We start from the raw sequence: 72,089 nt of genomic DNA, 5'->3' as shown, positions 1-72,089 counted from the left end.
GGGATTTTCAAGTTAGGCCAAAAGTGAAATCTTGGAAGGGATTGAAGGGGAAATTGAGCTTGCTAAGGAGTTTAGAGCTACCAAACTAGAGAATTCCAGCCAGGGTTCGAATTAGGGCAGAAGAAATCAAGGTAAACCTCTGGTTCCCTCACATTTCAATCGTGTTTTGGGTTTTTGTGATTGTAATTCTTAGTTTGAGGTTTCAAAGGGTGTTGTGATGGTTTGATTAGTAGGTTTTGTTGCTTAGGCTTAGAGTAGGGTTTCTGTGGCTGGAATTATGCTAAAAACATCTAGATTGGTCGAAATTGATGACTGATATTGGTTGGAAATTGTAAGTTTACAATTTGGGGAAGAACATCAACTTTGGGAATATTTTTAGGTTATGGGGACCTAGCGCGATCGCGCTAGTGTCCCAGAAAGAGGAAATTGGATTCGATTTTGGGGGCTTGAGTTGAGGGGCGCGACTGCGCCAACGGTCCAGAAGCTCCAAATTTTCTGTGGGTGCGGCGCTAGGGGCCTAGAAATGCCTATTTTATGATTTTTAGGGCTAGGCTCGGGGGGGATCGAGAATTTGATTTGGGAGCTTGCTTGAGGGCTCAGGGAACGTTTTTAGTGCCCTGAACCATGGTTTTAAGATTTAGAGTTCGGTTTGGAACTCAGGTTCTAGGGTTAAGTCCTGATGAACGTATACTTGTGTTGTAACTAGGGTTTCTGTAACACCCTGGATAGCCAAGACCGTTACACTGTGTACTTATAAAGGTGCAAGACCTGCTAATCAAGTCATCAATTCAAAAACGTGTCACTAAACATGTAAGAGCTAGGGTTAAAAAGGTTTTGGTCTCAAAAGACTCATTTCATATATTTAAACTATGGTAAACATGGGATCCCATAAGAAAACAAAGTTAGAATAAGTTTACAGACTCCCAAAAATACATGAGTAGTCACTAGCCATACTAAGGCAAAACAAACAGACTTCAGGTTTCACGTTCTTGCTTAGACCTCAACCATGGCAGCCGAGCACCTGGCTATGTACATTCCGCTCGCTGGGCTCTCCAGTCAAGGCTGGTCTATTTTGCCCTTGCCTTTACCTGCACCACGTAGTACCCGTGAGCCAAGGCCCAGCAAGAAAACATCTTATACAACACAGTCAATAATAACAGATAGTCAACTTATTAAGCATGTAATCCCCATCAGATAACTCACAAAAAATATTCAGCACATACATTCAGATTCAAGATACAATCTATCACATATTACACTCATATCACGTAATATTCAGGGCCGACGACTTAGGCCGCACCCTCTGTTTAACCCACTGACTTCGGCTCGCTTAAACCGAGCTCAGTGCATAATAAGCTGTCCTCGGCTACCAGTGGCCGAGCCGCACCCTGTGCGCTAGTGGAACCCTTGGCACCCTTAGGCCGTTGGTTCACTAAATGGCTTGCATGGCATAATACCATCTTTTCAAGCATTTACAATAGGGAGCCCTTAGTCCCGTCACATATATTCAACTAGGTGCAGTTTTCTTACCTTTAGTCTGTACAGTTATTGATTACGAGCAACGCCCCTCAAGCACGATCCGTTCCCAAGCCTAAGCCTTTATCACCTAGTCACAACCAAAGTATAAGGTTCCATTAATACTCGAATATAGGTTTATAGTTATAAAACTAACTCCCGGGAATCCAAATTCCATCAAGCCCGATGGTAAAACCAATCCCGAGCACACTAGACCACTTCCCCGTACCTAAAACCCTCAAAGGCTCATGTGTGCAACCAAGGGTTGCGGCCCCTAAAGCCTAGCCGCGACCCTTCCCCAAAACAGAACCAACACCCATGCTGAACCACACACGCGCTGCGGCCCTTGCCTTGGACGCCGCGACACTCTCCCATGGCCGAGCCTTCTTGGCTCTTTTGCATGCTAGGGCCGAAGCGCTCTAGAACAGAGCCGCGGCCCTCCCTTTCGAACCCAGAATTTACACCATTTCTAAGCCTGAAACCTCACCTTAAACCACCCCAAAGCTCCCCAACTCCTAACCAATTAATCCCAACTCCTTTAGCGTGATCTAAACAACATAATTCCACACAAAACATAGCCTAGCACACTCTAATCTTCTCTTTTCAATCTCTGAAACCCAAGAGCTATAAACACTCAAACCAACCATTCAAACCCAATTTAAAACCTCTAAACCAGGAGTTGAAACTTACCTTTGCTGTTGAATCACTTCACCAAGCCATAGCCAATCTAAGTTCCCAAGTTTCCTTCTTAATTCTGCCTTAATCCCTGTTTTAGTTCTTGATTTACTCCTGAGCTAAACCTCCAAATCCTCACCACCAATCTCAGAAATTCCAGCTTGTTCCCCTTAGTTTTCTGTGTTCTTTTTCCTACCCTTTGTTTTCCTTAAGCGTGAGAGAGAGCTGAGGTAAAGGCTCTTAGTCAGTTTGTGTTTTTGTTCTAAAAGCTTCCTTATGTCTAACTTACCTGTTAAGTTAATCCCGAGGCTCATGGTGCCGGAACCGTCCCCGAGGCCAAAATGGTAAAATCCCCCAATATTCCTGCCTAGACACCCTAACCTCAAATATATCTCCATATATTCATTTTCATGACCCGATAGTCCAGATCACTACCCGCTATCTAGAAATACCCCCGACTTATCCAAAGTCATATCTTAAGTCCCGTTGTGACTTTCCCCGCTATCTGACCCTAGAATCGTCTCGAGTCGTGCTCTGTGAACCTGTCCACATAATAATGTGGTTCTCACATATATCACATAATTATTTCATATCACATTACCACATAATATCATCAATTATCATATAAACATTACTAAACATATAATTACTCATTTAAATGACAATTATTCCATTAATGCCCTCCTGGCACACTAATCAAGGCCTTTAAGCCTTATTAGCGATTTTGGGTCATTATAGTTTTTGCTAGGCTCAGGTCAGGATCAACGCTCGGGGTCATTCCACTACCTGCACGAAGATCGAGGTAAGAAAACTGCACCTGATACGTGTAATGTATGATTGGGGCTTGGCCAAGATATTAATGTAATATGATTGGGGCTTGGCCCGTTTGTTAAATGTAAATGTGAATAGGGCTCGGGCCCAGCTAATGAGCATGATTATAATTGTGGCTGTGCATATCTGCTTAGTATAATGTAATGCATTGTACCTGCATGTATGACAAATTTATTATGTGGATGTTTGTTCTGGCTAGGAAGCTCAGTTTATTAACGAAGAATCTGTTTGTTGTATCTAATTAAAGCTTGAACTGCTAGTCAAGGGTATATTTGGAAAAAGGGGGCTCGACTTATAAGTCGAGGATTTTCAAGGCTCGACTTATAAGTCGAGGATTTGTAAGACTCGGCTTATAAGCCGTGATCGACATTATGCACGTTGAGCGTAGGCTGTTATGGCTAGGCCACCCCGGGAATGCCTCATGCACTTGACTGGCTCGAATTCCATATGAATAAATGGGAGTGCGACACACACTTGTGTGACCCTATGGTCACTTGACTGTACATAGTGTATGCTCGGTTCTAGTTATTACTGTTAAGCATATTGTTATATTCCGTGAATTGTTTGAATATGTTTTCTTGCTGATTCTTTTGGCTCACAGGTGCTTTGTGGTGCAGGTTTGGGAAAGGACAAGCTTGGCCAACCATGAGTTGGGGAGCGATAGTAGTGATGTGTACATATGCAGTCCGCTCGACTGCCACGACCGAGATATCACAGGGAAGCTAGGGTTGGACCCTATTTTTTTGCTTAGGCCGACTTATTTTGTAATCTCCAGGTTGTAACCAACTTTTATACTTGTATTTTGGGATCCCATGTAAAGACTAAAGTTTTGTTTAATGGAAATGTTTATGTCATGACCCAAATTTTTAACACCTGAACCCTTAATGGCTTAATGACATGTTTTAGTCCAAATGACTCGTTTAGCGAGTCCAACACTAATTTTAAACACACGTGGTAACAGACCCTAATTAGCAGGGCGTTAAAACTTGGTATTGGAGTTGCCAAGGTTTAAGGGTTCTTGACGATGGACTGGGCATGTACACTCGTCGCTAAGGACAAGCTCGACTCGGAGTTGGTAACTCTTAATATAGTTACGTGTGCAATTGCTTAAATGAAATATATATGCCTTACTTGCTTGCTTAAATATAAAGCATGAGCTATTCTGATAGGGTCTGGCCCTTGACTACTGTATGTATGTTAAAGATGTGCTTATTAGCACAATAGTCGCTTGTAAATGCGGTAGGATTGCTTATAAGCATCGTTATTGTTTTTGAATGTCAGAAATGCTTATTAGCGCTGCTATATCTGCTTGTATGCCAGGAGATGCTTATTAGCACCGTTAAATGTTAAAAGGATTGCTTATTGGCATTGCTATCTGTCTGTGCATGCCAGAAAATTCTTATTAGCATCCTTCTTGCCCTTGAGTGTTAGAAACACTTAATAGCATTATGTTATGTATATGCACGCCAGGAACGTGCTTATTAGCGATGATAATTTTTGTAAATTTTTAGAACGTGTTTATTAGCATTGTCAATGCATGTGAATGCTTATTTGATCGATTTTGAATCATGGGTTGACATAAGATATTATTATTACTGCCCGATAAGCCGAGTCATTGATTGCAGATAGACTTGGAAGTATGCTTCCAGGGCAATCTAATGAGTCGGCTGGCGCTGAGAATCATGTCGAAAGTAATGACCAGGGTCAGAACCCTCCGCTAGCTCTTGAAAAATGGCAATAGATGCTTGCTGATATGCAAGCTAGGTTGCAGAGACAAGATGAAGAGATTCACTAGTTGAGGCAACAGCAGGTTCCGGCAGGGAACGCTGCATCAGTGGCCCCATCTGCTGTTCCAGTACCGGCTGTACAATAGCAGACAGAGTTAGAGAACCATTGGGAGTTAGTATATGAACGGTTCAGGAAATAGCACCCTTCGATTTTCAATGGTATCACAGATCCACTCAAGGCAGAGCAGCGGGTGGCTACGATTACATCCATCCTAGACTTTATGAGGGTGGTGGGCAATGAGAGAGTGGCCTGTGCCACATATGTGTTTAAGGAGGATGCCCGAATTTGGTGGGAGGAGGTGTCCCAGACTAGGGATGTAACCGCAATGAATTGGGAGGAGTTTAGAAATCTATTCAATGTGAAGTACTACAATGAGGAATTAGAGGTGCAAAAGCTGAGAAATTCAGTAGATTATTACAAGGGAGTATGTCAGTGACATAATACACCCTGAAGTTTGACAGATTAGCCAAGTTCGCCGCAGACTTGGTACCCAATAATGGGACAAGGAAGGAAATATTCCTTCAGGGGCTACAACCTATGATAGCCCGGGATGTCAGAATTACAACAGTACCTGGAGTGATGACATACGCTTAGGTAATAGAGAGAACCCTTACTACGGAGGGCGCTAAGAACAAGATCTGGTGCGAGAACGCTGCCGGAAGGGATATGAGGACGACAGGACCTCCCTTTACAGGATCAGGTAGGGAAGGAGGCCCTAGTGACCAGAAAAGGAAGACCCCAGATACGATTTTGGCTTTTGGTCCTGACAGGAGGCCACGGGGTGTACAGATTGGCTGCCAGGGCGGCAATGAGAACTGGAGGAGATATCCAGAGTGTGCCTGATGTAGAAGGCTTCATCTGGGGGAGTGTCGGGCAAAGGCCTTCTTTTTATGTGGGATCGTGGGGCATCTCAAGAAGGACTGCCCAAGAATGAAGAAAGAGGAATCGAAGAAGGCAGACAGCTCGACTCCACCTTGAGTGTTTGCATTGATACGGGTTGAGGCTGAGGCTAGGCCCTCAGTGGTCATAGGTCAACTTTCTAGTGCTGACATTTCTTATACTGTGCTGATTGACTCTGGTGCTACACATTCTTATGTTTCTAGTAGGATTATTGATAAACTATGTAGGCCATGTGAATACTATGCTGTGGGGTTTGGGACATTATTACCCACTGGGAAGTTAGTTGTTTCCAGGAGATGGGTCAGATCACTGCCAATGATAGTGGACGTCAGGGAGTTGTCGGTTGACTTGATAGAGTTGGTTATGACCGAATTTGATATGATTTTGGGGATGGACTGGTTAACTAGATATGAGGTGAATATTGATTGTAAAAAGAAGATGGTAACCTTTGAGCCTGAGGGTGAGGACCCCTTCGTATTCGTTGGCATTGTGCATGGACCCTGAGTACCTATGATTTCAGTATTGAGCACTGGAGACCTATTGCGAGGAGCTTGCACAAGATTCTTGGCCACCGTGGTGGATACCACTGAGATCGTGCCAGTTGGACCAGAAGAGACTAGGTTAGTCTATGAGTTCCTAGATGTGTTTCCAGAGGAGTTACCAGGGTTGCCGCAACACAAGGAGATATAATTTGTTATTGAGCTAGCACCAGGGACAGAGCCAATGTCTAGGGAACCTTACAGAATGGCCCTAGCAGAGTTAAGGGAACTCAAGGTACAATTATAGGAGTTGTTAGACTTGGGTTTTATCAGACCCAATTTCTCGCCATGGGGTGCGCCAGTCCTATTTGTAAAGAAGGACGGTTCTCTGATGATGTGCATAGACTACAGAGAACTGAATAAGCTAACAATTAAGAACATATATCCTCTCCCAAGGATAGATGACTTATTTGACCAATTGCAAGGTAAAATGGTGTTCTCGAAGATAGATATTCGGTCTGGTTATCACTAGTTAAGGATCAACGAGGAAGACATACCAAAGACAACATTTTGTACTGGATATGAGCACTATGAGTTCCTTGTTATGTCATTTGGTCTGACTAACGCCTCGACAACCTTCATGGATTTGATGAACAGGGTGTTCAAGGACTATCTGGATCGATTTGTGATCGTCTTTATCGATGATATCTTGGTATATTCATAGTCAGAGGAAGATGATGAGCAACACCTCAGGTTGGTCTTACACAGATTGAGAGAGCACATATTGTTTGCGAAGTTCAAGAAGTGTGAGTTCTGGTTACCTCAGGTGACTTTCTTGGGTCATATTATTAGTAGAGATGGGATTAAGGTAGACCCAACTAAGATTGAGGCAGTCAGGAATTGGTCAAGGCCAAGGAATGCCTCTGAGATTAGAAGCTTCCTTAGATTGGCATGTTATTATAGAAAGTTTGTGGAAGGGTTCTCAAGGATAGCTACCCCACTGATAGAACGGATACGCAAGAGTCAGAAGTTTGCGTGGTCAAACAGATGCGAGAAAAACTTCCAGGAGTTGAAGCAACATTTGATTAACGCCCCAGTCCTGAGTCTTCCGACAGATCAGGAGAAGTTCATGGTTTATTGTGATGCTTCAAGACAAGGGTTAGGCTGTGTCCTTATGCAGGCAGAGAAGGTGATTGCTTATGCATCACACCAGTTGAAAGATTATGAGCAGATGTATCCTACTCATGATCTGGAGTTAGCAGCTATGGTCTTTGCATTAAAGGTATGGAGGCATTACCTTTATGGGGAGAAGTGAGATATATACGGACCACACGAGCCTCAAGTACTTCTTTACACAAAAGGATTTGAATATGAGGCAGAGGCATTGGTTGGAACTGGTGAAGGACTATGACTGTGACATCTTCTATCATCCAGGGAAAGCCAACGTGGTGGCAGATGCCCTAAGTCGGAGAGGTCCGGGGCAATTGTACAATTCAAGGCAGATATCCAAGGAGTTGGCAAAGGATATGACCAGAGTAGAGATTGAGTTAGTAGTGGGCTAGTTAGCTAACATTACCTTATAGTCTACTCTTCTAGAAAGGATAAAGGAGAGTCAGTTACAAGAGCCACAGTTGGTGAAGATTATAGAGGACGTCCTAGCTAGAGTGGCTAGGGACTATACAGTATTAGATATGAGTTTGCTAAGATATAAAGGTCGGATCTGTGTTTTGATGGATACTGTTATCAGACGGGAGATTCTAGATGAATCTCATACTACCCCGTACTCTTTGCACCCCGGAACCACGAAGATGTACAAGGACCTGAGAACTTTATATTGGTGGTCGGGGATGAAGAGGGACATAACCGAGTATGTGGCTAGGTGTTTGACGTGTCAGCAGATCAAGACTGAACATCAGAGACCAGCGGGGCTACTACAACCCTTTGATATCCTAGAGTGGAAGTGGGAAGATATCACAAAGGATTTTGTAGTGGGATTGCCCAGGACGGTGGGCCAACACGATTCAGTGTGGGTTATTGTGGACATATACACCAAATTAGCTCACTTTCTACCAGTGAAGACGACTTATATAGTTGACCAGTATGCAGAGCTCTATGTGAGAGAGATAGTACGTCTCCATGGAGCTCTGAGGTCGATCGTGAGATCAGGACCCCACATTTACTTTCAAGTTTTGGGGAAGTTTGTAGAAGGCGATGGGCACACAGCTGATGGTCAGTCTGAGAGGACTATCCAGATATTGGAGGACATTCTGAGAGCATGTGTACTGGACATTGAGGTGTCCTGGAGTATATATTTGCCTCTGATAAAGTTTTCTTACAACAACAGCTACCAGGCGACTATAGGAGTGGCTCCTTATGAGATGCTGTATGGTAGGAAATGCAGATCACCTATTCACCGGGATGAGATGGGTGAACATAGATACTTGGGTCTTGAGGCAATTCAGAGGACCTATGAGGCTATCGAGAAGATCAGAGCTCGGATGCTCGCATCACAGAGTAGACAAAAGAGTTATGTGAATCTAAAGCGGAGGAACGTGGAGTTCTAGGTGGGAGACTATGTCTTCCTTAGAGTCTTAGCACTAAAGGGGTGAGGAGGTTTTGGAGGAAGGGCAAGCCGAGCCCTAGGTTTGAAAGACCTTTTGAGATCCTGGAGAGGATCAGTCAGGTGGCCTATAGATTGGTCTTACCTTTGGGATTTTTGGCCGTGCACAATGTGTTACATATTTTGATGCTGTAGAAGTATGTATCTGATGGGACTCATGTATTGAGCTATGAAGATCTGGAGCTACAGGCAGACCTATCCTTTGAGGAGCAGCCAATCCAAATATTAGACAGCAAGGACAAGGTCCTGAGTAATAAAACCATACCTCTAGTTAAGGTATTATGGAGGAATATGAGGTCGAGGAGGTGACCTGGGAGTTGGAATCAACCATGCGGGACCAGCATCCCAAGTAGTTCAGGTTAAATTTTGAGGACAAAATTCCTGTAAGGAGGGGATAATTGTAATGCCCCAAATTCCCTAGTATGGCTTAGTGCCTTGATTAGGGGGCCAGGAGGCAATAATTGAATTAATTGAGTGCTTATGTGTTATGATCATGTTATTATGTGAATTTTATTATGATATGATTATGCTTGCATGTTTAGGTGTATTAAATATGCATGTGGGCCCGTTTCTTATTAGAAGGGCATTTTTGTAATTTTGAACCGTTAAGGGTATAACTATAAATATGTGTGATATAGGATTGCGACCACATTATTATGTGGATATATTTGAGTTACCCGGCAAGAGGCGATCCAAGGGAGCTAGTTAGCGGAAAAGTCACAACGAGGCAAAATACCCGGCTCGGGGTGAGCTTAGAGGTTTTTTGGTAAATTAATGGGAATTAAACGATGGATGTTTTGGTTTGATAGATTATTTGGGATTGTATGAGATAATTTGAGGTTAGCAGAAATTATGCCAAATGGTTAATTTGCCCTTGAGGGTAACTTTTAAGATAATAAGGGGTGAGGGGCATAATGGTCATTTGACCTATTGGGTTAGCTAGCAAGCAGCAACCTTTGGGAAGGTGTAACGACCCAAATTTACTAATGAGGCTTAACAGGCTTGATTAGTGTGCTGGGAGAGCATAATTGGAATATATGTGATTTAATGATTTAAAAGCATGCTATATGACTATTTGAATATTTGAGATGCATGGCTATGTGTACTAGTATGCATGTATGCCCTGATTAGGTTAGAAAGGTGTACGCCCTGGTTTTCCCACGGGCTGATTAGAAGGTCGTGCCTCGGATTAATCAAGTTTAGTCCGAGGCGCCCACAGGCCGAGGATATTAGCTCGCCCAAATTGCCCAGAATCAGAAGGCCGAAGGTCAGATCAGGGGAGAAGCTCGTATTACGAGCTTCTCATGGCACGAGCTGCCCATGAAGCTCTGACCCTCTACGAAGTCAACACACGCAAGATAAACGTGCATATATCTGACATCACATGTCCGATATCCCCCTGACTTCTCGGACACGCAGCAAGAACATGCGTATCAAACACCCACAGCTAGATTGGGCCGTGCGGCCCATTATCTCCTTCCATGCTGATTAGACCACACTTATGTGTCAGGTTTAGGAATTAATCATGAATGTCACAGAGTTGATATGACAAATGGTAAGGTCACGGGATGACCTCCCTACCAACTTCCAGGTGCCTTCTCCTATAAATATGGAGACCCTGGGAGTTGATAGGGGTTGGGAAAAATAGTCTTTGAAGAACTATATACTTTGTAAACCAAATACCCAGGAGATATCAATAATATTGACTAGTGGAATAGAAGGATTTTAACCTTCGAACCACTTAAAAAAAGTGTCTCGAGTCACCTAGTTCATCCTATAAGATTTCATATCTGTGACGGTTCTACTTTCAGTACTAATCCCTTTCTCTTCTTCTCTTAAGAATCTGTTGGCAAAGAACCGCGTCAATAGTTTGGTGCTTTCATTGAGAGCAAGTTCGATTAGTACTACCACCTACATCCAACTATGGTGACTACCCGATCCAGACATGGCAACGAAACAGAACAACATGATGGGCAGGAGGCCCACCATGTTGCCATCCCTGATGAGCAAATTCCTGAAGTCCAGCAGAGACCAGGAAAGCAGTCGGCAGGCCAAGACGACACTGGTAGTTCAGCGCCCCGGCCGCCTAATCCGAACCCATGTTATTATACTGCGGTGGAGATGGAGAATGCTCAGCTGAGGAGCCAGTTAGCAGCCGCTGGTCAGCAAATCCGGGATATTCTGGACCAACTACCCCCTCTCGCAACCAACGTTAACGTTGGAGAGAGGCAAGGTGAGGCTCCTAAGTCTCGACGAGGTAATCGATCCAGGCGTAGCCGTTAGGATAGGCTCCCTGCAGCCAACTCCACCCCTTCATCACACCATCAGGAGGCAAACTTCAGGGAAGTGCCTAGAACCGGACAGCAACAATACAACCGTTCGGTTAGGACGTCAACTCCTAGCTCTCAGCCTTCCTCGAGGACTCCCAGGAGAGATCGAGGAAATTCCCGAAGAAGAGCCGGGGAGGGCCAGCGACGATAGCCCATCCCCAAAGACCGTCATGCGCCTCATCCAGCTCGCCCAGCACGAGATCAGCAAGCTGGCAGGGCCGAGAGGCCCCCACCAAATTTGATTCGTCCAGATGGAACTAGGATCGCCTCCCCAATCAGGCATCCTCCTTCTCCAATCAGACATCCGTCTCCTCAGCCCGTCCAGGACATCCCGGCCTACGGGGGTAGTAGGGGAGACCTGCCGTCAGCTGGGCCTTCCTGGCGCAGCAGGGTGCCAGGGGAAGGATCAGGTCATAGCCGCCAAAGACGCACCCCGAGCCTGTCCAGCAGGAGTCACTGGACCGGTAGTCGACGGAGTGATCTCTCGGGAGGAGACCTGCGTCAACGACTAAGTTCGGCACAGAGTCACCATACTACCCAGGGAGGCGACCTTCGAGACCGCCTCAATTCTCACAGAGAGGATCGAGTTAGGGATGGTAGCCAGGCCTGCTCAGTGGGAGCCCGATCCGAAGTACGTAACGGAGGGAATGTCCCAAATAACCTGTCTCAAGATAGGAGGGGCAACAACCCACCTAATATGTACAACGGGCCCGGAGCTGTTGAACAGTACCGGAATAACCCAGGATCTCAGGACAAAACCCTAGAGCGCCTAACTCAAATGGAGGAACTGATGAAGAAGCTCCTATCAGAAAAAGAAAAAGACAAATATGATTCAGGGGACGAGATGGAACTCTTCGCCCCCAATATAGCGGCAACGGCATACCCTTATGGCTTTCGTATGCCCCACTTGTCAAAGTTCAACGGGGACGGAGACCCGTCTGACCATTTAGAGATGTTCAACTCCCTAATGATGGCCCATAACATCGGCCCGGAGCTGCGTTGCTTGATCTTTCCTTCCACACTGACTGGGCCTGCCAGGCAATGGTTCAAGCAGAATAAAAGGCAGTCAATCAGCTCCTGAAAGACCTTTTCGGCTGACTTCAAGAGGGCATTCCGTGCCTCTCAGGCCGCCCGAGTCCAGGCCGATTCCCTAGCTAACGTGAGGCAGCAGCCCAGTGAGACGCTGAAAGCCTACTTGAGTAGATTTGCAAATGTCACTACTCGAGCAAGGGACGCTGACGATAGCTCCAAGCTCATGGCCATGAGGACCGGAATCCTGGTCGGCGGAGACCTGTGGAAAGATATTCAAAGGAGGGGAGTCAGCTCGGTTAGCGAATTCCTTAACAGAGCCCAAGAGTGGATAAACTTAGAAGAAGCTGAAGCTTCAGCCGCAGGGACCAGCCAGGTCCCCGAGAAGCCCGCTGGGACGGGGACGGAGATCATAGTGGCGACTCCCGACGTCGCGCAGAATAACCAGCCCAGTGGTGGCAAAAGAAAAGGGCTTGGTGAAAATAGCCAACACGGCCAGAAGAAGAATAAGTCTGTGGATAAATTCAAGCCCGTGTTCACAACTTATACCGAGCTCACCCAGTCCAGGGAAAATATTTTCCTGGCCAACGCTACTCGGGTCCCCTGGAAGAGGCCGGAGCCATTGAAACACCACAAGGGAAAGAGAGACGCTTCCAAATTCTTCCGTTTTCATAACGACGTCGGGCACAACACCGACGACTGCAGGCATCTCAAAGATGAAATCGAGACTCTCATCCGAGCAGGCCCATTGGCGCAGTACTCGCGGAACAGGGTCCCGGCAAGTCGACCCGTTCCATAGGTCCCAGCCATTCAGCCCGGGCCTCGGGTAGATCAGGACGTCCTTCCCCCCGTGGTCGAGGGAGAGATATCCACCATCTCTGGAGGGCCACACATGGCTGGCACGAGTAGAGGCGCCCAGAAGAGGTATGTGAATGAATTAAAAGCTCACAACGGAGCGGAGTTCGCCCCGGAGCAGCGTCAGTCGAAACATCAACAATTAGAGAAACAACCGATAACTTTCACGGAAGAAGATGCAGGCCATGTCCAATTCCCTCATAACGATCCTTTGGTTGTAGCAGTCCAGCTCGCTAACCGGAAAGTAAGGAGAGTGTTGGTGGACAATGGGAGCTCGGTGAACCTCCTATTCCGATCCACCTTAGAAAAGATGGGCCTGACCGTCGCCGAGCTAAAGGCGACCTCAGTGATGCTGTATGGCTTTTCGGGAGAGGGATCAGCAGCGATAGGGACGATCGAGCTGGTGATCACCCTAGGAGAAGAGTCTCGAACAGTGTCCAGACTACTCGAGTTCGTGGTCATTGACTGCTCCGCTGCCTACAATGCCATCTTGGGCCGACCTATGCTCATAGCTTTCGAGGCTATCACTTCCGTCCGGCACCTCGCCATGAAGTTCCCTACTTCAGCAGGGGTCTGTACTATCAAGGGCGATCAACTCGCTGCCAGGGAATGCTACAGCATTTCCATGAAGGAAAAATCTAAACCCGGGCAGTTGACAATGGCCATTCAGGGCCAAGAGGAATCCCAGGGACCCAAGGCGACCCCTGAGATTGAAAAACCTCAGGATCCCAGAGAAGAAAAGCTCGCCATAAGTGAGGACATTGACCCCCGTATATGCGAGGATGGGTCCGAGCTCCAGGCTATTGAGGAGCTCGAGGAGGTGAATATTGATAAACAAAACCCATCACGAACTTTTAAGCTCGGAAAGAACCTTTGTGACAAAAGAAAGGAGGAGCTGACTACGTTTCTGCAGAGAAACCTAGACGTATTCGCATGGTCGCATGAAGACATGATAGGGATCAATCCAAGCGTCATCATGCACACGCTCCACCTAGATAAAAGCGTCCCTGCCAAGTCTCAAAAGCAGAGGCGTTTAGGGACGACCCGAGCCAAAGCCTTTGAAGAAGAAGTAGCCCGACTCAAAAAGTGTGGCTTTATCCGCGAAGCCAACTTTCCCATTTGGGTTGCCAATCCCGTGTTAGTTCCAAAGCCAAACGGGAAGTGGCGGACCTGTATCGACTTCTCTGACCTGAATAAAGCCTACCCCAAGGATTGCTTTCCATTGCCGAGGATCGATCAGCTGGTGGATGCCACGGCGGGACACGAGCTCATGTCCTTCATGGACGCGTACTCAGGCTACAATCAGATCGCGATGAATCCGGCAGACCAGGAGCATACCAGCTTCATGACCCCGACTAACGTCTATTGCTATAAGGTCATGCCCTTTGGCCTGAAGAATGCCGGAGCGACCTACCAAAGACTAGTAAACAGAATGTTCGCGGACCAGATCGGAAAAAACATGGAAGTGTACGTCGATTGTAACGCCCTACTTCCTTAGAGCCGTTACTAAGTGAGTTTTAAGACAAAACAGTGTGCAACGAACTCGCTAACTGAGGTTTTTAAACGAAAGTGTGACTAATTAAAAGTTAAGGCTGTAATCTTAGAAAAATGCGTCGTTTCAATAAAACTTCTAGTATTAAACATTTGGGATCCCAAAATAAAGTTTGAAAACTATTTACATCTTAAAATAAGTTTACAATTGATCAGTTATAAAAAATCATAGATTATTACAGCCATTTTCGAATAAACCCCCAACCAAAGCAGTCGGGCAGGCCAAACATGTACGCGTCGCTTCACGCTCTCCGTACTCATGGTTGGTTGACTTAGTCATTGCCCTTACCTGCAACACAGAGCACCCGTGAGCCGAAGCCCAGCAAGAAAACTCATGCAGAACATAACATATGCAATGTATACAGTTTAACATAACAGATAATCCACAAATAAACAAGCCAACCATTAGACTAAGCAAACACGGCCATGCCGCCCCAGAAACCTTACCAAAGCCTTGGGGTATCGGTTCTCACCGTAAGGATAACTCATGTATCCACCGGGCCCCGCCCTGAATATAGCATCCCATGTGCTAAGTGTTACTTCCGGCCCTGCTGCCGTACCCGGCCTACGCCGTTCTCGGCCCTTGCCGTTCAATTTACTATAATCACACATATAGCATAACACAACAACATTCCAATAAATATTAATTCATTTAAGTCTACACCCTAACATGTAATGCAATATAGGGCCATGCCCGGCAATCATTTCATCATGCAATATAGGGCCGTGCCCCGCAATCACACTATGGGCCCACGCCCCATCCTACGGGTGTTATAGTTTTCTTACCTGTATTCCGAACCTCCTGATGCACTAAAGCCGCGAGCACGGTCCTCTGGCACGAGCCCCACCAACAACCTAGTCACAACACACAAGAAGCATCCCTCAATACTAATCAAATCAAAAACTGCTTCCCGGGACCAATCCCACACTCTCGGGACTCCCAAATCCCTAAAACAATTCATCATAAACATCCCCCGAACCCCCGGAGCAAAAGCTCAAAAATGCAACTTTTGGTGCCCTGAAAATGGCCTAGAGCCGCGGCACCCCCCTCAAGGGCCGCGGCGCCCAGCGAGATGCCCCTCTCCTGATGCAACCTTGAGCTGCGGCGCCCAAGAACAGGGCCGCGGTGCTCCTTCGCGAACCCAGAAATTCTGGGTTTTCTCTTGCGTTTCTCCGAGCTAAAACCTTCCAAAATCATACCAAACCAATACCCAAACCCCAAAATCAATTTCAAACATCAAATAGACCATCTAACAACCCATAAACATCATCAAAGACATCCAAACACACAATCAAATCCCCAAAATCCACATCCTTGATTTCAATTTCAGAAAAATAAAAACTCAAAGTTCAAACTTAAACCATGCTCAAATTTCTTAACCCATAACATAATCAAGCCATAAATGTGTACAAAATTCCTTACCTCATATGGAGAATCCATCCCTAAGCTTCCTTCATCTCCTAGGTCTCCAATTCAGCTCCTCCACTCATCTTCTTCTTCTTCATGCCCTAGCTTTTCCCTCTCTTTTCTCTTCTCTTCAAACTCTATCAAGACCAAAATGACTAAGCCCCAAACCGTATACCCCATATAACCCAGTTGCCATTTATCTAATTCCCAACCAAATGACCATTTTGCCCCTCCTTGCCTAACCTTTCCTACCTAAACCTCAAGGGCACTTAAGTCCTTTCATTTCTATTTCATATCTACCATTTTCTTTCTAAAACTTGTTACTCTCAGTAGTAACTAATGGTTACCCAGGTTACTAAATCTCCAATAACCGTCACCCGCTAACTCTCAACTTAGCCATAAAATTCCCGAGGTACCCCTAGGCTCCTCCCGAGCCGGGTATAGAAATCCCGTTGCGACTCTTGAGTTAGCTAGCTCTCTAGGACCATCTCGGCACGTGCATCACAATAATAACACCACACTCACGTGGTACAATTCACAGAATACAATTATCACATATATGCCCTCAGCGGGCTAAAATTACCATTTTACCCCTATCATGCAAACGGGGTCCACATGCATAATTATTTCACCTAACATGCATACTAACCACGTAGTCATGCATCTCAATGTTCAATTAGTCATATAACATGCTTTAAATCATAACCATGCATTTAACTCATAAAATCACACATAAGTCCCAACCTGCCCTCCTGGCACACTAATCAAGGCCCTTAAGCCTTATTAGCGATTTTGGGTCGTTACATCGATGACATGCTTGTCAAGTCAAAGACTGCCGACGACCACGTTGCCGACCTGGAAGAAAGTTTTAACATACTGCGAGAATATGGCATGAGGCTCAATCCTCAGAAATGCACTTTCGGCGTCGCATCGGGGAAATTCCTGGGTTTCATAGTAAATACCCGAGGAATCGAGGCAAACCCCGACAAGATCAGGTCACTGCTCGAGCTTCCTTCCCCCAGGTCGCGAAAAGATGTCCAAGGCCTCACAGGAAGGGTGGCAGCGCTCAACCGGTTCATTTCCAAGTCAACCGACAAGTGTCTGCCCTTCTACAACCTGCTCCGGGGAAACAAGAAATTTGAGTGGACAGTAGAATGCGAAAGCGCATTCCTTGACCTAAAAGCGCATTTGGCTGAACCACCTGTGCTATCCAAACCCAAGGCAGGAGAACCTCTTTTCCTCTACATGGCCGTCACTGAGGACGCAGCTAGTGCCGTGCTGGCACGAGAAGAGGATCAGGATCAGAAACCAGTCTACTACATCAGCAAGAGACTCCTCGGAGCTGAATCAAGATACCCAGTGATGGAAAAACTGGCGTTCTGCCTAATCACGGCCTCACGAAAGCTCAGGCCGTACTTCCAGTCCCACTCTGTACACGTCATGACCGATCAGCCTTTAAGGTAGGTTTTGCAAAAGCCTAAAGCATCGGGACGTTTGCTAAAGTGAGCGGTCGAACTCAGTCAGTTCGAGATTTTCTATACTCCCCGAACTACCATAAAAAGTCAGGCCTTGGCCGACTTCGTGGCGGAATGCACGGGATTCCAGGAGAATCCATCGGAAGACTTACCTCAGGTCGCCTCCCGCATTCGTCGTGGAAGATCTTTGTTGATGGTTCATCTAACGAGAGCGGCTCCGGGGCCGGAATCATTCTGATATCCCCCGAGGGACATAGATTCCACTCGGCGTTAACGTTCGGGTTCAAGGCGTCTAACAACGAGGCAGAGTACGAGACTTTGTTGGCTGGACTTAGGATAGCTAATGAGCTAAAGGCGAGCTCTGTCCAGTGCTTCAGCGATTCCCAGCTCGTGGTGAATCAGGTTCTGGGCGAATACCAGGCGCGGGGACCCAAGATGGCCGCCTATTTGGCAAAGGTAAAGTTCGAGCTGTCTGCGTTTGGGCGAGGGTCGATCGAACAGATACCTCGGGAGCAGAACGCCAACGCAGATGCTCTCGCCAAACTCGCCACCTCGGGGGAGACAGAAACCCTGGGGTCGGTGCCTGTAGAATTCTTGGAGAGACCAAGTATAGAAGGAGATCGGGCAGAGATTGAAATGATTGACATTAGGCCGACCTGGATGACTCCCATTCTTGAGTATCTCGTCGAGGGCAAGTTACCCGAAGGGCGTAACGACGCACGGCGAGTCCTTTATCAAGCTCCTAGATATACGATAGTCGAGGGAGTGTTATACCGACGTGGGCATTCCCTACCTCTCCTCCGGTGCGTTCTTCCAAGTGAAGCAAAGGCCATCCTGCAGGAAGTTCATGAAGGATTCTGCGGAGACCACACTGGGGGGCAAAGCCTGGCCGTAAAGGTTCTCAGGCAAGGTTATTATTGGCCGACTCTGTCCAAAGATTCGATCTCATATGTGAAAAGGTGCGACAAATGTCAGCGATTCGCTGTGGTTGCCCGAGCTCCTCCGGTCGAGCTAAAAATGATTTCGTCTCCTTGGCCATTTGCCGTCTGGGGAATAGATTTAGTAGGCGCTCTGCCCACCGGAAAGGGCGGGGTCCGTTACACCGTGGTAGCCATTGACTACTTCACCAAGTGGGCCGAAGCAGAGCCGTTGGCGACAATAACATCGAAAAAAGTGCTAGACTTCGTGGTTAAAAGCATCATCTGTCGATTTGGCCTACCTAAGAAGATCGTCTCCGATAACGGCACTCAATTTGACAGCGACCTGCTCACCAAGTTTTGTGAAAGGCACGGAATCGTGAAAAGCTTCTGGTCCGTGGCCTATCCTCAGGCGAACGGCCAGGTCAACGCTGTCAACAAAACTCTAAAGGCAAGCCTCAAGAAAAGGCTGGATGAGGCAAAGGGGGTCTGGCCAGAACAGCTCCCCCAAGTCTTGTGGGCATACCGGACCTCGCATCGGACTTCTACGGGTCACACTCCTTTCTCCCTAACCTTTGGGAGTGAAGCAGTCCTCCCCGTGGAAGTTAAAGTCCTGTCGCATAGAGCCCAGTCTTACGACCAAGATAGGAACCATGAGCTCCTATGTCATTCGCTAGACCTTATTGATGAAAGGTGAGAAGATTCACAACTCCAACTCGCCCATTACCAACAAAATATCACTCGCTACTTCAACACTAAAGTCAAAAACGTGCCTTTAGCGTCGGCGATCTGGTCTTAAGAAGAGTTTTCCTGGCCGGGAAAGATCCCAGAGAGGGGGTTTTAGGACCGAGCTGGGAAGGACCATACCAGGTCATCGAAGTCATCAAGGAGGGAACTTATAAGTTAGCTCGACTTGATGGAGGGGCGATCCGGCGAACTTGGAATGCCATCCACCTAAAGAAATACTATCAATGATCCACTTGTAAGGCCTGGAAGGCTACTTTCTATGTATAAATAAAAATCAAATGTTTCTCTTTATTTGCAAGTGTGATTTTAAAGTAACCACGAAAGACCCTTTCCCAGTTACTTGGGGGGCATATGGTACCTGGATATAACCAGGTCTCCTTAACGACTTAGATGTTGATTCTTATCTATGGATAAGGGTTAACACGAACTAAGTCCTATCCTGGTTTTAACCAGGTCATAAAACTTAGAAGTTAACTAAAATTTATTGACCGTGGTTCTTCTTTAAAGAGCTCGGGATATGGATCAAAGTTGACGCGAACTAAGTTTTCAAAATAAGTTCCTGGTTTTAACCAGGTCATAAAACTTAGAAGTTAACTAAAATTTATTGACCGTGGTTCTTCTTTAAAGAGCTCGAGATATGGATCAAAGTTGACGCGAACTAAGTTTTCAAAATAAATTCCTGGCTTTAACCAGGTCATAAAACTTAGAAGTTAACTAAAATTTATTGACTGTGGTTCTTCTTTAAAGAGCTCGGGATATGGATCAAAGTTGACGCGAACTAAGTTTTCAAAATAAGTTCCTGGTTTTAACCAGGTCGTAAAACTTAGAGGTTAACTAAAATTTATTGACCGTGGTTCTTCTTTAAAGAGCTCGGGATATAAATAACGGTTAACCCGAACTAAATTTATAAAAATAAAGAGATGAAGCGTAGCCAAAGGCATGAAAAAATATATAAGTCGAAATTGCAAGGCAAATCGTCTCGAGGTGGAAACACCTCATGAAAAAATTACAAAGACAAAATAAAATAGTTCAAAATGCTCAAAGAAAAGTGTCCTAAGCCCCATCAGTTGGTCCTTTGGAGGTCGCGGTCTGGTCCTGCTCCGCCACGACGGAGGCCTCTCCAGTCTCCGAGGGAGGTACCTCTTTGTTTAGTCAGGCTTGGAGCTTCGGCAGCAAAAAAGCCCAAAGGTCCGGGGGCATGAAAGAAAAGTCTGCATCCGGGTTGTGGGCCCAGCAGTGGTAGAACAGGTCTTGCATGGACTGCTCCGAGACGGCCCGCTCGGCTTCCAAAGCAGCTTCCATGGCGGCCTGGGCCTCGGTCTTCGCTGTCTCGAGATCTGTTCGCGATGCGGCCAGGGAGGTTTCAAGCTCTTGGTTCTTGGAGCGGATCCTCTCTAGCTCGGCCTTCGAGGCCGCCAGCGCATCTTTCGCCTCCTGGGCCTCCTGAAGGGCGGCCTGGCGATCAGCCTCCATCTCCTCGAGCTGGGCTTTGGTCTTAACGATGCCTCGGTATACGGCAGCAATGCCCTGCAAGAAAGGAAGGATAAATTAACTAAGTGGAAGAAAAAAGGCGGCGTATGAGTGTTAAAGCCTTAAGAGAATGGGGCAATTTACCGTTAGGGTCATGTCCATCGATGACTCTATGACTCGGACCGGGCTCGTTGTTTCGATAGCCCAGAGCTCTTTCTCCTTGAGCTTGTAGAAATGGCTGACGGCATAGCTCGCCGACTCATACACCGTCCCCCGGAATGCTTATGGAATCTTATCCAGATCCTGGGGATCGACCGGGATGCGCACGCCCGGGGCTGCCACGGCTGGAGTCCCAACCTCCATTACCCCGTCCTGGATGGCTGATGGAGATCATTGGGGTGGCGGGGGCATGGGTCCTGTCCTGACAGCAGGAAGGATCGCCCCCGCGACCTGGGATGGCAGGGCTTTCTCCTTCTCCTTAGCCGGGGATTTGGTGGAGGTCCCAGCCAAGCTCTTGGACTCTCGAAGCCTTTTCAACCTTGGCCCCGCTGGGGGGTTCCCGCTGAAGACCACGCCCCGCAGATTACCTCCGGGCTGAGACATCTCTTCTGCCAAGGACAAAAAACATGGTTATTACAGGGTAGCAATCATACAGAAATAGAAGCGAAAGTTTAAAGGCAACAAGTAAATGAATGCTAAGGGAGCCCTACCCCCCGAGCTGGAAGAACCTAAGGCGATTATCTCACGAACTGGCGCAGGTTCTAGGTCCGGTTCTGACTCGGGGCTGGACTCCTCTACATACTGCCTAAGCCCCGGAGCATAGATGCCCCTCTGGAGCGACGGCCACGTGCGTAAGTTGGTCCCATACTCCTCAAAAATGATCGACCAAAAAGCTAGGGTGTTATCTACTACTACGGTACCCCTAGGCTGACTCTCTTGGTGATCCAGCACGAGCCGGTCAACACAATGGAGGAGGAGCGTATCCAGGTCCGAGTCCCTCCCGTGATGATGGACGATCTGCCTAGGATTGAACCTAACTAGCCGGGGGTCTGCAGTGGCCCTATCTACATTCTTAAATAAGTAAGGGTTACCTTGGCCGGAAGGACCCGCGGCTGCTCCGGATTGGACCCTCTCCTCGCCCATCCTCTGGGCGACCTCCAAGGTCCTCTTCCTGTTCATCACGAGAGGAACCTCGTCGCCCTCCTCCTCACCTTCGTCGTCGCCGATCTCCTCCACGACGGTCGGTCGGTTGTCGCGAGCTGGGGGCGGCCCCCGGGGCCTCTTCAAGTTCAAAGTCTGATTTGGGAAAATCAGCTTGCAGTATACCATCGTCTCATCCGTCACGAGCGCGTGATAATCTTTCTCACTGGGGGGCAAGCTCGCCAGTGTTTCGTATTGACCTCCGAGGGTCGCAGATTTTTCGGTCCTCGCGTAGATGGCTGCAAGATTGGGTGAAATCAGAAGTGGAATAAGGGAGGAGCTAAAACAAAATAACCCTTAAAAGGCGGGCTAAGATCAAGGATCACTTACGAGGGCGATTAAAGTAATGATGATCGCAGTTGCGGAACCCAGTTGACATGAAGAACTGGTCCTTGAAGTCATTCGGGTGGCTTGGCAGCTCGATGACCGCCGCCGTATTAGGGAAACGGGTTAAGTAATAGAACCCGTCGCCTCGCCCCCGCTGGTCCGAGCTGGCTTTGAGGCAAAAGAAGTATAGTATGTCGGCAGGAGTGGGGACCTCCCACTCATGCCTCTGAAATAAATACCTCAACCCCGCCAGCAGACGGTAGGAGTTGGGAGGGAGCTGAAATGGGGCCAACCCCACATAATTCAGGAAATCAGCGAAGTACTGATCCAGGGGGAGGAAGGCCCCTGCCTTGAAGTGTTCACCGCTCCAGGCCGCGAACGACTCGTCGAGCGGCGTGCAGCTCCGCTCACCCTCCGCAGCAGGTCGGACAATTACGGAGGCCCTCCCCAGGGGAATGTTGTGGTTGATGAAGATTTTGGTGATCTTTGCCTGGTCGGTTATCTTCGAGACGATTCTCTCCGCCTCGAAAAACGCGTCGGGGGCAACCTTGACCTGTTTTTCCACGGCCGGCCCAAAGTGGGGAATCGGCGAGTTGGGCACCACCGCCTTTCCTTTCTCTTTCTGGGAGGCCGAGCTTCCCACTTTCTTCTGGGGCAGATTCCTCTTCGGGGCCATCTGGTCGCCTATCGAACAAAAGAAACACTTTAGAAAAGGAGACCCAAGCAGGAGGACGAAGCAATTATTCGTTACACGAGCTGAGGTAAGCCCAACCCGGGGAGAGTGGAACCACGCGGTACAATGAACACGCGCCTATGCCCTTAACAGATCCCCGATTACTCGGAATTCGTGTGTCAGGGGGTTCAGAGTAAAAACTTGCCTTGGGGGGAAAGTTTCAGCAGGCAGAACGTTGCAAAACCGCTTTTGAGGCGTATTCCCTAAGCTACCCGGTTTTGCACCCAAAATTCCTAAAGATCCTACCCAGAAATGGTTCCTGAAGGAGCATTTTGAAACCCATGCCCCAAGGCAATTTCCTACAATAAGAGTGCCCTAGTCTAAAAAGGGCTGTCACCCTCCATATCCACGCAACCCAGAAACCCCATGCATGCGACTACAGTAAAAATTTTCTTACCTAAGCTACAGTAGCATATTTTCAAAACGGACAGGGTCAGAAAACTTACAGTGTATGGCTGGGTGATGAGCGAGAGTGTTGCGTTGGTGGGGGCTTCGTCGGTGCAGTGGCTTCCAAAGCTTTGGAGAAACTTGTGCGCCTAAGCTTCCTGAATAAGGAGAGTGAGGGCAGCAGAGATGAGGGTTTCGTTCTTCGGAAGGTCAGAGAAAGAAGAAGGAAATTTGAGAATTTTTTTGAGTGAAAGGGTGGCCCGTGCGTAGGGTGGCCACACCCTTTTATACAAGGAAAGGATCACGTGTAGAAGACCCTTGGGTGGCCCTAGTGAGGGATCTGAGGCCTTCCACTCGAAACATGAAGCGACGGCTGGGCAATAGGCTAGGCCATTAAATGCGGTTCTCGTAAAACGTACCGTCGCCACCCACGACTTTCCACGTGTCAGACGCCTGCGAAAAGAATGGAATGTGAAGGGTTGGGGGGGAAGTCTGAAAGCCCCTACTGTGGTCTCCTATATATGACATCACGAACCACGAGCAGGAGCTTGGGGGGTAGATGTACGCCCTGGTTTTCCCACGGGCTGATTAGAAGGTCGTGCCTCGGATTAATCAAGTTTAGTCCGAGGCGCCCATAGGCCGAGGATATTAGCTCGCCCAAATTTCCCAGAATCAGAAGGCCGAAGGTCAGATCAGGGGAGAAGCTCGTATTACGAGCTTCTCATGGCACGAGCTGCCCATGAAGCTCTGACCCTCTACAAAGTCAACACACGCAAGATAAACGTGCATATATCTGACATCACATGTCCGATATCCCCCTGACTTCTCGGACACGCAGCAAGAACGTGCGTATCAAACACCCACAGCTGGATTGGGTCGTGCGGCCCATTATCTCCTTCCATGCTTATCAGACCACACTTATGTGTCAGGTTTAGGAATTAATCATGAATGTCACAGAGTTGATATGACAAATGGTAAGGTCACGGGATGACCTCCCTACCAACTTCCAGGTGCCTTCTCCTATAAATATGGAGACCCTGGGAGTTGATAGGGGTTGGGAAAAATAGTTTTTGAAGAACTATATACTTTGTAAACCAAATACCCAGGAGATATCAATAATATTGACTAGTGGAATAGAAGGATTTTAACCTTCGAACCACTTAAAAAAAGTGTCTCAAGTCACCTAGTTCATCCTATAAGATTTCATATCTGTGACGGTTCTACTTTCAGTACTAATCCCTTTCTCTTCTTCTCTTAAGTATCTGTTGGCGAAGAACCGCGTCAACAAAAGGGTATAATTGTAATTTTCGCCCATTGAGGGCATAACTGTATATATATGTGATAATTGTTGAGACCACATTATTATGTGGATATTAATGCATGTTACATGACTATTTGATAATTTAAGATGCATGACTATGTGAATTAGTACGCATGTAGACCTGATTATCTTAGAATGAGCATATTTGTAAGTTGGCCATTTTAGGGCATAACTGTGATAATTGTATTATGTGAATTGTGCCATGTGAGTGCGGTGTTATTATCAGGATGCACGCATCGAGACGGTCCTAATGAGTCAATTAATCTATAAATCACAATGGGATTTTGTACCCGGCTCGGGAGGAGCCTAGGGGTACTTTGGGAATCTTATAGGTTGAGTTGTGAATGAGTGGTTCTAGTTACTGGCAATTGAGTAACCTGGGTAACCATTTGTAACTGCTGTGAGTAACAAGTTTTAGATAGAAAATGGTAGAAATGAAAGGACTTAAGTACCCTTGAAGGTTTAGTTAGGAAGGGTTATTAGGAAGGGGGTAAATTGGTCATTTGGCAAGGCAATTAGAAAATTTTCAGTTGGGTTTATGGGGTATACGGTTTGGGCATTGGGTCATTTGGTGTTTTGATAAAATTGGAAGAGAAGAAGAAAGAAAGGCTAGGGCAAGAAGAAGAAAGAAGAAGAGGTGTAGAAGGGCTGAAGTGGGAGCTTAGGAGGAGAACAAGGAAACTTTTAAGGTGGATTCTCCACTTGAGTTCTTTGGAAAAGCTCGGGTTAGAGGACCGTGCTCGCAGCTTTAGTGCATCAGGAAGCTCGGAATACAGGTAAGAAAACTGTAACACCCGAGAATAGGGCATGGGCCCACTGTGTGATTGCAGGGCATGGCCCTAGACTGTGTTATGTGCAATTGTTTAACCTTAGATGAATTATTATATGCTTGAATGATTATCTTGAAATGTATTATACGTGCGATTCTAATGAAATGAACGGCTAAGGCCGAGAGCGGCGAAGGCCGGGTACGGCCTTGGGGCCGGAAGTAACGCTCATCACATGGGATGCTATAGCCAGGGTGGGACCCATGGGATACATGAGTTATCCTACGGTGAGGACCGAGACCCCAAGCTTTGGTAAGGCCTCGGGGGCGGCATGGCCGTGCTTGTTTAGTCTGATAGTTTTCCTTTTTATCAGTGGATTATGTCAGCTATATTAATTGCATATGTTATGTACTATTTGGGTTTTCTTGCTGGGCCTCGGCTCACGGGTGCTCCGTGTTGCAGGTAAAAGCAAAGAGTCAGTCAACCGGCCATGAGTATGGAGAGCGTGGGGGCGGCGCGTACATGTTCGGCCTGCCCGACTGCTTTGGTTGGGGGCATTTTTGTATATGGCTGTATTTACCATTCTTTTGATAGTTGATCAAGTGTAAATCTATTTTTGAGTTGTAAATATTTTGTAAACCTTATTTTGGGATCCCAGATGTTTTATACTTAACGTTTTCAATGAAGTTAAACATATTAAAAGAGTACAGCCTTAAACTTTGATTTATTCACACTTTTGGTTTTAGAAACCACTTAGAGTCAGTCAAAAGCACGATTTCTGTCTTAAACTCACTAAGTAGCGGCTCTAAGGTAGTAGGGCGTTACACTAACCCTATTTATCATTTGTAAATTGGTGATTGATATGAGTTGATATGTTTAGTATGCTGAATACTTGATTATCATGAATGCTTATATGATTGAGAACATGCCTATGTGCTATGAGATATTGGATTGTCTGTTGACTGCTTATGCTCTGTTATTGTGTTTTCTTGCTGGGCCTTGGCTCACGGGTGCTACGTGGTGTAGGTAATGGCAAAGGCAAGTTAGACCAACCCTGAGGTGGAGGGTTGCGGGGCAGAATATACATAGTCAGTTGTTCGGTCTCCATGGCCAAGGAGTGGATCAGGATAGGGATTGCTTAACTGTCTATTTTTCCTTAGTATGGAAAATACTGTAATTAAATCTCGAATCTTTTGTAAATGGTTTTAATTCTATTATTTTGGGATCCCGTGTAAACAGAAAATGTTTATTTATAAGAAATGCAACGTTTGAGACCAAAATATTTTAACCCTAGTTCAATTATAGTTTCGGTAACACGTTTTTAATTAAATGACTTGATTAGCAGGTCTGGCATTTTTATAAACACACACAGTGTAGCGGTCTTGGCTATCCAGGGCGTTACAACTTGGTATCAGAGCATCCTAGGTTTATGGGTTCCTGAAGACTGGCTGGACATGTACATTCGCCGCGAAAGACAAGCTTGACTCAGGATTTGGTAATTGTGTACACATGATTATGTGCTTAAATGATTTGAATGAGATATGACAGTTGATATCTATTTGATTAATAGGGAGCATGAGATACTGATAGGGCATGGCCCTTGACTATTGCATGTTGTTATTGAGGCGTGCTTATCAGCACTGCTATGCATGTGAATGAATATATGGATGAATATTTGGATAAATTGCTATGAAATTGATTGCTTGTGAATGATTGAAGTTCTAGTGATGGATCATGAAAGGATTATTACCCTGTCATCATAGTCTGATTGCCAAGTCGTTAATTGTAGATTGACTTGGATAATTATGCGTCCAAGAAAATCTACGCGACTAGCCGGCAGGTCCGGGACTAGAGATGATGATCAGGGCCGGACCCCTCCGCCAGTCCCTGAGAACTGGCAGCAGTTGATGGCAGACATGCATGCTCGACTTCAGAGCCAAGATGAACAGATCCAAATTCTGCGGCAGCAGGCTCCATCTGGGAGTGTTGCCCCCATTGTGCCACCTGCGGTGGTACCTGTTGTGCAGCCAGTTGAGGTTGGGAACAAGTGGGAACCGTTGTATGAGCGGTTCAGAAAGCAGCAGCCCCCGATCTTTGAGGGAGGACCTGATCCACTGAAGGCTGAATAGTGGATGACCATTATTACTACCATTCTTGATTTTATGAGGGCAGAGGGACATGATAGAGTGGATTGGGCCTCATATATGCTGAGAGAGGATGCCCGAATCTGGTGGGAAGTGGCCTCACAGACCAGAGATGTTACTGCATTGACTTGGGAAGGATTTAAGGATCTATTCAGTCAGAAGTATTATAATGTTGCCATCAAGGCAACGAAGATAAATGAGTTCGTGGGGCTGGTTCAGGGCAGTATGACAGTTACAGAATATGCCTTGAAGTTTGACAGACTTGCGAAGTTTTCACCAGATCTTGTGCCTACTGATACAGCTAGGCAGGATAGATTTATCAGAGGGCTGAATGCTATGATAGCCTGAGATGTAAGGATTACCACAGTTCCTGGAGGGACAACTTATGCCCAGGCTGTGGAGAAGGCTCTTACCGTTGAGGAAGCGGAAAACAAGATATGGAGAGAGAGGGCTGTGAGGAGGGAGGCCCGCAGGGCGATGCCTCCATATTCTGGTTTAGGTAGGGGCGGAGGCCCCAGTAATTTTAAGAGGAAGACCCCTGAGGCTTCAATCGCTCCTGGTCCTGATAGGAGAGGTCGGGGTACTCAGGGTGGCCGTCAGGGAGGCGCTGATTCATGGAGGACTTATCCTGAGTGCACAAGGTGCAGAAGACGCCATCCAGGCAAATATTGGGCTAAGGCCTGTTATGTGTGCGGGGTGGTGGGACACCTCAAGAAAGATTGCCCGATAGTGAAGAAGGGAGATGCGGGGAAGGTGGACAGCTTGACTCCAGCTCGAGTGTTCACCCTGACGCAGGCGGAGGCCGAGGCTAGTCCCTCGGTAGTGACAGGTCAGCTTTCTAGTGCTGGCACTCCTTTTACTGTATTGATTGGCTCTGGTGCTACACACTCGTTTGTTTCTAGTAAGGTGATTGATAGACTGTGTAGACCTAGTGAGTATTGTGTTTCAGGGTTTGGGACTATTTTGCCTACAGGGGAACTGGTAGTATCTAGGAGATGGATTAGAGCACTGCCAGTGATAGTTGATGGTAGGGAGTTATCAGTAGACTTAATTGAGTTGGGTATGGAGGAATTTGATATGATTCTAGGTATGGATTGGTTGGTTAGATATGGAGCTACCATTGATTGCAGGAAGAAGATGATGACTTTTGAGCCAGAGGGCGAGGATCCCTTTGTTTTTGTAGGAGCGGTGCATGGATCCCACGTACCTAGGATATCGGCGTTGAGAGCCAGAGACTTGTTACAAGGTGGATGCATAGGCTTTCTGGCTAGTGTGGTGGATACCACCAGGGTTTCACCAGTATGACCGGGAGAGACCAGATTGGTTTGCAAGTTCTTAGATGTGTTTCCTGAGGACTTGCTAGGGTTGCCGCCGCGTAGAGAAATTCAGTTTGTCATTGAGTTGGCGCCAAGGACAGAGCTAGTGTCGAGGGCACCATATAGGATGGCACCAGTGGAATTGAAAGAATTGAAGATACAGCTGCAGGAGCTTCTGGATTTAGGGTTTATCAGGCCTAGTTACTCGCCATGGGGTGCTCCAGTCTTATTTGTTAAGAAGGACGGGACTTTGAGAATGTGTATAGACTACCGGGAATTGAACAAGTTAACTATCAAGAATAAGTATCCCCTACCAAGGATTGATGACTTGTTCGACCAGCTGCAGGGTAAGACGGTGTTCTCAAAGATTGATCTTTGATCTGGTTATCACCAGCTGAGGATCAAGGATGGGACATACTGAAGACGACCTTCCGAACGCGGTATTGGCACTACGAGTTTCTGGTCATGTCGTTTGGATTGACCAATGCCCCAGCAGCCTTTATGGATCTAATGAACAGGGTGTTCAAGGATTTTCTGGATTAGTTCGTTATTGTCTTCATCGACGACATCTTAGTGTATTCCAGCTCAGAGGCAGAGCACGAGCTTCATCTTCGACAGGTTCTTCAGAGGTTGAAGGAGCAACAGTTGTACGCCAAGTTTAAGAAATGTGAATTTTGGCTACCAGAAGTGACATTCCTTGGACATATAGTGGGTACAGATGGGATTAAGGTTGATCCATCTAAGGTAGAGGCAGTTAGGATTGGACGAGGCCAAGGAACGCCTCGGAGGTGCGGAGTTTTCTGGGTTTGGGAGGTTACTACAGACGGTTTGTAGAGGGCTTCTCGAAGATAGCGGCACCGATGACAGAATTGACACGGAAGAATTTGAAGTTTATCTTGTCAGACAAGTGCCAAGACATTTTTCAAGAGCTAAAGCGACGACTTATTACAGCGCCTGTGTTGAGTCTTCCTTCGGGGGAAGAGAAGTTTGTTGTTTACTGTGATGCATCGAGATTGGGTTTAGGCTGTATGTTGATGCAGAATGAGAAGGTTATAGCATATGCGTCACGACAGCTAAAGGAGTATGAGCAGCGGTATCCTACCCATGATTTGGAGCTAGCAGCGGTGGTATTCGCACTGAACATTTGGCGACATTATTTGTATGGGGAGAAGTGCGAGGTATACACTGACCATAAGAGTCTGAAGTATTTCTTTACACAGAAGGACCTGAACATGAGACAGAGGCATTGGCTGGAGTTAGTAAAGGACTATGATTGTGATATTCTTTACCATCTGGGGAAAGCCAATGTGGTGGCAGATGCATTGAGTCAGAGAGGTCCAGGTCAGTTATATAGTTCCATTCGGATCTCAAGGGAGTTAGCCGATGGGATGGTCAGAGCGGGGATAGAATTGGTGGTAGGTCGTTTGGCCAATATTACTCTGCAGTCGACCGTGCTAGAACGGATCAGAGAAGGACAGTTGGCAGATGCTCAGTTATAAGGGATTAGGGAGAATGTCTTAGCGAGAGTAGCTAAGGACTATTCTATATCTGAGGTTGGTTTGCTTCGGTATCAGGGACGGATATGTATTCCAAGTGATGAGGGGATCGGACGTGAGATACTAGATGAGTCTCATACAACGCCGTACCACTTCATCCGGGTACCACGGAGATGTACCAAGATTTACGGACGTTATATTGGTGGCCCGGGATGATGAAGGATGTGGTGGAGTACGTAGCCAGATGTTTAACCTGTCAGCAGGTGAAAGCTGAGCATCAGCGACCAACAGGGTTGCTTTAGCCTTTGGGTATTCCCGAGTGGAAATGGGAGGACATTACTATGGACTTTGTGGGAGAATTACCCAGGACGGTGGGGCTTCATGACTCGGTGTGGGTGATAGTGGATAGGTACACCAAGTCAGCCCATTTTCTTCCAGTGAAATCGACATATATTGTGGACCAATATGGTAAGTTGTATGTGAGAGAGATCGTCCGTCTCCATGGGGTTCCTAAGTCTATAGTGTCAGACCGGGATCCTATCCTCACTTCCAAGTTTTGGAGTGGTTTGCAGAAAGCTTTGGGAACTCAGTTGAAGTTTAGTACAGCCTTTCATCCTCAGACTGACGGACAGTCCGAGAGGGCGATTCAGGTATTGGAGGATATGCTCAGAGCGTGTGTGATTGACTTTGAGGGTTCATGGAGTAAGTACCTTTCGTTGATTAAATTTTCGTATAACAATGGTTATCAGTCAACGATTGGAGTGGCTCCTTATGAGATGTTGTATGGGAGGAAGTGTAGATCGCCTATTCATTGGGATGAGATGGGTGAGAGGAAGTATTTGGGGCCAGATATGGTTCAGAAAACAAGTGAAGCTATAGAAAAGATCCGAGCTAGAATGTTAGCCTCTCAGAGAAGATAGAAAAGCTATGCTGATCCTAAGCATAGGGGCATGGAGTTCCAGGTTGGGGACTACGTGTTCCTTCGAGTTTCACTTCTGCGAGGGGTGAGGAGGTTTGGAAAGAAGGGCAAGCTAAGTCCTAGGTTCATTGGACCGTTTGAGATCCTGGAAAGGATTGGTCAGGTGGCTTATAGGTTGGCCTTGCCACCATCGTTGTCTGGAGTTCATGTTGTATTTCATGTTTCTATGCTTGGGAAGTACGTCTCGGATGTAACTCATGTCTTGAGGTATGAAGATTTAGAGTTACAGACAGATTTGGCTTATGAAGAGCAACCGGTTCAGATCTTGGATCGGAAAGATAAAGTATTGCAGAATAAGACGATTCCTCTTGTTAAAGTGTTGTGGAGGAATAGTAAGGTCGAGGAGGCGACCTGGGAGCTTAAGACAGCGATGCGGGATCAGTATCTCGAGTTATTCAGGTAAATTTCGAGGATAAAATTCTCATTAGGAGGGGATAGTTGTAACGACCCAAATTTACTAATGAGGCTTAAGGGCCTTGATTAGTGTGCCGGGAGGGCATAATTGAAATATATGTGATTTAATGATTTAAAAGCATGCTATAAGACTATTTGAATATTTGAGATGCATGGCTATGTGTACCAGTATGCATGTAGGCCCTATTTTGGCCCGTTGTGGGCATAACTGTATATATATGTGATAATTGTTGAGACCACATTATTATGTAGATATATTTGTGATCTGTGATTCGAGACGATCCTAGTGAGCAGGTTGGCGAAAAAGTCACGGCGGGGATTTATACCCGGCTCGGGGCGAGCCTGGGGGTATAAATGGGAATTTAGAGAATATATTGGGGCCTATTTTGACATCGAGGAATATAATTGGTGATTAATTAGCTATCGGGAAGTAAGCGGAAAATATTAGAGACACTTGAGGAATTAGCGGGAGTTGGGTAAAATGACCAAAATTCCCCTAAGTGGATTAAAGGATTTAAAATTAAAGGGGAGGGTATTGTGGTCATTTGGCATATAAAGATAGGCATAATTGAGGTTTTATGCTTAGTGGAATGTGTTGATAAGCTTGTTTTTAAGTTTGGTTGAAGATTGGAAAAGTTTTGGTAAGGGTTGGCTCGAGGAAATCGCAGGAAGGAAAAATGCAGGGGTGCTGGTTCTGTGACTAGCACTACAGCGCTAGCCTTTGGGCGTTGTAGCACTAGGCTTGGTTGTCTGGGGGATTTTGGTTATGCTTGTAGCACCCTCCAAAGAGCGCTGTAGCGCTACCCTGCTTCCAAAAGAGGGTTTTTGAGTTATTTTCAAGGGTTTTTGCCCGGGGATTCGGGGTTCGATTCCACCACCCCGTTTGGTGGAATTAGAGCTTCCCGAGGGCTCGGGATTGGTCCCGAGGTTAGGTTTTGGACTTGAGGTTTGGTGATGGTTCTGACCTGTGGTTGTGACTAGGTGCGCGCTAGGGTTCAAGAGGGATCATGCTCAAGGATCAAAGTAAACGAAGCTAGTAAATTTAAAGGTAAGAAAACTACACTCAGTATTTTGTTTGTGATGGGACTAAGTGCTCCCAAATCTATATAATGTCAATGATGGTATTATGCCATGGGACATGTGATAGACGACCTAAGGGTGCCGTATACAATATTTGCGCACAGGGCACGACTTGGCCACTGGTAGCCGAGGACAACTTAATATTCACTGAGCTCGGTTTAAGCGGGCCGAAGTCAGTGGGATAAACAGAGGGTGCGGCTTGAGGGTGCTAACCCTAGTTATCATTTGTAAATTGGTGATTGATATGAGTTGATATGTTTAGTATGCTGAATACTTGATTATCATGAATGCTTATATGATTGAGAACATGCCTATGTGCAATGAGATATTGGATTGTCTGTTGACTGCTTATGCTCTGTTATTGTGTTTTCTTGCTGGGCCTTGGCTCACGGGTGCTACGTGGTGCAGGTAATGGCAAAGGCAAGTTAGACCAACCCTGAGGTGGAGGGCTGCGGGGCAGAATATACATAGTCAGTTGTTCGGTCACCATGGCCGAGGAATGGATCAGGATAGGGATTGCTTAACTGTCTATTTTTCCTTAGTATGGCTAATACTGTAATTAAATCTCGAATCTTTTGTAAATGGTTTTAATTCTATTAATTTTGGGATCCCGTGTAAACAGAAAATGTTTATTTATAAGAAATGCAACGTTTGAGACCAAAATCTTTTAACCCTAGTTCCATTATAGTTTCGGTAACATGTTTTTAATTAAATGACTTGATTAGCAAGTCTGACATTTTTATAAACACACACAGTGTAGCGGTCTTGGCTATCCAGGGCGTTATAGAAGGGGTCTTACACGTTTATTCCCTCATTCTATTCTCTATTGTTGAAGCATTTTGGGAGCTCACTCGAGGGTATTTTCAAGTTAGGCCAAAGTGAAATCTTGGAAGGGATTGAAGGGGAAATTAAGCTTGCTAAGGAGTTTAGAGCTACCAAACTAGAGGATTCCAACCAGGATTTGAATTGTGGCAAAGAAATCAAGGTAAACCTCTGGTTCCCTCACATTTCAATGGTGTTTTGGGTTTTTGTGATTGTGATTCTTAGTTTGAGGTTTCAAAGGGTGTTGTGATGGTTTGATTAGTATGTTTTGTTGCTTAGGCTTAGAGTAGGGTTTCTGTGGCTAGAATTATGCTAAAAGCATCTAGATTGGTCGAAATTGAGGACTGATATTGATTGGAAATTGTAAGTTTACGATTTGGGGAAGAACATCAATTCTTGGCATATTTTTAGGTTCTGGGGACCTAACACGACCGCACTAGTGTCCCAAAAAGAGGAAATTAGATTCGATTTGGGGGGCTTGAGTTGAGGGGCACGACCGTGTCATGGGTGTAACACCCTACTTCCTTAGAGCCGTTACTAAGTGAGTTTTAAAATGAAAAATGTGCAATGAACTCGCTAACCGAGGTTTTTAAAACAAAAGTGTGACTAAGCAAAAGTTAAGGCTGTAATCTTTAAAATTTCGTTGTTTCATCGAAAACTTCTAGTGTTTAACATTTGGGATCCCAAAATAAGGTTTGAAAACTATTTACAATTTAAAATAAGTTTACAGTTGATTAATTATTAAAATCACAGATTATTACAGCCATTTCTTGAAAACACCCCCAACCAAAGCAGTCGAGCAGGCCAAACATGTACGCGTCGCTTCACGCTCTCCGTACTCATGGCTGGTTGACTCAATCTTTGCCCTTACCTGCAACACAGAGCACCCGTGGGCCGAAGCCCAGCAAGAAAACTCATACAGTACATAACATATGCGATTTATATAGTTAACATATCAGATAATCCACAGATAAACAAGTATTCCATCAGACTAAACAAACACGGCCATGCCGTCCCAGAAGCATTACCAAAGCCTGGGGTCTCGGTCCTCACCGTAAGGATATCCCCTGTATCCATTAGGGTCCCACCCTGTCTACAAGCACTTCACGTGCTAAGTGTTACTTCTGGCCCAACTGCAGTTCTCGGCCTTTCACCGTTCTCGGCTCCCTTGCCGTTCTTGGCTCCTTGCCGTTTTGGCTCTTTTGCCGTCCCCGGCTCCGTTGCCGTTCTTGGCTCTTTTGCCATTCATTCTTACTATAATCATAAATAGTATAACTCAAATAACATTCAATGATATATCAATTCAATTAAGTCTGCACCCTAACATGTAATACAATATAGGGCCGTGCCCTGCAATCACACTATGGGCCCATGCCCTGTCCTACGGGTGCTATAGTTTTCTTACTTGTCAATTTGATAGCTTTCATCACTTGACTCCTTGAGCACGATCCCACTCGAGCCCTAGCGCACACCTAAACATAGCCATAGGTCAAAGTCATCACCGAACCTCAAGTCCGAAAACCTAGCCTCGGGACCAATCCCGAGCCCCCGGGAAGTCCTAGATCCACAAAACAAGATGGTGGAATCGAACCCCGAACCCTAGGTCAAAATCCCTTAAAAATAACCCAAAAACCCCTTTCTGGGAACAGGGTAGTGCTACAACGGTCTAAAGAGGGCGCTATAGCGCTACAAGCAGAACCGGCATCCCCAGAAACAGGGCCTAGCGCTACAGCGCCCAAAGACTAGCGCTGTAGCGCTAGTTGCAGGCAGGCAACTCCCATCTTCTTTTTTCTGCGATTTCTTTGAGCCAATCTCAACCCAAAATTCCTCAAATCTATACCAAACTCAAAATCAGGCTTATAAACACTCTCCACTCATCCCAAGCATCCCAAATCCTCAAAACCCAAGAACATTCATCCCAAATCTCAAAATTTACCATGATTAACCCTAAACCCAGAAGTTCAGTCAAACATCAAAGTTAAAGGCTTAGAATTCATACCGTTGATGCACTTTCGACTTTGATTCAATTCCTAGGCCTCCTTAGCTTGCTTCTTCTCAATCTTGGCATGAATTCCCCTAAAATCCCCATCAATTCAGCTTAGATGCATAGCTCAAACTAGTCAAACCCTAAAACTGAAAACTCTAAAAACTTACCTCAATCATTGATGTGTTCTTGCTAATCCCTTGACAATCTTCAAGTCTAGCTTAGGATCCTTGATGCTCAGCCTATCCTAGCTCTCCATTGAGCTTAGCTCCAAGAAAAATGAAGGGAAATGGTGGGAGAACCACAAACCGCCCCTTTTGAAAGGAAAACACTCTGTTTTTCTCTCTTTTCTTTTTTTTCTTCCTTTTTCTTTCTTTCCACAGCCATCTCACTCTCTCTATCAATCCCACTAAGTATATAAAGCCCAAATAAACTTATCTCTAAGAAGCCAATTGACCAAAATGCCCTCCCTACTAATTCTAAACCTTTTTGTCCACGTAGGGCCATTTTAGTCATTTTACCCAATTCCCGCTAATTCCTCAAGTGTATCTAATATTTTCCCGTTGCTTCCCAATACCTGAATAATCACCAATAATATTCCTCGATATCAAAATAGACCCTAATATACTCATTAAATTCCTATTTATACCCCCAGGCTCGCCCCGAGCCGGGTATAAATCCCCGCCATGACTTTACCGCTAGTCTGATCTCTAGGATCGTCTCGAGTCACAAATCACAGGTACATCCACATAACAATGTGGTCTCGACAATCATCACATATCAATACAGTTATGCCCAAAATGGCCAAAATTACAATTATGCCCTTCTAACACAATCAGGGCCTACATGCATACTAATACACATAGTCATGCATCTCAAATAGCCAAATAGTCATATAACATGCTTTAAATCATAACCATGCATTTTACTCATTAAAGTCACACATAAATCCCAATATGCCCTCCAGGCACACTAATCAAGGCCCTTAAGCCTTATTAGCGAATTTGGGTCGTTACAAGGGGCCTCGAAATGCCTAATTTTTTAGTTTTAGGGCTAGGCCCTGGGGTCTTGGGAATCTGATTTGGGAGCTTGTTTGGGGGCTTGGGGGACGTTTTTAGTGGCCCGTTAACTGAGAACCATGGTTATAAGACTTAGAGTTCGGTTTGGAACTCAGGTTCTAGGGTCAAGTCCTGATGAATGTATACTTTTGTAGTAACTAGGGTTTCCGCCAGGCTCAGGTCAGGATCAGCTCTCGGGGTCGTTCCACTACCTGTACGAAGATTGAGGTAAGAAAACAGCACCCGATATGTGAAATGTATGATTAGGGCTTGGCCCAACTATTAATGTATTATCAATGAGGCTTGGCCTGTTTGTTAAATGTAAATGTGATTAGGGCTCAGGCCCAACTAATGAGCATGATTACTATTGTACCCTAATTTTAGCCCGAGTTCATTCACTCAGCTCGGGTATAGTTGAGAAATAACCAAGGGAATGATCTCTGCTTATTATCCACGTGGACAACTCAAGTTTCATGTGGTCACGCGTGGTGATTAGGCGTCCTGGGTTTAACCTGAGTTAGGGATACGAAGGCTGTGAAATGCGAGCTCAGAATATTAAAATAGCTGTCGAAGCACGAGCTTGGAGGAGATATCTAGCTCATGGTAGTTCTAGTATATTTCATACCCGCGGATCCCTAGAGACTCGGGATCCCATTATACGTATATTTATGACCAGGTTGTCATATTTATAGCCCAAATATTAGGAGTACATTTACCTTGTGATCAAATCATATCCCAATATAAATGGGAATTATTCGTATTAAATGTAATAATTATGTAAATGCGTGATTGACTCATGCGGTTACCCAAACTTGTCCATGAAATTCCCTTATAAATACTGGGAATATTGGACAGGAAAAGGGACCATTAATTCTATAATACCAAAACTCTGCCAAAGTAGGGAGAGAGAAACAACAATAATATAGACTCGTGGATTAGGTGGATTTTAACCACTGAACTACGTAAAAATTCTGGGTTCTTGAGTGAATTCATTTATTTTTCATTACGATTTATTAAACACTAATCTACCTAATTATTTCTTAATACACTGTTGGCGAAAAAACACGTCAACAGTTTGGTGCTTTCATTGAGAGGGACATTAGTGCTTCATTAAGATCCCAGTCGATTCTCATCATGGTGCTCACTCACTCAATGCACGATAATGAGATAGAATAGCTTGGTGGGCAGGAGGCCCATCATAACGCTGTTTCGAATGAACATGGCCCTGAGATCCAGCAGCCTTTGGGAAAACAACCGACGAGTCATGGCGACACTGGGAGTTCGGTGTCATTGCCACTGAAATCCAGGCTACCTAACTGCCATCGATTTGGAAAACATGCAATTGAGAAGCCATCTTGCTAAGGCAAACAGGTATATTGAGGACGTTTTCGCTCGGTTACCCCCTCTTGCAACCGACGTTAATGTCGGAAAGAGGCAAAGTGGGTCTCACAAGTCCCACAGGAATAATCAATCCAAACCAAGTCAATCAGTCCTGACTACCACCCCAAGTTCTGTACCTACAGGGCGTGATCACTAAAATGCTCAACCCAGTGGCCCTCATAAGGGTCATCAACATGTTAGTTGGTTGGTTAGAACTGCAACCCCAAGTTTGGTGCCTCCTTTATAGGTCCCTAGAAATGCCCCTAGCAATCCACGAGAAGGGACTAGGACAGGCTCACAAAGACAAAATGTTCCAACAAACCCTCCTACATCACGATTGAACCATCATGCTCAGAGAACTAGAGACAATGGAGTAGAACATAGGCGGGCTAATTTAGTCCGCCCTGATGGAACAAGGATTGCCTCACCAATAAGGCATCCCCCATTACCTATAAGACATCCGATGCCACCTCGTCCTACACGAGACATTCCAGCTTATGGAGACAGTAGGAGAGATCCTCCCCCATCTGCCAATACTTACATCCCACACACACGTGTTGAAAATCTAGATCCTCAGCCCCAACCATGAGCTGTAAGCTTCGCAAATGGGAGTTACTGGACCGAAATTCTTCTTAGTGGTAGGTTTGAGGGCGACCTAAGAAATCAGTTGAGTTCAGCACAAAGCCCTCGGTACGAGTCACAATCTGATTTGCGTGATCGCCTGAATCGATCATCCTTTAAGGCAGATTTTTTAAAACCTCAAACATTGGGTCAATTGTTAAACTGGGCCACCAAACATAGCTAGTTCAAAATTTTGTATAAACCACGGTCATCCATCAAGGGGCTGGCCTTAGCTTATTTTGTGGCCAAATGCACAGGATTTTAGGATGAACCTATGAGGGCACCTGTGCAAGAATTATGGAAACTATTTGTGGATGGGTAATCTAATGAGAATGGTGCAGGAGCTGGAATCAATCTAGCTACACCAAAAAGACATTGCTTCCATACTGCTTTAAGGTTTGGATTTAGCACCTTAAATAATGAAGCTGAATACGAAGCATTGCTAGCTAGAATTCAAATTTCCAAGGAGTTAAAAGCAAAGTCCATCCAGTGCTTCAGTGATTCACAACTCATGGTGAACAAAGTATTAGGAGAATACTAGTCGTGTGAAATCAAGATGGCTGCTTACCTAGCTAGAGTAAAGGGAAAATTGTTAGATTTTGAGTTTTACTCTATTGAGCATCTTCCCCACGAACAGGACACCAATGCGGACAAGTTAGCTCGACTTGGCACACCCAAGGAAGTGAACACGTTGAACATAGTTCAGGTTGAATTCCTTCGAAAGCCGAGAATAGAAGGATAATCAGAAAATATCGAGCTAATTCATGCAACGTCGACCTGGATGACTCCAATCCTAGATTACCTCCCTTCTGAAAGACTACCTGAAGATCGTAACGATGCAGAAGACTGGTCAAAGGAATCCTCTACAGGCGAGGTCATTATTTTCCCTTGCTTATGTGTATCTCACTAGAGGAAGCCCATGCTATTCTAGAGGAAGTCCATGATGGTATATTTTAGAGATCACGTTGGGGGAAAATCTAGCCATGAAGGTAGGCAGGATTTCTGGCCTACCATGAATAAAGAATCAGCCTCGTGTCTTTGGAAGTGTGATAAATGCTAGTGTTCCTCAACAATAGCTCAGGTTGTACCTGTCGAGCTAGCAATGGTCTCATCACCTTGACCATTTTCCATATGGGAATAGATTTGATTGGGTCTTTGCCAACGGGGAAAGGTGGAGTTTGCTATGATGTGGTCGCTGTGGACTACTTTACGAAGTGGGCTGAAGCAAAGCCATTAGCAACAATAACCTTGAAAATAGTACTTGATTCATTGTAATGAACATAATTTTCCGCTACGAACTCCCAAGGGAAATCGTATCAGATAATAGGACTCAGTTTGATGGCGATCTGTTCACAAACTTTTGTGAAAAGTACGAGGTTATTAAGAGTTTTCCCTCAATGGCATATCCACAGGTTAATGAACAGGTGGAAGCCGTAAATAATACCCTAAAGGAAAGCTTAAAGGAGTTGTTGGAGGATGTAAAAGGGATGTGACCTGAACAACTCCCGCAAGTACTTTCGGAATACAAAACCTCTCACCGCACATCTAAAGATCATTCATCATTATTATTGACCTTTGGAAGTGAGGAAATGCTCACAGTCGAAGCCCTAGTGACATCACACAGGCAAAGGACATTCAACCAGAAGAGAAACCATGACCTACTACAAGCATCTCTAGATCTAATTGAAGAATGTCGAGAAGAATCACAGATTCGTCTCACGCATTACCAGTAGAAAGTAACTCGGTATTTAATTCAAAAGTTAAAGAAAGGAAGTTCAAGTTAGGATATTTGGTATTGATGGGCTGTGTTTGGCAAATAAAGACCCTAAAGATGGCATACTAGGATCGAACTGGGAAGGACCCTATCAGATCGTGGAAATTCTATGGGAATGAACATTTAAATTAGCTTGATTGAACGGAGGAATTTTGTGAACTTGGAACGCATTACATCTGAAGTATTATTGTGAATAAGTGTGTAGTCCAAGTTTTATTTTTAGGTCCAATTGTTAGGCTTGATTATAAAGGCCGTTTATTTTCAATTTTTTGTTATGTAATAAAATGAATTCAATGGTTGCTGTGTAATTTAAACACAGTACCAAATTTCCCTATATTTTTATATGATAACCCTCTCAATGCAACCAAGAATATTCATAAATTATGATCACTTAAGGGGTTGATACCCATAGTAATGATTCTAAAAAAGTAATAAGTCTTTGAAAAATTCTGTAATATAGAATTTGGAAGTAAATAATTTGGTAGCTTAATTAAAAGCCCAAGTTTACATAACAATTCTTAATTTAACTAAGTTCAACAGGAGGAATCCAAGTAATAACACCCTGGATTTAACTAGGTATAAGGTCTAAATAATAATAGGTAAGCTACCAATCTATTAAAATCCTTGATCTAACTAGGTACATGACCTGAAGAACTAACTGGTCAGCTATTAAGCATAAGGTTCTAAAAATACTCCGATGTAAAATAATTCCTATGACTATGCATGTGTATAAAATTCGAGAACACTGTATGATAGAATGGAATAGTATAAAGACTCAAAAAGAGTAAATTTAGAATGAGGATATTAACCTTGAACAAAGCTCAAATGGAAAAAATGTCTTGGCCTTGAAGGACTAATTACAAGGGGAATTAAAAAAATCTCAAAAATTAAAAAAACAATAAAAACAAAAATAGTTAAGAGGCTCCTCAACCTTTAGTCCCAGCAGCTCGCCCTTCCTTGTTCTCCTCACCATCTTTGACAACTCCAAATGCCTCATAAGTCTCAGAGGGTTCCTTGGCCAGACGGTCCTAGAACTTGGCATGATAATGAGCCCACATTTTTGCCTCTAGAAATGATAAGTCAGCAATCTTGGATGAAGCACCAGACCTGGTAGAACTTGTCATCCGCGGTCGAATGTAGCTTGGCCTGGAGGTCATCCACCTTAACCTGGAGGCCATCAACCTTAGCTTGGAGCTCATCCCGAGCTTTGACCACCTCGAGGGCCTTCTTCTTGGTGCTTTTTTCATTGAACTGGGTTGTATCAAGCTTCGCCTAGAGTTTATTATACGCCTCTCTGAGCTGGGAATTCATCTCCTCGAGTTTGTGGTACTTCTTATCGAAATCAGCCTTTTCCTTTTCAGCCTGTTCCATCCTAGCCCTGATCTTGTCTCCTGCCCGAATTTGATCAAGGAATGAATGTCCAAGGTGATATAGCTGAAGGTTAAACAGAGTATAGAGTATGCAAGTAAAAAAAGTGGTGTAGAAAAAAAAACTCACGAACAATTGCATCCCCATGGCTGAATGCTTCACGTTCTCAGAGTCAAACGTCTCTATCTAATCCAGTTCGCGTACTGATAGTTGATTGGTGTGGCTTACCACATCACTGCTAGGATATGAACTTGACCCCGGTATGGAGGAAGGAATTTGCCCACCACCACTTGAGGACCTGGGATAGAGGCTAAGGGACCAGCAAGAGGGTCAGCTTATGGAGCTGGAGACAATTCTTTGCCTTAAGGCTAGGACCGAGTAGACAAACCTCATGCCCCAAACACGTCCTTCATTGTGAACCTCGCCTTTTTGATGGTCGGGCCAGAGCTGATAATTGTTGTCAGATTGCTCATGTTTTCCTCTTCACAATAACCAAGACAGGGTTAGATGGACTTTAATCAGACTTGAAAAATACACAAGAAAGGAGAAAGTCCTACTCTCAATGCTAGAGGAGAAGACTATAATAATGAGATCTGGAATGAGGATTGGGCTATCTAATTGGGGACTGGCTTGTTCATGGATGACTGCGCTCGGAGGAGACTTTAATAGAATGATCTCACTCATGATTTAGACTTGAGCTCATTATTTATGCTCGGTTCATACTCTACATGCGTAGAGACAGGGAAAAGTGATCTAGAAGCTAGGATTATACCAGGACGAATAAATGTGTCGTATTATTAGAAAATTACACAATTTTGCACAAAAAAAATTACAGCACTAGAAAATTAAATTACACAACTTATACTATGAGAACATGGTATTCCATTGAGTTGTCATCTTCTGTAGCTACATGTTTTAGTATTTAAATCAACACAATATCTATCACCAAAGCAAAAAGGGGACTGCAAGAAAGAAAACGTGTATATTTCCCCAATTACAACAAGAAAGAGTCACAATAATTATACTACTTTGCACAAAATAAATTTCACAATAATACAGTACTCCCATATTCAGTCTCAAATGTTCCAATCAATCTCTGCTCCACAATTCACATTTAATGCTTCATTTCACTAACTTTTTTCTTCAACTTCTGCATTTCCTCCTATATTTTAGCGAACAAAACAATTCTCAAATAATAACATAAGGAACATCTTAAAGACAGACAGAGAAAGTGAGATAAGATATTGAACATGATATATAAATATATATTATATTATATAAATAATAAAAATAAGAAAGAGAGGAATAACATATACAATCTACCATATAATAAGTTATGAGTTTTCTATAATAAAAAATAGTGAAATAGAATATACATTCAAAGATAATAATGAATTATGAGTTTTTATACATGACCTAAACTACACTGCATTAATTAATTCTGTATTATAATTTTATCATTTTTCCTCCTAATTCCTTATCCTCAAAATTTTAAATTATAAAATCATTAGATAAAATAACTCAAAAACAAATAAGAATTCAAAGTTATTGAGAGAAAAAAAATATGAAGCATCTTACCATATATTGGCTTTTCCCTTCTTTTGTCACGAAGCCTTGCCATCTATTAATCATAAACTTCAAATGGGGATTTTTGGTATTGCTAATTTTTCTTACACGTGTTTAAACACTAAGAGAGATGAACAGTCCGTACAAGAAGATGAAAATATTAGAGTAGAAAAAATGTGGGCTAATGTGAAGACGATTTTGCCCTTAGTATTAGTCTTGTGAGACTCACATGGGTATATCTCTATTACATTTTCACAATAGTTAAGAGAATTGTGGTGAATTGATACTATTTAACAAACACAAGGATTTAATTTCAAAAAAAAAAGAAAAAACTCAGGACCAAATTGACAAATCACGATTAATTCAAGGGGCAATAGTGTTAAAATCTCATTTTTAAATAAATAAAAACTAATTAATTAAAAAATAATTATGAAAATTATAATTACTACTTAATAATAATTTCAAAAATTATAATTAAATTATTTCAAAAATTTATAATTAATTAATTAATCTCAATTACATATTTACCTTGATGAACAAATTTATTCCAAATATGCCCTTCCAGTGATTTAATCCTAGTTTCAACTCTTACCTTGAACAATGTTGATAGAGCCACATCGATGACTTATGGATCTATAATTTCAAACTCCAATAAATTTAGATTATTAATCAAATTTCTTTAATATAACAACCTTATTTTATTAATCTCAATATTATCCCATTAAAAATATGAGACTGCATTCTTGCAATTATAGACATTTATTTACATAGTATGTCCATCAATTTAATCATTACATACAATTCAACCATCTATTAATGATTCAATATCTGTAAACTAACCCTTAAGGGAAGCATTATTCAATTCATCTCAGAAAGGTATAGATTCTATATATGTATACTATGTCTCGATCCACTTACATCAATGAGTCCCCAAAACAAAAGTTTTCAACCTGATCATTTTGACAAACCAAAAATAATGAATCAAATGACTCAAATAACATAAACAAGAGTTTATACTAACTTTAGGATTTAGATCAATTTGTATATGATCATCTTATTGATATGTTTAATTAACACTTATAAAAAAAATTGTACTTAAACTATGTATTAAAAACATATCAAGTCTAGTTCTATATAACCACATTATACAAAGTACCTCCACTAAGATGTCCTATAACATCAGTATTTCAAATCTAGATTGCATGCATTTATAATACTAGTGAATCGTACTAACAATATTTAATCCAAAGATTACAAATAACTTTGTTTTACTATGAACTATTTAAATTTGTTCCCTACAATCTTAATCCTCTCCTACCAATACAAGAATGTAGTCACAATAACGAATTAGGAAATTTTCTCATATGCATATAATATTATTCAAACAATAATAATAAACAATTAATACATGAAAAAATTCATCTCAATTATTTATTTCATAAAATCATTGTCTAATACATATGCTTTGAAGGGCACCATCACTACTACAAAAATTACACGATAAGTCGGTTAAAAACTGACTTTTGAATATTCATAAGTCGGTTGGGAACTGACTTCCCATGCAGCGACTTATGATGTAAAAGCATGGTAGGTCGGTTGGCGCCAAACCGACCTATGGTGTAAACCATGGTAGGTCAGTTGCACACCTACCTCTGGTGTAAATCATGGTAGGTCGATGTGGCACACCGACCTCTGGTGTAAAACATGATAAGTCGGTTCATAGCCGACTTATAGTGTATACATCTATTGTTAGTTTTAGTAGAACCAACTTATGGTGTTTTTTTTATTAAAAATTGTATTATGCCAAAAAAAAATCCTGCTTTTTATACAAATAAACTGAACAAAACAAAACAAATATCACAGTAATATAAAATACTAGAATTTGAACTAAGTACCCAAAATAAAAAGTCTTAAGTTAATTACAAAATGACTCATATAAGCATTGTAAACTATAGTTAGACAACAAAAGTGTGTATATCTTCAAGAAAGTCTAGGTTAACATTGTAAGTATATCTCATTAAAAGTCTAAGTTAACAAAAGTGAGTGGACCTATGTAGTACTCATCAAATCCATGACGCATTGTGCCCATTCTTCACGTACTTCATTGATCTCATCCTTTCTGTAAGATTTCTTCCCGCCACACTAAAACAAAATTCATTGCATGAGTTGAATTAATATACTTGATATTAAGGTAAAGCTAGAACTTCAATAATGAATATTTTCACTTACGTTACTAGTTAGCCATCGCATTGAAAACTCATTTGTCACGAAGTCTTTCATCATCCTCATAACATAGAATCCACATTGTACTGATTGTAATGGTTGACGAGGACACTTAACAGTTCTCCACGCGACTTCCTTAGTTTTCGCATTATTTGTGTGTAAATGTTGAAAGACACTAAGCAATAAAAACATAAACATTTAGATGTTGTTAATTTTTAAATAAATTTAAGAGTATGATTTTAAGAAAACCAGTATACTCAAACCATAACATTGAAAGTGGTTCAGACTTTGGATAACATTGAAAGCATATGACCAGTAAATACCAATCAGCATAAATAAAAATGTGATCAAGGTTCAACTGTTCAAGTAACTAAATTTAAAAACACCAACTCTCAATAAGATGTACTAATAAAGAAGAAGCAGAGATACATTAAAAAAAGAAGGAAAGAAACTGTAACGACCTAAATTTGCTAATAAGGCTTGGAGCCTTGATTAGTGTGCCTGGAGGGTAATAATTGTTATATTGCATTAATTTATGTGAATTTAATGAATATGTGATTAGTATGCATGTTTAGGTGAAATAAATATGCATGTGGACCCCGTTTGTATGATAGGGGTAAATTGGTGATTTTAGCCCGCTGTGGGCATCTATGTGATAATTGTATTATGTGATTTGGACCACGTGAGGGTGGTGTCATTATTGTGATGCACGTGCCGAGACGGTCCTAGAGAGCTAGTTAACTCAAATGTCACAACGGGATTTTTATACTCGGCTCGGAGGGAGCCTAGGGGTGTTTTGGGGATTTTGTAATTGGGTTCTTGTGAGTTAATGGTAATTGGCGATATGGTAATTTGTGTTACTGTTGGTAACCATTGAGAGTAACAAGTTTGGTTGAAAGAAGTGGTAGAATTGCAAGAAAGTAGGAATGACAAAAAGGCCCTTGAGGTTTAGCTAGAAAAGGGAATTTAAGGAAGGGTAAAATGGTCATTTGGCAAGGGGTTTAGACAAATTGCAGCTGGGTTATATGGGGTACTCGGTTTGGGCTGGTTATATTTTGGTTTTGTTAAAGAATAGAGAGAAGAAAAGCTAGAGGAAAAGCTAGGGCAAGAAGAAGAAGAAGAGGAGTTGAAGGAGCTGAAATTTGGAGACTTAGGAGATGAATCAAGGAAGCTTAGGGTTGGATTCTTCATTCAAGGTAAGGATTCTATGTAAATTTAAGGCTTGTTTCTGTTTTGGTTCAAGAAATTGAAGCATGATTTAAGTTTGAACTATGGGTTTAAATTTTCTGAAGTTGAAATCAAAGGTGTGGATTTTTGGGTGTGATTGTGTTTTTGATCTTGATGATAGTGTCTATAGGTTGTTAGATGGTTCTTTTGAGGTTTCAATTTGGTTTTGGGGTTGAGATATGTGTTTGGGCTGGTTTAGAGGTGTTTTGGATGAGGGAATTGAAGGAGAAAAACCCAGAAATTATGAGTTCACGATGGAGCGCCGCGGCCCTGTTCTTGGGCGCCGCGGCGCGAGGATGTTTCCAGTCAGGGTAGGCTCTCTGACTTGCTGGGCGCCGCGGCCCTATTGGGCAGGACGCCGCGGCCCTCTTGGGTAGCGCCGCGGCGCTAGGCCATTTTCAGGACTTGAAAATTTGCATTTTTGAGCTTTTGCTCCGGGGGTTCGGGGGATGGTTCCAATGTATTGTTTTAAGGAATTAGAGGTCCCGAGAGTGCGGGATTGGTCCCGGGAAGTGGTTTTGGGTTGGTTAGTATTAAAAGGTGTTTTATGTGTGTTGTGACTAGGATTTCGAAGAGGCTCGTGCTAGAGGACCGTGCTTGTGGCCTTGGTGCATCGGAAAGCTCGGGATACAGGTAAGAAAACTGTAGCACCCGAGAATAGGGCATGGGCCCATAGTGTTATTACAGGGCATGGCCCTAGATTGTATTATGTGCTAATGCATAACCTTAAATGAATTATTATATGTTTGAATGATTAGTTCGAAATGTATTATATGTGTGATTACAGTGCAATGAACGGCTAAGGCCGAGAGCGGCAAGGCCGAGAACAGCAATGGAGCTGAGAACGGCGAAAGGCCGAGAACGGCAGCGAGGCCGGAAGTAACACTTAGCATATGGGATGCTTACAGTCAGGGTAGGACCCAATGGATACATGAGATATCCTTACAGTGAGATCCGAGACCCCAGGCTTTGGTAAGGCTTCTGGGGCGGCATGGCCGTGTTTGCTTAGTCTGATGGATGACTTGTTTATCTGTGGACTGTCTGATATGTTAACTGTATAATTGGCATATGTTATGAACTGTATGAGTTTTCTTGCTGGGCTTCGGCTCACGGGTGCTCTGTGTTGCAGGTAAGGGCAAAGATTGAGTCAACCATCCATGAGTATGGAGAGCGTGAAGCGACGCGTACATGTTTGGCCTGCCTGACTGCTTTGGTTGGGGGTTTATTCGAGAAATGGCTGTAATAATCTGTGATTTTACTAATTAATCAACTGTAAACTTATTTTAAGTTGCAAATAGTTTTCAAATCTTATTTTGGGATCCCAAACGTTAAATACTGGAAGTTTTCAATGAAACAACGTATTTTTAAAGATTACAGCCTTAACTTTTGCTTAGTCACACTTTTGTTTTAAAAACCTCGGTTAGCGAGTTCATTGCACAAATTTTCTTTTAAAACTCACTTAGTAACGACTCTAACGTAGTAGGGTGTTACAGAAACTATGAGCCATAATGACATTTTTTATAAGTGCTAAAAAATAAGAAAAATATTTCCACACTAACCTATGGTCCCTCATGAACTAAACAGCCCACAATTATCAAACAAGAATTAAATACATCTCCCTTATCACATACTTGAAGAAATCGACCAGAGTTATAAACCACTCATATAAATCTATAAGCCCAAAATACAAAATCCCTTAAAAAGTACAATCTGAAGTAGAAGAAACAAAAATATAACTCAATTTCTATTACTATTATTAACAAAAAAAAAATCAAATTCAACCTTGAATTATAAACCAACCAACATAATAGAGGGGAAAAAAAATAATAAAATAGGGTGTATGAAATTACCATAGAATTGGCGATAAACCTCAAAAATATCACAGCAATTGGAGCTGTACGAATCGATGGAGTTCATACTGAACTATGGATATGGGCTTTGGAAGAGAGAGTAGGCAATTGGGAAGAAGCCAGGCCAGACCGAGGCCTAGAGAGAGAGAAATACTTTTTTTTTTCTTTTCTTTTCTTTATTTCTTTGAATCCATATATTTTCTGTGAAAACTAGAATGGAAGATGGTACTCAAATGTAGGATAGTTCTATCTAAAAGAAGAAGAAAATAACACAGGATGACTTACCCCGAGTTGCAAATTCTTCTCTCCGTCTTAGGTCATGCTCAACAATTAAGCAGACTGATGAAATTCATTGAAGGTGCACTTAAGCAAATAATTACCATCACAAGAAATTGCTATGTGTAGAAATCAATATTACTTTTAAGAAAGACAAAAAGTATTATCTGACACATAAATGTTATGCACATGTTCAAACATACATAGGATATCTTTGGCCCAAAACAAACTGTATGCTTCATAGTACTGAAGGCCAACATCCTACTAACAAATGGAGCACCAACACTTAAACAGTTTGAATGATCCACCACTCCATGGTTCATTATGAATAATGATCGAACTAAAATTCAAACACCAATCAAGTATGTGTAAAATGTTCATGTATTAAGAGTTCATAAATCTGCTAATAGATAGATACCTGCTCACACCTTCTCAATTCAGCTTCTTTTTCTTGGAGTTCCTTCTCTTTCTTTCGCAAATCCTAAATAAAATAACATCACAAATATTAGACAAAACCCATATAATAGTTGCTATGCATCAAACAATCAAAGTAAGAATTTGGTCCTACCTTATTCGAATCCATAGGGATATCAACCGTGGAACCTTGACCATAATTGAAATCAACAGGCTCAGGAGGAAGAGGAGACAACCTTGAGTCTCTGGCTGTAGCAGCAGTTCCGGGATTCTGAAAAATGAAAATGCATTTACACTCATACTTGAGAACTCCAAAGTAGATAATAAGAGCCTGTATATCTTCCTTTTAACCCTTTCTTCTCTCAGAAGGGATAGTGAGTAAACTAACATAGATAAAACAAGAATCACAAAAGAGCAAAACCATGGTATATGCGCAATTCCAATAGGGAAGGAGCCAAACCAAGGTAAAAGAGCAAAAACATCATGTATAACACGCCCATGGGAACACTTGCCTTAAAAGCATTGTTAATAAGAATACAAAAAAAAGAGCCATGCTCGTGACCAATAAGTAAAGTTTGCATTGGGTTCTGAATAAGAAAAAGAACATGAAATGGAATTCTGCCACTAGGCATGCATTTAGATATTAGTAACAGCTAAACCCAGTGTCTTTTTCCAATGGTAAATCCACTACCATTTTTATCAAGCTTCTCCACTCTACATAGTTTTTGGTTACACAAATTCATATTTCAGTGATTACAATAATGGCATTTGATGATCATAGTAACTTGCTAATCATATTAGGGTACCCTGCCCTTTGGTATAGCAGACCAGAAAAACGACATAAATAAGTAATTCAGACACTTAGGTATTGCAGTGACGAAATTGAGGTCCTTAGTTTGTAATTTCTACGAGAAATTTCAGCAACACAAGGATTTCTTGTATATGATAATAACCATGTAAAATTTCAATTACATGTGAAAATTCAAGTCCTGTAAACACACAACGCAGTTTAATTCACAGATAAAAAGAACCCCATAAAGTAAAATCCAGCTCTTAAACAAGCCAAACCCATTTCAGTGGTGATCACCCAAAGTTAACCACCATAATCAATCGAATTCACTAGGCTCAAAAGCCCAATTCAAATTCAAAACCACCAAATAAGTTTGAATCATACAGAGACTTACGGAGAAAGGGTTGACTTCTTCTTCTGCGGCAAACTGGTTGTGATCGTAGCGACCAGCCATGGTTAAAGAGGAGGTTAATTAATTCTACATTAGAAAAAAAAATGGACACAGAAGTAATCTGAGAGATTTCTCCGTTATGTAGTGTTGTTGCCATAAGAAAACGCACCGAGATTTGGAACGAACGGGATGTACTCTCAGTGTCAGCCTATTAATCGGCTTTAATGGTTCATATACCCAGTTTTCTTCATAAAATATATATATGATATTTACACAATCCTAACCTCAACTTATATACGATATATATATGAATAAATATGGGGTGATTGAATAAGAGGCTAACCTGACCGAAGACTGCTGGTGAACGACAAAGGAGGCTTCCGAACGGAGTTGAGGTGAAAGTCCCTGTTGTGACCGGAGTTGAGGAAGGAGAGCTGCTGGGTCGCTGACGGAATGAAGAAGAAGAAAAAAACGCGGGGTGTACAGTGAAGTTGAAGAATAATACGCGGGATACTTCAAATGATTTGGCCTCTGCCTAAATTTAACATAGTATGCAACATGATACTATTCTAGAACCGACATATGATGCAAAATTAAATATATATAATTTTAATATATTGATATTTTATTTTAAAATTAAAGATCTCCAACATATTTAATTTTTTTTTTCTAATATTTATAAATATGTAATTTATTTAATTTAATTTAAAAATATATAATTTAATTTATCCTTGATGCTTACATGATAAGTATGTTCTAGAACCGACCTATAATGCAACATAAAAAGTCTTTTCTAAAATTGACCTATAATGTTAAAATTTAAAATTATAAACCTCCAATTTATTTAATTTATTTCAATTCTAGTATTTATATATATATATATCATTTATAAATTAAAATATTTTCTTATTTATAAAAACTAAATTAACTTTTTTTAATTCCAAATAAATAAATAATTAATATTTCAAAAATGATAATATATGTTATTTCACACCCCAAATAAATTATATATATATGTATTGTTTAAATAAATTAATATATTTTAAAATTCTAATAATCTAAAAAAAAATTAGAGCATCTTTAATAATATATATTTATAATTACATGGTAGGTCTGTTCCCACACAACCGTCCTACCATGCCACATGAGAAGTCATTTCCCTCACAACCGACCTACCATGTTATTTAAAAAAATCATTAAAAAGATACTCTAAATTGTTTTATAAGTTTTTTTTATTTTAAATTATAAATATTATTAAATAAAAACATTTTCTTATTTATAAAAATTAAATTAAAATTTTTAATTATTAATAATTTATTTATTTATTTATATTTAAAAATTATAATATATATAATATTAATAAGTATATTTTTTAAATACTAATTTCATACCCAAATAAATTATGTATATGTATTGTTTAAATAAATTAATATATGTTAAAATTATAATAATCTAAAAATAAATCTTTAATAATATATTTTTATAATGACATGGTAGGTCTGTTCCCACACAACCGGCCTACCATGTCACATGAGAAGTTATTTCCCACACAACTGACCTATCATGTCATTTAAAAAATTATTAAAGAGATACTCTAAATTATTTTATAATTTTTTTTATTTTAAATTATAAATATTATTAATTTAAAATATTTTCTTGTTTATAAAAATGAAATAAATTTTCTTAATTACAAATAATTTATTTATATTTAAAAAATTATAATATATATAATATTAATAAGTATATATTTTTTATACTTATTTCATACCAAAATAAATTAAATATATAAGTATTGTTTAAATAAATTAATATATTTTAAAATTTCAATAGTATAAAACAAATTAGAGTATCTTTAATAATGTATTTTTATAATGACATGGTAGGCCGGTTCTACATAACTGACCTACCATGTCACATGAGAAGTCATTTTCCACACAACCGACCTACCATGTCATCTAAAAAATTATTAAACAAATACTCTAAATTATTTTATAAAGTTTTTGTATTTTAAATTATAAATACTATTAAATTAAAATATTTTATTGTTTATAAAAAATTAAATTAATTTGTTTTAATTACAAATAATTTATTAATTTATTTATATTTAAAAAAATATAATATATGTAATATTAATAAGTATATTGTTTTATACTTACTTCATATTGAAATAATTATATATATGTATTGTTTAAATAAATCAATATATTTAAAATTCAAATAATGTAAAATTTATATTTGTTAATATTACATTATAATTATATTTTATAAATAAAAAATATTTATAATTTAAAATAAATAAATAAAAATTTGATAAAAGTGTAGTGTCTTAAAATAATTTTTTAAAAGACATGTTAGTTCGATTCTGTGTCATTACACAAATATATTGTTAAAGATACTCTAATTTGTTTTTACATTATTAAAATTTTAAAATATATTAATTTAATTTAATTTATTTATTTATTTATACTTCAAAACATTGTAATGTAATATTAATAAATATAAATTTTTTACAATCATTTCATACACTAATAGCTTACATATAGATATATATATATTTATAGTTTAAATAAATTAATATATTTTAAAATTCTTATAATGAGACATGATAAGTCGGTTCACATAGTAGCGACCTACCATGTCAGCAAGGTAGGACATGGTAGGTCGGTCCACACAGAACTGACCTACCATGACAACATGGTAGGTCAGTTTTGCATGAACCAACCTATTATGTCTTCTACAAGCATGGGAGGTCGGTTCACACAGAACCGACCTACCATGTCCACATAGTAGGTCGGTTCTCACGCAACCGACCTCCCCATGCTTACCTTGGACATACATGATAGGTCGATTCTGTGTAAACCGACTTATGAACATGTGTTAAGTCGGTTTAAGGAGAACCGACCTTTCATGTCCGATGGCTGATGTCCAAATTGTAGTAGTGCATTCCTAATAGTTATGTCAAACATTTTGAATCCTTTGGGGAGCGGGACCTCCACAATGTGTTTGGCACACGAATCACCATCCTCGTCCTCAAAGTCTGATTCATTCCCCTAACTCTTTGTCATTTTGAACATTAACTGCTTGAGACTTTCAATCTCTGCTCGGATGGGGTCGTTGTTCAAACTGTGACCCAGTGAAGGAAAATTGTTGGGCATTGCTTCCTTCCTACGAGCATTGAGATTGTCTCGCAAGTCAGGCTGCATTTGATAGCCCCATTGGTTGGCATTATTGGGTGCGACCCTATTTGTACAAGAATTAAGGTTCTCTCGATAATCAAGTTGTGCCTGCCTCCGACTACCAACCTCGGGTGGTTCCATCTCTAGCTCCCCATCCGACACCTCTATGAAGTCATTGTTCACCGAGACATTAATGTTGTGCTTCCTATCTAGGGAAACTTCACTCTTTTTTGCTCCTATCCCTTGGCTTCCCTAAGGCTACTAAGGAATAAAAGGTTGTTTCCCTTGAGGCCTAACATTGTCTTTCACAGCTCATCTGGCTGGTATGCCTGGAGCTCTGTGGACAAACTGAGCATGGGGCTCTCCCTAGGGCCTGATCACCACGTCCGAACCATGAGGCATTCATGGAGGAATTTTTATTGGTTCTCAGACTCGACAATTCCTTTTTCTCTTGTCCTGAACTCCGCCCTTTGTCCATCAAGTTAGCTAGAGGGACAGGTGGCAAGTCGGCCAGGGGGTCCACCTATAACCCTTGATCAGCCAAGGTGGCTCTCATTATCTTAACCACATCTTGCCAGGCAATGATATTAGTCCTTTGGGCCTCTATTTCTCTTTGTTGGGAGGCCACTTGATTCCCTAAGACCACCACTTCTTGTGGTTCTTGGGAGTGTGTGGAGCGTGAATAGTCGTTATTTCTGTCGTCTCTATAATAGGCAGTCTTTGTTTGCTACCTCTAGGACACCGATGGGAGGCAGATGTCTGCGTCCTTCAATAGGTGTAGGTGGAGGATCATCATGTATGACTGAGCGATTTCTAGTAATAATCATTGTTGAAACCTAGCTTTCTCTAGGCTCTCAATGAAAGCACCAAAATGTTGACTGGTTTTTTTCGTCAACTACAAATAAATATAAAAGCTTAATGAAAAGAAAGATATCACACAAAATTTTACTTAGTTAAGATATTAATTAACCCTAGTCCACGAGTCAATTTTATTGAGGATGAAGAACTTGCAAATCTCAAGTTCTCTTGATAATATCCCACTAAGGGGATTGGATTACATGTGAATTACGTCCATTTTCCCATAAGTTAGGATCTTCGTCCCTATTTTCTTGTCAACAGTGTTGGGATTTGTGCCCTTCAAGCGTATTTTTGTATGAACGATTAGTGTTAATTAATTAAACTTAATATTTTGCACTCACATTTGTATTTAATTATACATGCCATTTATCATGAAAATCCAATATTATTGATGTATTCATGAATTAAGTATATGTATAACGATGTATATACATGAGGATTTAATTCAAGAAAATAATATAAAAATTGTCTATAATCGCTAAATAAAGTGGGAGCTTTATTTATTAAAGATTATGAGTAAGATCTATTTTCTGTTTAAGACAGAGCAGTTTATGCAGACTGTTAAGTGTAGCAACACAAAAAGATGGAGGTATTGTATACAATATATATTGTATTGGACTGGGACACTATGAAAGGAAGAACCTTTGATATTCTCCATTAAAATATAGAAGTTCAACATCCATCAATGGTTGTTTGAGACTTGATCTCAATCCTGAAGTGAGTAATGATGTAACGCCCTGGATAGCCAAGACCGTTACACTGTGTGTTTATAAAAGTGCTAGACTTGCTAGTCAAGTCATTTAATTAAGAACGTGTTATTGAAACTATAATGGAACTAGGGTTAAAAGATTTTGGTCTTAAAAGTCACATTTCTCATGAAGAAACATTCCCTGTTTACATGGGATGCCGAAAATATTAAGGTTAGAATCATTTACAAAAGATTCAAGAACTAAATACAGTATTAGCCATACTAAGGCAAAACAGACAATTAGGCAATCCCTGTCCTGATCCGCTCCTCGGCCATGGAGACCGAACAGGTGGCTATGTACATTCAACCCCGCAGCTCTCCACCTCAGGATTGGTCTAACTTGCCTTTGCCTTTACCTGCACCACGTAGCACCCGTGAGCCAAGGCCCAGCAAGAAAACACATTAACAGAGCATAAGCAATCAACAGACAATCCAATATCTCATATTGCATAACATATTCTCAACAATATAATCATTCAGAATAATCAAGTATTCAACATACTAAACATATCAACTCATATCATACATCAATTCACAAATGATAACTAGGGTTAGCGCCCTCAGGCCGCACCCTCCGTTATCCCACTGACTCCGGCCCGCTTAAACCGAGTTTAGTGAATATTAATCTGTCCTCGGCTACCAGTGGCCAAGCCACGCCCTGTGTGCAATTATTGTGTACAGAACCCTTAGGCCGATATCACATGTCCCATGGCATAATACCATCATTGACATTATATAGATATCAGGAGCTCTTAGTCCCATCACATCACAAACATATAACCGGGTGAAGTTTTCTTACTTTTAGATTCGCTAGCTTTGATCACTTGACTCCTTGAGCACGATCCCTCTCGAGCCCTAGCGCTCACCTAATCACGACCATAGGTCAAAGTCATCACCAAACCTCAGGTCCAAAACCTAGCCTTGGGACCGATCGCGAGCCCTCAGGAAGTCCTAATTCCACCAAATAGGGTGGTGGAATTGAACCCCGAACCCTTGGTCAAAAACCCTTGTAAATAACCCTAAAATCCCTTTCTGGAAATAGGGCAGCGCTACAACGCTCTAAGGAGGGCGCTACAGCGCTACAAGCAGAACCGAAATCCCCCAGAAAGCATGGCCTGGCGCTACAACGCCCAAAGGCTAGCGCTGTAGCGCTAGTCACAGACATGCAACACCTCATTTTCCTTTCCTGCGATTTCCTCGAGCCAAACTTAACCAAAAATTCTCCAAACCTTCACCAAACTCAAAATCAAGCTCACTAACATGTCTATCTCATCCCAAGCATCATAACCACATAAAATCTAATCACATGCACCTCTAATCCTAGAATTCACCATAGTCACTTCTAGACTTCAAAACTCAGCAGAACACAGCCAGAACTTCAAAGTTAAGAGTTCATAATTTATACCTTTGATGGAAATTCGACCTTAAGTTGCCTCTAGACCTCCTTAGCTTGCTCTTCCTCAATCCTTGGCTCCAACTTCCCTAGAATTCCCCATCAATTCAGCTTAGATACCTTAGTTAGAAATCAAAACCAGAACTGAAGAAACTTCAAAGTCTTACCTCACCCAAATGGCTTATCCTTGCTAAACCCTTGCCAAATCTTCAAGCCTAACTCAGAAACCTTATGGCTCAGCTTGACCTAGCTCTCCTCTGAATCTTGCTCCACGAAAATTAAAGAGAATTGGTGAGAGAACCACAAACCGACCCTTTGGAAAAACTGCTCTGTTTTCTCCCTTTTTCTTTTTCTTTCTTTCCTTAGCCTTCTACCTTTTTCTACAATTCCACTAAGTATAAAGCCTTAGCATACTTATCTCCTACAAGCCAAATGACCATAATGCCCTCCCTTTTAATTTAAATCCTTTAATCCACTTAGGGGCATTTTAGTCATTGTACCCAATTCCCGCTAATTCCTCAAGTGTCTCTAACATTTTCCGCTTACTTCCCGATACCTAATTAATCACCAAATATATTCCTCATTACCAAAATTAACCTCGATATATTCTCTAAATTCCCATTTATACCCCTAGGCTCGCCCCAAGCCGGGTATAAATCTCCGCCGTGACTTTTTTCCTAATCTGCTCACTAAGATCGTCTCGAGTCACAGATCACAGATATGTCCACATAATAATGTGGTCTCAACAATTATCGCATATATATACAGTTATGCCCGCAACGGGCCAAAATTACAATTATGCCCTTCTAACCTAATCAGGGCCTACATGCATACGAATACGCATAGTCATGCATCTCAAGTATTCAAATAGTCATATAACATGCTTTAAATAATTAAATCACATATATTCCAATTATGCCCTCCCGACACACTAATCAAAGCCCTTAAGCCTTATTAGTAAATTTGGGTCGTTACAACTACCCCCTCCTAATGAGAATTTCATCCTCGAAATTTTTTGAACAACTCGGGATACTGATCCCGCATCGCTGTCTCAAGCACCCAGGTTGCCTCCTCGACCTTACTATTCCTCCACAATACTTTAACAAGAGGAATCATCTTATTCCGCAATACTTTTTCTTTTCAATCCAAGATCTGAACTGGTTGCTCTTCGTAAGACAAATCTGTCTGTAACTCCAAATCTTCATACCTTAATACATGAGTCACATCCGAGACGTACTTCCGGAGCATAGAAACATGGAATACGTCATGAACTCTAGACAACGATGGTGGCAAGGATAACCTGTACGCCACCTAACCAATCCTTTCCAAGATTTCAAAAGGTCCAATGAATCTAGGGCTTAGCTTGCCCTTATTTCCAAACCTCCTCACCCCTCGCAGAGGTGAAACTCGAAGGAACACGTGGTCCCCAACCTGGAACTCCACGTCCCTACGCTTAGGATCAGCGTAGCTTTTCTGTCTGCTCTGAGAAGCGAGCATTCTAGCCCGGATATTCTCTATAGCTTCACTTGTCCTCTGAACCAAATCTAGCCCTAAATACTTCCTCTCACCCATCTCATCCCAATGAATGGGTGATCTATACTTCCTTCCATACAACATCTCATAGGGAGCCACTCCAATGTTGACTGATAACTATTGTTATACGAAAATTCAATCAACGGAAGATACTTACTCCATGAACCTTCAAAGTCAATCACACATGCTCTGAGCATATCCTCCAACACCTGAATCGTTCTCTCAGACTGTCCGTCAGTCTGAGGATGAAAGGCTGTACTGAACTTCAACTGAGTCCCCAAAGCCTTCTGCAGACCACTCCAAAACTTGGAAGTAAAGATAGGATCCCGGTCTGCCACTATAGACTTAGGGACCCCATGGAGACGTACGATCTCCCTCACATACAACTCAGCATACTGATCCATAGTATATGTCGATCTCACTGGAAGAAAATGGGCCGACTTGGTGTACCTGTCTACTATCACCCATACCGAGTCATGAAGCCCAACCGTTCTGGGTAAACCTCCCACAAAGTCCATCGTAATATCCTCTCATTTCCATTCAGGAATACCCAAAGGCTGAAGCAACCCTGCTGGTTGCTGATGCTCAGCTTTCACCTGGTGACAGGTTAAGCATCTGGCAAGATACTCCACCACATCCTTCTTCATCCTGGGCCACCAATATAAAGTTCGTAGATACTGGTACATCTTCGTGGTACCCGGATGAAGTGAGTACAGCGTCATATGAGACTCATCCAGTATCTCTCTTCTAATTCCCTCATTAGTTGGAACACAAATCCGTCCTTGATACTGAAGTAACCCAACCTCAGAAACAAAATAGTCCTTAGCTACTCCCACTATGACATCCTCTCTAACCCTTTGTAACTGAGCATCTGCCAACTGCCCTTCTCTAATCCGCTCTAGCTGGGTTGACTATAGAGTAATATTGGCCAATCGGCCTACCACCAACTCTATCCCTGCTCTGACCATCTCATCAGCTAACTCTCTTGAGATCTGAATGGAACTATATAACTGACCTGGGCCTCTTCGACTCAATGCATCTTCCACCACATTGGCTTTCCCCGGATGGTAAAGAATATCACAATCATAGTCTTTTACCAACTCCAGCCAACATCTCTGTCTCATGTTCAGGTCCTTTTGTGTAAAGAAATACTTCAGGCTCTTATGATTAGTGTATACCTCGCACTTCTCCCCATACAGATAATGCCGCCAAATCTTCAGTGCAAATACCACTGCTGCCAGCTCAAAATCATGGGTAGGATACCGCTGCTCATACTCCTTCAGCTGTCGTGATGCATAAGCTAAGACTTTCTCATTCTGCATCAACACAGCCTAAACCCAACCTCGATGCATCACAGTAAACAATAAACTTCCCTTCCCCTGAGGGAAGACTCAACCCTGGCGCTGTAATAAGCCGTCGCTTCAGCTCTTGAAAACTTTCTTCACACTTATCTGACCAGATAAACTTCAGATTCTTCCGTGTCAATTCTGTCATCGGTGCCGCTATCTTCGAGAAGCCTTCTACAAACCGTCTGTAATAACCCGCTAAACCAAGAAAACTCCACACCTCCGAGGCATTCCTTGGCCTCGGCCAATCCCTGAACACCTCCACCTTAGATGGATCCACCTTAATCCCATCTGCACCCACGATATGTCCAAGGAATGTCACTTCTAGTAACCAAAATTCACATTTCTTAAACTTGGTGTACAACTGATGCTCCCTCAACCTCTAAAGAACCTGTCGAAGATGAAGCTCGTGCTCTGCCTCTGATCTGGAATACACCAAGATGTCGTCGATGAAGACAATAACGAACTGATCCAGGAAATCCTTGAACACCCTGTTCATTAGATCCATAAAGGCTGCTGGGGCATTAGTCAAACCAAAAGACATGACCAAGAACTCATAGTGCCCATACTGCGTTCGGAAGGCCGTCTTAGGTATATCCTCATCCTTGATCCTCAGCTGGTGATAACCAGATCGAAGATCAATCTTTGAGAACACCGTCTTACCCTGCAGCTGGTTGAACAAGTCGTCAATCCTTGGTAGGGATACTTATTCTTGATAGTCAACTTGTTCTATTCCCTGTAGTCTATACACATTCTCAAGGTCCTGTCCTTCTTTACAAACAAAACTAGAGCACCTCATGGCGAGTAACTAGGCTTGATAAACCCCAAATCCAGAAGCTCTTGTAGCTGTATCTTCAATTCTTTCAGTTCCGCCAGTGCCATCCTATATAGTGCCCTCGACACTGGCTCTGTCCCTAGCGCCAACTCAATGACAAATTGAATCTCCCTATGCGGCGGCAACCCTGGCAAGTCCTCCGGGAACACATCCAAGAACTCACAAACCAATCTGGTGTCCTCTGGTCCTACTGGCGAAACCCTTGTGGTATCGACCACACTAGCCAGAAAGCCTATACATCCACCCTGTAACAAGTCTCTGGCTCTCAACACCGATATCCTGGGTACGCGGGGTCCATGCACCGCTCCCACAAAAACAAAGGGATCCTCACTCTCTGGCTCAAAAGTCACCATCTTCTTCCTGCAGTCAATGGTAGCTCCATATCTAACCAACCAATCCATACCTAGAATCATATCAAAGTCCTCCATACTCAACTCAATTAGATCTACTGATAACTCCCTACCATCAACTATCACTGGCAGTGCTCTAATCCACCTCCTAGATACTACCAGTTCTCCTGTAGGAAAAATAGTCCCAAAACCTGAAGTACTATACTCTCTAGGTCTACACAATCTATCAATCATCTTATCAGACACAAACGAATTCGTAGCACCAAAGTCTATCAAAACAGTAAAAGAAGTGCCAGCGCTAGAAAGCTGACCTGTCACTACCGAGGGACTAGCCTCGGCCTCTGCCTGCGTCAGGGTGAACACTCGAGCTGGAGTCAAGCTGTCCACCTTCCCTACATCTCCCTTCATCATTGTCGGGAAATCTTTCTTGAGGTGTCCCACCACACCGCACACATAACAGGCCTTAGCCCGACACTCGCCCAGATGGCGTCTCCTGCACCTCGTGCACTCAGGATAAGTCCTCCATGTATCACCGCCTCCCTGACGGCCTCCCTGAGTACCCCAACCTCCCCTATCAGGACCAGGAGCGATCGAAGCATCAGGAGTCTTTCTCTTCAAATCACTGGGGCCTCCGCCCCTACCTGAACCAGAATATGGAGGCACCGCCCTGCGGCCCTCCCTCCTCACAACCCTCTCTCTCCATATCTTGTTTTCCGCTTCCTCAGCGGTAAAAGCCTTCTCCATAGCATGGGCATAAGTTTTCCCTCCAGGAACTGTGATAATCCTCACATCCCGGGCTATCATAGCATTCAGCTCTCTGATAAATCTATCCTGCCTAGCTGTATCAGTAGGCACAAGATCTGGTGCAAACTTCACAAGTCTGTCAAACTTCAAGGCATATTCTGTAACTGTCATACTGCCCTGAACCAGCCCCACGAACTCATTTATCTTCGCTGCCCTGATGGCAACATTATAATACTTCTGACTGAATAGATACTTAAATCCTTCCCAAGTTAATGCAATAACATCTCTGGTCTGTGATGCCACCTCCCACCAGATTCGGGCATCCTCCCTCAGCATATAAGTGGCACAGGCCACTCTGTCATGTCCTTATACCCTCATGAAATCAAGAATGGTAGTAATCATAGTCATCCACTGTTCAGCCTTCAGTGGATCAGGTCCTCCCTCAAAGATCGGGGGTTGTTGCTTCCTGAACCGCTCATACAACGGTTCCCACTTATTCCCAACCTCAGTTGGCTGCACTACAGGTACCACTGCAGGTGGCATAATAGGGGAAACACTCCCAGATGGAGCCTGCTGCCGCAGAATTCGGATCTGTTCATCTTGGCTCTGAAGCCGAGCCTGCATGTCTGCCATCAACTGCTGCCAGTTCTCAGGGACCAGCGGAGGGGTCAGGCCCTGATCATCATCTCTAGCCCCAGACCTGCCGGCTAGTCGCGTGGATTTTCTTGGACGCATAATTATCCAAGTCAATCTGCAATCAACGACTCGGCAATCAGACTATGATGGCAGGGTAATAATCTTTTTCATGATCCATCATTGGAACTCCAATCATTCACAAGCAATCAAAATATAACAATTCATCCAGATATTCATCCACATGCATAACAGTGCTAATAAGCATGCCTCAATAGCATCATGCAATAGTCAAGGGCCAGGTCCTATCAGTATCTCATGCTCTCTATTCATCAAACAGATATCAGCAATCATATCTCACTCAAATCATTTAAACACATAATCAAGTGTACATAATTACCAAACCCTGAGTTAAGCTTGTCTCTCGCGGCGAATGTACATATCCAGCCAGTCTTCAGGACCCATAAACCTAGGAAACTCTGATACCAAGTTGTAACGCCCTGGATAGCCAAGACCGTTACACTGTGTGTTTATAAAAGTGCTAGACTTGCTAGTCAAGTCATTTAATTAAGAACGTGTTATTGAAACTATAATGGAACTAGGGTTAAAAGATTTTGGTCTTAAAAGTCACATTTCTCATGAAGAAACATTCCCTGTTTACATGGGATGCCGAAAATATTAAGGTTAGAATCATTTACAAAAGATTCAAGAACTAAATACAGTATTAGCCATACTAAGGCAAAACAGACAATTAGGCAATCCCTGTCCTGATCCGCTCCTCAGCCATGGCGACCGAACAACTGGCTATGTACATTCAACCCCGCAGCTCTCCACCTCAGGATTGGTCTAACTTGCCTTTGCCTTTACCTGCACCACGTAGCACCCGTGAGCCAAGGCCCAGCAAGAAAACACATTAACAGAGCATAAGCAATCAACAAACAATCCAATATCTCATATTGCATAACATATTCTCAACCATATAATCATTCAGAATAATCAAGTATTCAACATACTAAACATATCAACTCATATCATACATCAATTCATAAATGATAACTAGGGTTAGCGCCCTTAGGCCGCACCCTCCGTTATCCCAGTGACTCCAGCCCGCTTAAACCGAGTTCAGTGAATATTAAGCTGTCCTCGGCTACTAGTGACCATGCCGCGCCCTGTGCGCAATTATTGTGTACGGCACCCTTAGGCCACTATCACATGTCCCATGGCATAATACCATCATTGACATTATACAGATATCGGGAACTCTTAATCCCATCACATCACAAACATATAACCGGGTGCAGTTTTATTACCTTTAGATTCGTTAGCTTTGATCACTTAACTCCTTGAGCACGATCCCTCTCTAGCCCTAGCGCTCACCTAATCACGACCATAGGTCAAAGTCATCACCAAACCTCAGGTCCAAAACCTAGCCTCAGGCCCAATCCCGAGCCCCGGGAAGTTCTAATTCCACCAAACAGGGTGGTGGAATCGAACCCCGAACCCTTGGTCAAAAACCCTTGTAAATAACCCTAAAATCCCTTTCTGGAAACAGGGCAGCGCTACAGCGCTCTAAGGAGGGCACTACAGCGCTACAAGCAGAACCAAAATCCCCCAGAAGCACGGCCTAGTGCTACAGTGCCCAAAGGCTAGCGCTGTAGCGCTAGTCATAGACAGGCAACACCTCATTTTCCCTTCCTGCGATTTCCTCGAGCCAAACTTAACCAAAACTTCTCCAGACCTTCACCAAACTCAAAATCAAGCTCACTAACATGTCTAACTCATCCCAAGCATCATAACCACATAAAATCAAATCACATGCACCTCTAATCCTAGAATTCACCATAGTCACTTCTAGACTTCAAAACTCAGCAGAACACAGCCAAAACTTCAAAGTTAAGAGTTCATAATTTATACCTTTGATGGAAATTCGACCTTAAGTTGCCTCTAGACCTCCTTAGCTTGCTGTTCCTCAATCCTTGGCTCCAACTTCCCTAGAATTCACCATCAATTCAGCTTAGATACCTTAGTTAGAAATCAAAACCAGAACTGAAGAAACTTCAAAGTCTTACCTCACCCAAATGGCTTATCCTTACTAAACCCTTGCCAAATATTCAAGCCTAACTCAGAAACCTTATGGCTCATCTTGACCTAGCTCTCCTTTGAATCTTGCTCCAATAAAATTGAAGAGAATTGGTGAGAGAACCACAAACCGACCCTTTGGAAAAACTGCTATGTTTCCTCCCTTTTTCTTTTTCTTTCTTTCCTTAGCCTTCTACCCTTTTCTACAATTCCCACTAAATATAAAGCCTCAGCATACTTATCTCCTGCAAGCCAAATGACCATAATGCCCTCCCTTTTAATTTAAATCCTTTAATCAACTTAGGGGCATTTTAGTCATTTTACCCAATTCCCGCTAATTCCTCAAGTGTCTCTAACATTTTACGCTTACTTCCCGATACCTAATTAATCACCAATTATATTCCTCATTACCAAAATTAACCTCGATATATTCTCTGAATTCCCATTTATACCCCCAGGCTCGCTCCGAGCCGGGTATAAATCCCCTCCGTGACTTTTTTGCTAATCTGCTCACTAGGATCGTCTTGAGTCACAGATCACAGATATATCCACATAATAATGTGGTCTCAACAATTATCGCATATATATATACAGTTATGCCCACAATGGGCCAAAATTACGATTATGCCCTTCTAACCTAATCAGGGCCTACATGCATACTAATACGCATAGTCATGCATCTCAAGTATTCAAATAGTCATATGTTGACCCAGATTTTGGCCAATTGACACGGAGTCAGAATATGCTTGATGTGAATGAATGTGTTGAAAAGAATCGAATGACAAAAAGTAATAAGAACACGATATTTTATAGTGGTTCGGCCCCAGGATCTGGTAATGACCTACGTCCACTTAGACTGTTATTGATATAAGAACCAAATGAGTGATCAAAGAACAAGGGTTCAATGAGTTTCACTAACCTCTGAAGAACAATACAATATTCCAAGGAGAATTATTCTAGTCTCAAATAATTCAAAAGCCAAAAGTCCCTTCCTTGAGCTATCTTTCTCTATTTATAGGCTCAAGGGGGATTACCCAAGATTGTTACAGATATTCTCTCTTGAATAATCGGATACTCGGGAGATTGTGTGAGTTAAATTCGGGATTTACAAAGATCTTTATAGTAATATCACATTGTATGCGGAACCATCGACCAGACTGGTCGCAGGTAAGACTGGGCTGCTTACTGCTTCTAATGCGTCTTCTGGTCGATACTTTAGCAGAGCTCTTCCAGGTGTCAGCCACGTGTCCAGGGATTACTTGCCACGTCATCAATTCCAATTTTTTGGATAACATTTGCCCCCCAAGTTTATTTATTACGAGCAATAAATAAACTTTTGAGCGAACGACCCTTCGGTAACCCCGCCATACGTGTCAGAACCCTTCATGTGTTCTTGGAAAAAGCAACTTACTCCTGTCTAATCATGACTTTTCGGTTCCCCAGTAATAATTCGATGGCTATTTCGCTTCCCCATACTTCGAAAAAGGGAAACTGATGATTACACCTTTTTTATGCCACAGACAAACTTATATAACATCTCCAAACGTCCCTTTTTCTTTTTACGCACGCCATTGCCTTCTCAAGAAACCTTAAAAAACTAGAGCTTTAATCTTCTCCGGAGACCGTCCTTCTGCATTTTCAAGACTCAGTCCGAGAGTTCCTTGATTTTCGAAGACTCTTTTCCAATCTCCACGATCATTTTCTTGGTAAGTTTTTGAATTCTTATGCTTCAAATTTTCCTAATGCATGCTTCTGTATGTTGCCTGTTTGAGTTCATCTGCTTCTGGTTTGAGAAGCTTGTGAGTAGAATGTCTTGTAGGCGAAAAAGGTTACGAGTTAGTTTAATAGTCGGGATCATGCTTTTAGGACGTAAAGTCGAAGTAAAAATTCGATCTTTAGGCTAGTTGGAAAATAGGTTTTTCCCGCCCTAAGAGGAGTTGAAAAAGCTTTTTTGAAAAATGTTTTACTTTCATCCTTTGATCCGTTTCTCAAACTGTTCGTGTAGAAAGATTTAGCTTTTTGTTAGAATGCTGTTGTATAAAAGCTTGACTTTTATACTCGACCAGTGCTATTCTAAAAAGCCTTTAAAAATTCTCTATCCTCACCTCCCCATTCTTCTATTTGCAGACCTTGATGCCAGATTTGTGGGGAGGTGAACGACCCATTGACGACGACCTTCTCGCCCAGCTGCTCGAAGGCGAAGAACAACCGACTGACCGAATCCACGAGATTCCTTTTTCTCGATCCTCGTCCAGACCTCGTCCTTCTCCTCCTCAAATGGCTCGTTCCAAATCTATAGGCAAGAAAAGACCTGAATCGAACGATAGTCCAAACCATCCTGCCCAGCCTAATTCACAGGCTAGGGTTCCTTCGACCAGTGGCCAAAACAATCCTGCTCCTGACCCTAACATCCAAACTAGAGCCCGCCCTCACCATCAGAATCTGCCTGATGTTGAGTGGTATATCTCCCCGACCAGCCTTGTGACTCCCAGGATGCTTGCCAACTATCTCAGGAAGTATCCTCTCATAGGGGTCAACCACAAAATTCCTTCTGCAGACCAAAGGGCTAACCTCCCCGGAGGTGTATATAGTGCTTGGTCTCGGTATCACATAGAGGCGGGGGCTAGCCTCCCTCTACATCCTTTTTATCAGGGGGTGGCCGATTATTTCGATGTCGCCCCCTTCCAGATTACTCCAAATGGATATAGAATGCTGGCCGCACTCTATATCCTGTACAAACTTAAAAATTGGCCAGAGCCTACCCCCCATGAGGTCAATTATCTCTTTGACCTGAAGTCTAACCCACAACAGTATGGGACGAGCTTCTTCCATCTTTGTCACCAGGAGACAAACCGAACGTTCCTGAGTGCCACCATGCACATATCCAACGTGGGGCAATATAGCAAGGAGTACTTCCTTTCGCCGGACCTGACCAGCAACAACCTAGCCTTCGCTCGAGGAGGTAAGTGCTGTTTTACTGGTCGATACTTTTCAATCATCAAAATTTCCTTCATCTTTCTTAAAGTATACTTTGTTTTTCAGGCCCATGGTTACGTACGACCCCAACACCAGACATGGTGTTGAGGTCCAATGCATTGGCCAGGATGACAGACGCAGAAAAAAGTGTCAAGTCCCTGGTTACTGATAAAAACTTGAAGCTGTTTGGCCTCCTGGCTCCTCGCCATGAAACAAGAGGACCCGTGGTAGCCGATGCCACTACCGAGGGGGTTCCCGAGCAGCAACCTCCTGCGTCTCCTCCATGAAGGAGGCCGACTGGGGTTACAATCAGGGAGCCCACGGGCAATCCTTCCGCAGAAAGGCCTTCTGCTACCCAAGGCAAGGGGAAACAAAAGGCCAAAGAGCCGGTTGTGGACTTGGGGGAATCCTCTGATGAGAACGGTAAAGTTATTTTGCTTTTAAATAGCTTGCCAATTCCCTGTCACTTGTTTGACGGGGAGGGCAACTTTACATATACTCCAAATCTAGGGCCAGACTTCTTCATACCAGATAATGAGTGTATGACTAATAGAGTCAATAGTATAGCGACCAGTAGTTGTAGCTCGGGTATTAACTTTGTGACCTTCTTTTCTGTTTGATAAAGAGTCTTCATCTGCCTTTATCTTTACCCTTTGCATGTTTTTACTTGTGTGTAGATATGGCCACTCCCAACGTCTTTGACCTATACCAGGCTGAGGAGGAAGAGGAGGTTCCTCAGCTCCGGCGAAAGTCATCAATGAGACACAACGGCGAGACAAGCTAGGGACCTGCCAAAAAGAGTCGAACAGAAGATCCTTCAAAGGACGTGCCAACTGGGAAAACTTCTGCTCATCCTTCGGCCCCTGCTGAGAAGGAGACTCCTCCTGCCCCGACTCCTCCTGCTCCAACAAACCCTCCGGCTGCGCCCAGCAGGGAACAAAACAAGCGGGAAGAAACTCTTGGCGCCAAACTCTCGAGTTGTGCCTTACGAGCAGCCAAAGACCACCTTGCGCACATTGTGAAGAATGACTGCGTCAAGGATACAATGGTTGAGGCAGAGAGTATGGGGGTCGACCAGATTCTGAACAGGACCCTAAATGAAATAACCAGTGTAAGTGTCTCTTATCTCTTTGGCCTTAGACTTTTTTATTCTTTGCAACAGGTTCTAACTTTATCTTCTGTCCTCAGGCTTTGCTGTCTGCAACTGCTACTCATACCCGCACCCAAGCCACCATCGAACAGGCTCGGGCAAAGGCTATCGAGAGGTACCAGGTGAAAGCAGCCGAAGAACTTTCGGCTGCAGAGGCCAGGCATGCAAAGGAGTTGGAGGCGATGGTTCAGCAGAGGGATGCCGCGGTGACGAAGCTATCGGAGGCTGAAGCTTCGAAGGCAGCTATTAGGAAGCAGAGGGAAGAGTACCAGGAGTCCAGCCGAGTTCAATTTCAAGAATGCAAGAGACTGGGCGAGGAGCTCAAGTCCAAGAACGAGGCCATCGCCACTCTTGAGAGCCAAGTGGAGCAGCTGAAGCTTGACAACTCCAAGAATCTGGAAAGGTATAAGAAGACGATGCTCTAGTGTTTTTACAACTTCTGGAAACACAATCAGGGCGCCGACTTCAGCTATCTTTCAGAAGATGTTAGGACTGCTGAGCTGGCTCGCTACACTGCTCAACTGGCTGAAGAGGAGGCCAGAGCAAGGATCCCTGCTTCCCCAAGCATTGCTGGTGTAGAGGAAGAAGGAGTCATTGAGGACGCGACCAATCAGAATGCTAATAAAGACCCTCCTGCTCCCAATGCCTCTTGAGCTTTATTATTTTTTCTTTCTTTTGATTACACAACCCACGGGTCGTGATGTAAAGACAATACCTTTTTTGAATTTGCTGCATGGGCAGCAAACTTTTCCTTTTATTTAAGCAGTTACATCCAAGCAGTGATGCTTGCGGTGTAAAAGATTGCATCATGATGCTATAATATTTTCATTTATTATAACATTTTTCCGTATGACCGAACTTAGCATAGTACTTTGGCTTGATTTAACAAAATATAAATTTTGAAAAATACTCTAAGTACCTTAGCATGATTTCACTCATTTTGTTCATGTGTTTACATACCTCATGGTACGCTTTACTATCGATGTGCCTTATATGCCCCCCAAGTGATCGAGGAGCTTTAGGTCCTTGGTCACTTGCCTTGACCATGACCTGTTCGAACATTTCTGCTCGGGTGAAAAAGTAATACTTGTAATACAGCAAAACAACACACGTAATGAACAAATACTTGTAAATATAAATTTACAAAGGTTGGCAAGAATGACTGGCTGCGCACAGTCCCTTATAATCTCGTATTAAAAATGGACTAAACATGTCTTTACGAGTGATTCTAAAATAGAATCTTACATATATGAGCGATTAGCCATACAGTGTGTCTAACCCTCTTTGCAAAACTTGTAAAAAGTAAAATTTTATACAAGCCAGTCCTTTAAAAAGGACTGTTCACTGATAATATTTGCGCAGGTGTTCTCCATTCCAATAACGTGGAACGAGATCTCCGTTTAGGCGTGCAAGTTTGTAGGTGCCCGGATGTAGGACTTCTTCGATCTGGTAAGGTCCTTCTCAACTAGGTCCGAGTACTCCACCAGTGGGGTCGCGGGTATTTAAGAAAATTTGTCGTAGCACCAAGTCACCGACGTTGAATTTTCTTTCTTTAACTTTGGAGTTAAAGTACCGGGCGACTTTTTGCTGGTAAGCAGCAACTCGGAACTGGGCCTTCTCCTGTATCTCGTCAATTGAGTCTAGGGACTCCATCATTAGTTGGCTGTTCTGGTCCTGATCGTATGTTAGGCGTCGATGTGAGGGGGGATCTAACTCGACAGGTAACATAGCTTCATATCCGTAGGCCAAGGAAAATGGTGTATGACCTGTCGCTGTTCGGTGAGATGTTCTATACGACCAAAGGACTTCAGGCAGCTGCTCTGGCCATGCCCCTTTAGCATCTTCAAGCCTATTCTTCAGGGTATCTTTTAGAGTTTTATTCATGGCTTCGACTTGTCCATTTGCTTGGGGATGCGCAACTGAAGAAAAGCTTTTAATAATTCCATGCCTTTTGCAGAAGTCAGTGAATAAGTCGCTATCAAATTGGGTTCCGTTGTCTGAAACGATCTTCCTGGGCAAGTCATAGTGGCAAACAATGTTCTTGATGACAAAGTCAAGAACCTTCTTGGTCGTTATGGTGGCGAGTGGTTCAGCTTCGGCCCATTTAGTGAAGTAATCGACTGCCACGACTGCGTACTTTACTCCTCCTTTCCCCGTAGGTAGGGATCCAATCAAATCTATTCCCCACACCACAAAAGGACACGGGCTTTGCATCTGTTTCAATTCGTTTGGAGCTGCTCGTGGAATTTTGGAGAAACTTTGACACTTATCGCATCTTCGTACAAACTCCATCGAATCCTTCATAGTTGGCCAGAAGTAGCCTTGCCTCAGAATCTTCTTTGCCAAACTCTGCCCTCCAGCGTGATCCCCGCAGAAGCCTTCATGCACCTCTTTCATGAGTTCCTTAGCTTTTTCTAGTGTAACGCATCTAAGTAGTGTCATTGAATATCCTCTTTGGTACATAACACCATCGACCAGTATGTACCTAGCGGCTCGCCTTTGTAGAGTTCTGGCTTTGTTTCTATCTGCCGGTAGTACACCGTTCGTCAGATATTCCAAGTAAGGTGCCATCCATGTATCCTCCATTCGAATCTCCATATTGGTCTCAGCCATTTGTATGCTTGGCTCACTCAGTCTTTCTACTGGCACAATGTTCAAGGTGTCAGCATCTTTTGCGCTCGCAAGTTTTGCTAAGGCGTCTGCGTTTGAATTTTGATCCCGCGGAATTTGCTGAAGGGTGTATTCCATGAACTGGGCTAGTAGGTCCTTTGTTTTATTCAAGTAGGTCACCATTTTTAAGCCTCGCGCGTGATATTCTCCTAGAACCTGGTTCACGACCAGCTGTGAGTCACTGTAAATATCAAGCGCTTTTATGCTCATATCTTTCACCATTCTCAATCCAGCGAGGAGCACTTCGTATTCGGCTTCATTATTTGACACAGTGAAGTCGAACCTGATGGCGCAGTGAAATCGATGCCCTTCAGGCGTTATCAATATCACTCCCGCTCCTGCGTGGATTCATTGGATGACCCATCCGTGAACAGCTTCCATGAAGGAGCTTTCTCTTGAGGCTCAGGCGCACTAGGCGATTCGCATTGCTCGCTGTCTAGGAGTTCGGTGAACTCTGCAATAAGATCAGCTAATACTTGTCCCTTTACTGCCGCTCGCGGTGAATAAGTCATATCGAACTGCTCTAGTTCGACGACCCATTTTAATAATCGCCCAGCCGCCTCTGGTTTTTGGCGGACTTGCCGCAGGGGCTGGTCAGTTAAAACCGTGATAGGATGGGCTTGGAAGTAAGGGCGCAACTTTCTAGAGGCCAGGATTAAGCAATATGCTAACCTTTCAATTGGTGGATATCTCAATTCTGCTCCGATCAGCCTTTTGCTTACATAGTAGACCGCTTTCTGTACGCCTTCTTCTTCTCGTACTAGTACCGCGCTTGCAGCAACTTCTGTAATCGCCAGGTAAATAAAAAAAGTTTCTCCTTCTATTGGCTTTGATAAGATGGGAGGCTGTGCCGTATGAGCTTTCAAGGCCTGGAATGCTTGCTCGCAGTCTCCTGTCCATTCAAACTTCTTATTTCCCCTAAGTAGATTGAAAAAAGGGACGCACTTGTCTGTTGACTTCGAAATAAATCTACTTAGGGCTGCGATCCTCTCGGTTAAACTTTGTACATCTTTGATCCTTTCTGGCGACTTCATGTCGATCAGGGCTTTTATCTTGTCGGGGTTGGCCTCGATTCCTCTTGAATTTACAATGAACCCCAA

The 72,089-nt window shown here is 43.0% G+C and overlaps 1 protein-coding gene across 1 annotated transcript; it reads right to left on the bottom strand.

Annotated features, from left to right (window-relative positions):
* Positions 1–45,242: 45,242 nt before the first annotated feature.
* Positions 45,243–51,011, bottom strand: LOC133801276 (uncharacterized). The gene is made up of 6 exons (XM_062239450.1): positions 50,842–51,011; positions 50,502–50,585; positions 49,472–49,588; positions 49,332–49,384; positions 45,557–45,725; positions 45,243–45,469 (listed from the first exon to the last, which is right to left on the bottom strand). Exons 2-6 carry the CDS (start codon positions 50,559–50,561, stop codon positions 45,377–45,379), a joined length of 492 nt encoding a protein of 163 aa, XP_062095434.1. The 5' UTR covers positions 50,562–50,585; positions 50,842–51,011; the 3' UTR covers positions 45,243–45,376.
* Positions 51,012–72,089: the final 21,078 nt, after the last annotated feature.

Source organism: Humulus lupulus, chromosome 9 (assembly GCF_963169125.1).
Source record: "Humulus lupulus chromosome 9, drHumLupu1.1, whole genome shotgun sequence".
Taxonomy (NCBI): Eukaryota; Viridiplantae; Streptophyta; class Magnoliopsida; order Rosales; family Cannabaceae; genus Humulus; species Humulus lupulus.
The sequence above is the reverse complement of the archived record's forward strand: the minus strand, read 5'-3'. Positions and strand labels throughout refer to the sequence as shown.

Excerpts from the sequence above, each read along its gene's own strand:
- LOC133801276 (XM_062239450.1), bottom strand. The coding sequence starts at position 50,561 with ATGGCTGGTCGCTACGATCACAACCAGTTTGCCGCAGAAGAAGAAGTC. Across the intron at positions 49,385-49,471 it reads TCCCTATGGATTCGAATAAG|GATTTGCGAAAGAAAGAGAA; the intron begins GTAGGACCAAAT and ends TATTTTATTTAG. Across the intron at positions 45,470-45,556 it reads TGCGATGGCTAACTAGTAAC|TGTGGCGGGAAGAAATCTTA; the intron begins GTAAGTGAAAAT and ends ATTTTGTTTTAG.